The 62,093-nt window shown below is 42.5% G+C and overlaps 1 protein-coding gene across 1 annotated transcript; it reads left to right on the top strand.

Annotated features, from left to right (window-relative positions):
• The first annotated feature begins 1,600 nt into the window (after positions 1–1,600).
• Positions 1,601–23,320, top strand: LOC133384266 (uncharacterized). The gene is made up of 3 exons (XM_061626179.1): positions 1,601–1,662; positions 18,697–18,889; positions 22,658–23,320. The coding sequence occupies exons 1-3, from the start codon at positions 1,609–1,611 to the stop codon at positions 23,248–23,250; spliced, it is 840 nt and encodes a 279-aa protein (XP_061482163.1). The 5' UTR covers positions 1,601–1,608; the 3' UTR covers positions 23,251–23,320.
• The last annotated feature ends 38,773 nt before the right edge of the window (positions 23,321–62,093 follow it).

Here is a 62,093-nt window from a genome sequence, read left to right as displayed (position 1 = left end):
AATTTCCTTCAAGTTCACAGTAACTGATGTCATCCTATATAGCCACAATGGCTTGAATCACACATGTCACTCATCACCCATTAAGGTGCTAACTATCTCATTTTATACACTGTAAATTCCTTGCTGACTGCTTGCATATATGAAAAGCAACATAACAGTGGTTTAAAATTATGGTTGCTGTTTCCTAATCCTAGCAACTATTTTGGATAATACCATTTTCACCTTGGTATCACGTGGAATAAATATATTCTCCATCCAGTTTACTGATTACCTAGATTCTTCATCCCCTTACCATTAAAACCTGTGTGTGTAACTCCTGGCTTCTTGCACCATTTCATATTAACCCTTGGAATAAAATGTCAAGGATTTTTACCTCTGTCAGACTAATGGTGCTGGAGCACCTAACCTACTGGTGCACAGGGGCTAACCCTATTAACCATTATTTGTAGATCATGAAAAACTATGGAGTGCTTTAAAAGAAATGGGGGTGCCACAGCATCTGATTGTTTTGATATGCAAACGCTACCATACTACTAGCAGAAACCAGTAATGATTTGAAACGAATGCCGATGAAAGTTAAAGAGGAAAGTACAAAAGCAGGACTACAGCTGAACATCAAGAAGACTAAAGTAATGACACCAGAAGATTTATGTAACTTTAAAGTTGACAATGAGGACATTGAACTTGTCTAGGATTATCAATACCTTGGCACAGTCATTAACCAAAATGGAGACAATAGTCAAGAAATCAGAAGAAGGCTAGGACTGGGGAGGGCAGCTATGAGACAACTAGAAAGATCCTCAAATGCAAAGATGTATCACTGAACACTAAAGTCAGGATCATTCAGACCATGGTATTCCCAATCTCTATGTATGGATGTGAAAGTTGGACAGTGAAAAAAGTGGATAAGAGAAAAATCAACTCATTTGAAATGTGGTGTTGGAGGAGAGCTTTGCACATACCATGGACTGCGAAAAAGACAAATAATTGGGTGTTAGAACAAATTAAACCAGAACTATCACTAGAAGCTAAAATGATGAAACTGAGATTATCATACTTTGGACACATAATGAGAAGACATGATTCACTAGAAAAGACAATAATGCTGGGAAAAATAGAAGGGAGTAGAAAAAGAGGAAGGCCAAACAAGAGATGGATTGATTCCATAAAGGAAGCCACAGACTTGAATTTACAAGATCTGAACAGGATGGTTTATAACAGATGCTATTGGAGGTTGCTGATTCATAGGATTGCCATAAATCGTAATTGACTTGAAGGCATATAAATTGCTTTTTTAAAGATGTATCTTTAAATTTGTATATTTGTTTTTAATGTTTTTAATTGTTGTAAAACGCCCAGAGAGCTTCAGCTATGGGGCCATATACAAACGCAATAAATAAATAAATGTAACAACAGCAATGCACTTAACTTGCTCCAGTATAGTTGCCATTAGGTATCTGATGTATTAGCACACCCATGGACTGTTCAAGACCTTTTTAATACCTCTTTGTGATTCTTTTAATGTTTTTTCTTTATTGCTGGTTACGCTTAAACAAAGAAACTTGATGCTTGTTCTTTTACTGCTTAAATCCCTAAGGCTGCAATCCAATGCATGTCTACTCAGAAGCAAGCTCCATTGGGTTCAATGGCACTTACTCCCAGGTAAGTGTATACTGTACTGGATTGCAGCCCTGATCTGACATTGTTAAACCAGAACTGAAGTCAATGGAATGTACTAACACATGGATGAGGGCCTAGGCCAGCCTTCATAAATAATAGGGTTCAGATATAACTTTGCTTTTAAGTGAAGGATTTCCAAACTATCTCAACAGCCAATTCCAAGTTGAAGCATTTCCTCATAAAACAGTTTTCTTATTGTTGCCTCAGTTCCCACCCCACCACGGAGAACAGACGGGGAATTTTCAGGAGTGAATAGCAGCCATAGTGGAGAATTCATCATCCCAGAAATGGGTTAAATCCCTGAGAAACTAATTCCCCAAGGTAATGAAGCAGGTATGCTCTCATTTCAGGAACGGAATTTATTTTTTATTAGGTTCATCTAGGAGGGGGGTGGCATAGTGTTTTTGGGAAAACTAAGAATTTCCTATATGCTATAGAAGTGGGAGAAAAAGAGAATAAAAATCTCAGTCTTTTCACAGAGGAATAGCTGTGCTATTCTGTTGCAACAAAAACAGTGAAGCGTCTTATGATACCTTTAAAGACTAACTAATTTAATGTGGTATAAGCTTTTGAGGACTATAGTTTGCATTCTTGTTTTTGGTGACAGTGGAAGTGCGGCCCCAACCACCTCTATGCAAATAGTATTTGGAAGAAATTGAGGCCACATTAGATAAGTGAGCTGAAAATATGAAACTCTGCACATGATCATGGTCTTTATCAAGACTGTCAAACTTGGATGTGATCTAATATATCCAGAATGCAGCATTTGTGCATGAAATGGTAGCAGGAAGAGAAACGGCTGCCATCAGAAGTGTTATATCAATCAGGATGAGACCAAGGATAAAATACAGCTTCTTTATTTAGTAATGCTTAAACAGTAAAACATCTGAGCTTGTTCTGTGCTAGGCCTCACCCAGCGCACACACAACATTACCTCCAGTAACTAAATCAGTCTAGCTACCCTCCAGAGAAAGTTAACTCTTTATTTGCTGTGCATCTAACTTAAAGACACATTTCACTACAAGAAGTAAGGAAACTAATACACATTAGATAGCTAAGTCCAAATCCTAAAATTTCCCAACTGCATGCATGGAGCTGCCATAAACTCCCCCTTTTACTTAAAAGAAAGTTGCTCTATAATATCCATTTGACACCTCTCACTTCAACCAATGCATCAGTCTGAACATAGTAAATTAGGGTTCACCTTGCCTAAAGTATATGATACAAATTACCATTTATATAGCTGTGAATTTGTCTTCATGTAGCCATTTTCATGGTGGCAATTCCAGTCTTCTACATAAAAATTGCAATTCACAAGGTAAATTGTAATTCCAACTAGCACCTTTTACTGCAGATACGCATGGGAAGAATAAATAGTGTTCACAATTCTAATCTTAACTTATGTGTAGAAGCATTAATAACAGTCTAACATGAAAACTACACACACACTTTGTAACCTGGTGTAATTACAGTGCCCCATCAATTTTGCCATTAGGACAGGGACCACTTTGTTGGACATCTCCTCCCACTCCCTTATACAGTTGTAATGAATTTCCCTGCTCATAATATGACACTTTAAATTAAAAAATTTAACAGTGGATTGTTTCCGTGACAACAGAGAGGGCTGCATTTAAATTGTGTACACACTCACATGCTGTACATACTGTAGTTCAGGAACAGCCAATGTGGTGTCCTCCAGATGTTCTTGGGCTTTGACTCCATCATCCCTGAACATTGGCCATGCTGGCTGGACTGCTGAGAGTTGTAGTCCAACAACATCTGAGGGCACTACATTGCCTACCCCTGCTGTAGTTGGTGCCTTATTAATGACATATGATATTGTTATGCAAATTTGTATAGATATTAGCAGAGATTGTCAATGGTATGAGAAGTGTGTGAGGCTAGTGTGTGTGTTTACCTAAGCAGCAGGCTTTTACCCTGCATTGAGATCACTGAGACTTAAGACTTAGTAAAATAAGAAAAGCTACTTTATTTATAAAGGGCGGATCCAATGAGATGTATGTACAGGTAACGCTGGCCTGTATGCCACCAGAACGCATGTCCACAAGGGCTGCCGCTCCAGTTTGAAAGGAATGTAACTCATACTCTCCTGTATCTCGCCACAGGCCTGTAAGGGCCCCCCAAAAGTGAGATCAGCATTGCAATTGGGTTAGGGCGGTCACGTCAAGACGTATGAACAAGTAACGCTGGCTTGTATGATCAGAATGCTTCCAGAATGCATGCCCATGAGGGCACCTGCCACAGCCGCTCCTGTATGAAAGAAATGTAACCTCTAAACTCAGGGATCTTACCACAGGCCCTAATGGCCCTGCGAACAACATACCAATAATTAAAATTGAATCAATGCGTAGCCATCGATGCATATGAAAAGATAGCGCTGGCCCGCTGGCCGGATAGAAAGAAAGCTCCTTTAGAGCGAAACCAGACACAGAGTGGGTGATGGGTAACCCCCCAGCTTCACCACCCAGCCACTACCCCACTGGTCCATCATAAGCATATGCACTGAAAACATCACAGAAATGCAAGCACAGGTCTCAACATGATGTGACATGACTGGAAAGCTTAGACTACCAGGGCAAAAAAGGCTCCCTTAAAAGCCGTTAAGCCCACAGCCTGGAATAACTTTCCCTCATAAGGAGGGAAGAGCAAGTGCTAATCGAAGGCAGGAGCATCATGAGTACATCAGGGGTGAATGGCCACATAGGACCAGGCGGCCTTAGGGTAAAGTGCGACTAACCTCCTTTGATTTTCATAAAGTGGGTTCCTGAACGCGCTTGGCCTGGAAATTAAAGGCCAGGACAGAACGGTGGCCAAATATGTTTCTTACAGTAACACCCTGCCCCCACTAGGAGAGCATGAACTGCCAGGGTGTAAAACTGATATTGGCCACACCCGAGGCAGTGCATGCAGGAAGGCATCAGCCATGTCAACAGATGCCTTGTTAATCACAACCCTGATTTCACTTATTGGCTACGAACCTGAGCAGCCGGCTATGAGCTCTTTTAGCAGAAGTTGGTGGGGGCTGATGTTTTGGTGTATATCTTGTGAACTAGACCACCTAGAAACTTTTTTAAAAAATGAAAGCTGAGAGTCTGGAGATTAAGGTGACTCACCCGGAGGTGACCTCAGAAATCCAGACTCTCTGGACAAAAACCTGAGACCTGGCAACCCTAGTAAGTAAATACCAAAAAATTAAACCATACAGCACTTATAACAATACAAATATACTAATATAATTTAACACCACAAAATATTACATATATAAAATCAGTATATATGCAAGGGACCGTGTAAGCCTTCAGTGAAGACGTTTGAAGCCATCATACCATGAACTGGTTAATTCTGACTTCTTCCAACCTAAGAAAGTGAAACAGAGGGGCAGTGTGGGCCCAGTTCACAGCACAGAGCCTCCACATCTCTTACATGTTATGATGCTATGGCCATGTAGATCTAGGTCCTTTTTCAATATGTGCTGGGCCCATCTTAGATGTGTGGGTGATTTGTCAGTGGCCAGAATGGATCCAATTATACTGGCTCTGCATAATCCAGTGAAAAGCTTGGACAATAATAGACCTCAGTGACATCTCCCACACTGGCTCTGTGCTGTACCTAATTTTGAATCTGACATAGTTAAAATCACTTGGAATTGATAGAAATTATTCAACCTTTTTCTGTAGTATCATTGTTTTGTGCTCATCACTCTCTGAGTTTGCCATGTGATCTCCCTGTTTTAATTAACTAAAGTTTAGATTATTAAATTATTAAAAAGGGGGGAGATCTGAAAGATATGAAGGGCTGCCACATATCAACCCATCTCCACTGTGTTTCGAAACTGGGCCGTAAAAGCAGCTGAAATCCTAAGCTTTCAGCTAAAATAAAAATCAAGACCTACAGGATCTTTTTCATGTTATAGTTTTGCAGGACTGCTGAGAGGCAGCTACAGGGAATACTGATGTACCAGGCTTGAAGCCAACAGGGGGGCTGACTCTTGAATCCAACATAAGTAAGCATCCTGTCAGCATAAAGATGTCCACTTGCGCAATGGGACTTTCCCTCTTTCCTTGCTTCTCCCCCCCCCATTTGTTCTAAATGTTCCTTCAACCCTCTAGAGCAGCTTAGGGGAGGAGAGGGGGAAAGTCCCAATGTGCAAGCAAAATTCCTTGCACTGATGGGATTAGTTGAATACCCCCTAAAGACTTTAGTCCTCCTAGAAAGCAATGTATGACGCAAAACATGCAAGCAAGCTTCTCAATAATTTCTGAGATGAGCAAGCTTGACTGCTCCCACCTTTCAGTGTTTTTAGCTAATGAGCAACCAGCTGTGACTGAGGAGTGGGTGGTTCAGACACAAGGTGATAAGAATCCCTGGGGACCTAAAGAGCTATAGTATGACAAAATAGACGAACCCATGAAATGCACTGAAGTTCTCTGTGTCATTAGGGGACTGCAGATACTCAGGGAATGCATGAGAGTGGAATGGGATCACACCCAGCAGCTGTTAATAAGAAATTGGCTGGTCCTTGACCGTAATAAAGACTTGTATTGTATTGTTAATAAGAAAGGACTCTCTTCCTCATGATCAGAACTCAAAGGCCAGGGTTCACAATCTCAAAAAAGAGCCCTACAGATGTTCAGTTCTTTCTCTATGATATCAAATGCCTGCCTGCCAGGATGTGACCAGACAGGCAGTGTAGTGTAGTGGTTAGGTTGGACTAGGACTTTGGAGACCAGGGTTCATATCCCTATTTAGGCATGAAGCTCACTGGCTGACCTTGGGCCAATCACAGTTGCTCAGTCTAACCTACCTCACAGGGTTGTTGTAAAGACAACCTGGAAAACCATTGCGCTCCTTGAAGGAAAAGGAAAAGGTAAAGGTGTCCCCGCACTTATAGTGCAAGTCATTTCCGACTCTTAGGGTGACGTCTTGCGACGTTTATTTCGACTGTATATATGGGGTGGGATTGCCAGTTCCTTCCCCGGCCTTTCTTTACTTCCCAGCATATGCTGGGTACTCATTTTACCGACCACGGATGGATGGAAGGCTGAGTGGACCTCGACCCCTTTTACCGGAGATCTGACTTCCTCCTTCAGTTGGAATCGAACTCCAGCCGTGAGCAGAGCTTAGGCTGCGTTACCGCCGCTTACCACTCTGCGCCATGGAGTGTCTTCTTTGAAGGAAAGGTTGTATATAATTGTAATAATAATTTTTAAAAGCATGGGCCATGGCTACTGACAGATCCAACTCATCCTTCATTAATTAACTAAATGCATAGGGGTTCCACTCATCAAATCTTACATTATCTGGACATCCCATATGGATGCACTAGATATGGAGAAATAGCATAAACATCCACAAGCATGATCTACAATTTGGCCTCCGAGGGAAAAAAAGGAAAGGAGAAGGGATGGAATCCTGTACCCAAGAAGTAAATCATCAAAAGAAATCAAAATTGTACATAAAGCTTCCATCTTAAAAAAATTCTGTGGGATCCTTTTCCAGGTTTCGTGCAAGGATTTGGGTCTAACAATGCTCTAAAAGTCATTACTAGTTTCAGATTAGCTCAAACAATATACATGCATCAGTGAATTTAAGCAGAAAATGGAATGAACCCATTAAGATTAGGCTTCCATAGATTTCTGTTCTTTTTTAATATTCTTTTCTTTTCTTATGAAGCATGGCATAGACCTTAAAGGGCAGATAAGAAATTGGATAAAGTGGCAGAAAGCTGTTGCAGTTCCCTTTTTTTTTCTTTACAGCAGAAGTAGCGAGAAGTACCTCCTTTTATGTGTCTATTCAGCTCATATTGTAATGCACATTTAATTTGCATATTCCCAAAGAACAGGTATACAAAAAGCATTCACACTTTCCTGAATTCTGCAATGCAGTTCTCCAAAAAAGTAGACAAAAATGTGTAAATTGGGGGAACTGTGCATAAAATGCATATATTATTAGTTAAAGTAACATACAAAAATGCATTATTGTGGGAAATGGTTGCAAAAATGCATACTTTAAACAAAACTGCATACAAACATTTACATTTAGAAAAATGCACACTAAAATGCTGATGAATTTTCATGAGGCCTGAAACAGAAACATGGCAAATTGAACTTAAAACTGGAAAAATGAGAAACTAATAAAAAACTGAAATTGGCAGACTTGTCCCTCCCTAGTGTGAGCTGCTTCCTGTTCATGGTAGGCTGGTTATCTCCAGGCATCATGATGCAGATGATTAAACTGCACTGGGTTTTTTAAATTATTTCTTCCTTTCTCAAAGAATCAGAGGAGATTACCAGATTTCAAAGACCAAATCTACACACAAAACTCACATCCTAAACAAGTACCAGTTATTATTCCCAATGTTTAGCTACATACCAAAAACCGAACAATACCTTCACAGCAGGAACCCTCAAAGCAACTTTTCCTGCCAGTCCAGATCAACAACAGACTCTTGGGGTTGTTGTTTTTTAGGGTTTTTTTTATATATATAAAAAATGCTCCTGGACTTGACTTGCCATTCTGTAACATTAATACCAAAGCTAACATTTTCCAAATGTGGAGATGCAATAACTCATGAACAAGTGCATGCAGACAGCTTAGTCTGGTGGTAAATACATGTTTTTAAACCAAGAAAGCCAAAACTGTCAGCAGTGTGGTGATGATAATTCCTGCAACAAAAAAACCCTGGAAATACAATACTTAAACTCTCCTATATCAATATATAATAGAATCATAGAACAGAATAGTAGAGTGGGAAGGGGCTTATAAGGCCATTGAGTCCAACCTCCTGCTCAATGCAGGAATCCAACTTAAAGCATACCCAACAAGTGGCTGTCCAGTTGCCTCTTGAATCTTCCAGTGTTGGAGAGCCCACCACTTCCCCAGGTAATTAGCTCCATTGTCATACCACTGTATCAATTCGGAAGTTTTTCCTGATGTTCACCTGAAATCTGGCTTTCTCTAAACTTAGCCCATTGTTCCATGTCCTGCTCTCTAGGATGATTGACAAGAGATCCTTGCCCTCCTCTGTGTGACAACCTTTCAAGTGCTTGAAGAGTGCTATCATATATTATACAACCACAAGAGTGGCTGTATACTATAGCCAGCATGGATTTTTCATATTCCACATTGTTAAATTGAAAATATCCCCCATGCCATTCTGATGCTTCACATAAGCTCATTTCAAAACAAAACCTTACAAAACTTATGGTCCTGAACTCAGAAATGCTTCCTTAACAACCCTCTTAATTTTCATGGCGATACACAAAACACTCAGAGAGAATCTAGAGTTCAAAGTGTAAAAAGGGAGAGAAACCATACCCCTTTTGGACTTTTTTCTGTCAGAGTTCTCAGACTTTCTTGAAATTAATTATAAATCACCCAAGTCCACAGAGCACCTCTAATCCTATTACTGACCTGGCCCCATACTCTGACCTTCATCTTCTGCAGTTTAAATGTTTAAAAAATGCCTGGCTGACTTTTAATTAATTTAAGAAATTTAGCATTGAACTCAATGATAAGGCCAGGCATGCAGTGCAAACCAACTAGTAAGAACCAACTGTCAGTGTTCTAAAAGCCAGACTTCCAGCTACTCGGCTTGGCTAATCGGGGCCACACCCAGACCAGACTTTGATTTAACTTTAGACAGTCATAGCTTCCCCCAAAGAATCCTGGGAAGTGTAGTTTGTGAAGGGTGCTGAAAGAAGACTCCTATTCCCCTGACAGAGCTCAAGTGACTAGAGTGGTTTAATAGTCAGCCGCTCTAATTGAAGCTCTGTGAAGGCAACAGGACATCTCCTAACAACTCTCAGCACTCTTCACTAACTACACTTCCCAGGATTCTTTGGGAGAAGCCATGACTGTCTAAAGTGAAATAAAGGTCTGGTGTGGATGTGGCCAGGGACAGCTTTGGTTTAAATTTGGGTGGGAGGCTACATCTGTCTGCTATAGAATAAAAAGGTGGGGAAAACACTGAAAAGCAATGATACTGTTCACAATGTTTTCCTTTTGGAAAGGAGCTTCCCCTCTGTCCAGTGCCCACTCACCCAATCTCCTCCCCTCCCCCTCCCTCCCTGCCACTTTTCCAGGTCAGTTTCACCTATCCTAAGCATGATTGCACAGGAGTAAATCCCACTGAACTCAAAAAGCATGCAAATGATCAAACCTGCCCTCCCCTCCTCCTCCCTCCTATCCCGTCCCTCTTGCCCGTTCCCCCCTTTCCTTTCACCCTCCCTTCCCTCCCCCTCCCCATGTTACCAAATTCTTCCAAGCTACACAGGAAGTGGATTGGACTGTGAAAGACCAACCCAAATTGTGTTTGCATTTTGACCAATTTGTAGGGCAGTCCAATAGCTCAGAGAGGAGGTCAGGTCTCCTGCTCTCCTGGTGTATTCACAGCAGCCCAATTTCCCTGCTTTTCAAAGTTTAATAGAAGTATCTGTTGGCTATAGATATGTTCTTAAACCCCAAGGTTCTTTGCCTATTAGTGAATACATACACTAAGGCTACAATCCAATACACACTTACCTGAGAGCAAGTCCCATTAAGCCCAATGGTGCTTACTTCTGAGTAGACATGTAATGCATTGCACTGTAAATTAATTTTGGCTGTTCTTCCTTCCTTCCAGCTGTAAGCTGCAGAAGGGTGACATTTAACCATTAAAAACCTGTTAATAGTCAACAAGTATTTTTTTAAAAACCCTTTGACTTAAGAGAAGAGTTAAGGCATTTATACTTAATGCATGAACCCCAAACCATGCATATTGTAAGTTAAGGCACCCTACTTAACTTCCATCCTATGTTAGAAGTAAACACATTATACTGTAAGGGGGTATGCATATTTTGGGGTTTTATTTCTTTGGTTCATATTAAAGGATCAAGGGATAGGAGTCTAGCTATGGAGATACAGTCCTCATGATGGCCCCAAACTTCAGGATGGCCAGAACTGGTTTCCACTAATACTGACTAGTTAGTGAGTATTAAGGAAGATTCCAAAATGAAGATTTAGTTAAGGGATAATCCCTTTAACTGAACAATGATGTGCAGTCCAAAGTAGAGTTCAGGTTAATGTAACACACACAAGATAAGCAAGTGCAACCCAGAAACAGGAATTTAAGCCTCTAACAGATCTTTGACTCCTCTCCCAGCAGAGATACCATAAATTGGAATCTGTCAAAGAAAAGTTGTGGGGATGTTTCTGATGTGATTACATCTCTCACAGCTTCACATGCACGCTATTCATTGATGCTGGAATTCTCCATATGCTTGTATATGCTCAACCACTGTATACTTAAAATAGTTTGTGTACTGTAGGTAGATGAGCAGATGTTTCAGTAGTGTAAAAGCTTGCATGGAATTTCCTCTTTCTCCTCCAGCCTTGAAGCCCTACAATAAACAGGACACAGATGTAGCATAAGTACAGTTTCCACAGGCTGCTGCCAAAATGTCTCTCATTGGGCAGAGCTCCCTCATAGTACTGAGGCCACATCTGAATACTGGGCAACTGTGTTACTGCAGAAATCTCCAATGGTAATGGTCACTGGAACCAAGCATTTCAAGTGACCACTAAGTGCAGTTATTGGGAGACTCTGGCAAATATTTAAATCAACAATAAGAGTTCCCACAGCCATTATTGCTCTTGCTGATGTGCTACAATATTCAGAGTTAAAATGGCTGTTCTAAAGTAACGACTATAGCTTTTCTATGATGATCTGGGTTGGAATGCTATATTGTCATCATTAGCTGAAAGTATATCAGACTGTGAGCATACAGCCAGTTTTCTGATGCTTGCTTAACATCTTTTGGGTAGCCATAACAGTCTGAATTATCATGCTTGCTAGCCTGCTAATGTTTATAAGTAAACTCATAATTCACTTTTTCTAACATGCTTGCAAAAATTACTGAAAGCAATGTGAAACTTAATGTTCTCTCTCTCTCTCTCTCTGATGTTGTATGTACATATATGTAAAATAAATGTACATACTGTTGGAAGTGGGGAAAGAGCAACTCCTGTTTTGTTCTTTTGTTTGTGTTCCAGAAGGGAAGTATAGAATTAGGGTCCTCCAGATGGCTAGGCTTGACTACCTTTACCTGTGATGCTCTGACTGACTGCCTTCCGTTGTTAGACTGATATGCTTAGGGAAGCTTATCTGCCCTTCCTCCTTCCGCCCTTTCCTTCCTCTCTTCTTCGACTGTCCGAGAGAGAGGAGACAACTTTGCCTCTACTCTCTCCCTCCTGAGCCATGAGGGCAACTCCCAAACCTGGGTGTTGCACCTCCAACTTAGTTAGTTAGTTAGAACTAGGTATGCCTTTCCTATCTACTATGTATTTCTATAAATAAAGTAGCTTTTCTTATTTTACTAAGTCTTAAGTCTCAGTGACCTAAATGCAGGATAAAAGCCTGCCACTTAGGTAAAAGCACACACTGGCACACACACATCTCAGACCGTTGCCGATCTCTGCTAACATGTCTATTCAAATTTACATAACACATATTTCTATGTCGTGCTGTTAACTTGCAAATTCTCTGTAACTGTGCATATGCTCCATACATGTAGTTAATTAATGTTACATGGCAGCAGCAACTTATGAAGCCTGGTAAAGTGTAAAGACATTCTGTTTCCAGATCTACTAATTTGTGCACACAGACATGTATGAACATGTAAGTTACACATGCATTCATGGAAAATGCTGATTTGGGGAAGCAGCAATACAATTATTAGGTTCTTTATTGGAGGTAATGTGTGCAGGCAAGATTGCATTGGCTGCCTTTATGTTCCTTATTTGGGGGGATTTAGCAATGATCAATATTAGGGTAGTTGCTCTGGAGAACTAGCAGTAACCACATTGTTGTTGCCACTGTAATATTTATTTTGTAATATTCATTTACAAAAGAATCATAGTATTAGGGGTATGACCATTCCAATATGCAATGATTTAGAAGCAGGACAATAGTTTTTGCAACTTGAAATGCCATTACTGAAAGGATTAATAATAAATTTCACAGGCTAGTTTGCATGTGTGTGTGCACGCACATACACACTGCCTGAAGCATATGTTTGGTTACTATTGTAGATATAGAGGGGAGGGACTAGAGGTGGAGAGTCACCTAATATGGAGTTAGGCAATGTGGATAGCTTAATGAAGATGTTGACCCAGTGTGCAACAGCTGTGAAAAAAGGCAAACTCCATGCTAGGGATCTTTTTTTTTCCTGCTGCTGCTGGTGTTTAATGGCAAATCAAGGCCAAGATAAGGCCCTATTATCACATCTACTCGTCATTCATTTTTTCATTCATTGGCAATCACTCATGCCAGGTAAGATTGTTGATTGCATGTACTGGAGGTTGGGCCCGAAGGGCAGTTTAGGGATCCTGCTTGTGTACCGCCCGCCCCGCAACACAGCAGACTCCCTGGCCGAGGTGCTTGAGGTGGTCTCGGATGTGCGAGCGTTGTCCCCAGAGCTGTTAATTCTCGGGGACTTCAACGTACATGCTGAGGCCACTCTCACTGGAGCCCCTCGGGATTTCCTGGAAACCATGGCTTCCTGGGAACTGCACCTTAGTAATACTGAGCCCACCCACATAGCCGGTCATGCTCTCGACCTTGTATTTGTCCTGAGAGAGGAGGGAAGTGTTCTGAAGTTGGGGGCTATTTCTTCTACCCCTGTGTCATGGTGAGATCACTATCTGGTGAATATAGACTTCTCGATGCCACACGCCCTCTGCAGGGGTAAAGGACCTATTAGAATGGTCCGCCCCAGGCGCTTGATGGATCCAGATGGATTCCTGACTGTGCTTGGGGAATTGGAACCTGCTGAAGGTTGCTCGGTTGAAACCCTGGTGATGGAGTGGAATGAGGGGATCACCAGGGCATTGGACCGGGTTGCCCCGAAACGTCCTCTCCCCCTGAACAGAACTCAGATAGCACTGTGGTATACACCCCGGTTGCATAATCTGAGGCGGGAGGTGAGACGACTAGAACGCCGGTGGCGGAAATCTCGCTCCGAAGGTGCTCGGACACAGGTCAGAGCAGCAGTAGCTGCCTACCAGGTGGCAGTAAAGGCGACAAAGAAGGAGTTCTTTGCTGCCTCTATTGCATCCGCAGAGTGCTGTCCCAGGAGGTTGTTCCAAGTGGTCCGAAGCCTGGTCGGTCCAGTTGCTCAGGAACCCTTGGAGCATTCTAAGACCTCCTGTGACAAATTGGCAAAGCACTTTGCTGATAAAATCGAACACCTAAGGAGCTCGATTCTGTAAGCCATGGATGCAGTGAATGAACCAGAGTTGACCACTTGCAATCCGGTCCAGTGGGATCGGTTTCAGCCTCTCCCTTCTGAGGAAGTGGACAAGGTGCTTTCATCTGTGAAGCCTACCACTTGTCTGATTGATCCTTGCCCATCATGGCTCCTTGTGAATTGCAAGGAGAAACTGGGAGAAGGGATTAGGGCGGTGGTAAACGCATCCTTAGCGGAGGGTGTAATGCCACTGGCCCTCAAGGAGGCAATTATAAAGCCTATCTTAAAGAAGTCCTCCTTGGATCCCCAAGTTTTGAACAACTTTCGCCCAGTTTCGAATTTGCCATTTTTGGGCAAGATCATTGAGCGAGTGGTGGCTGACCAATTGTCAGCACACTTGGATGAAACGGATTATCTGGATCCATACCAATCGGGTTTCAGGACTGGACATGGAACTGAAACAGCCTTGGTCGCTCTGGTGGATGATATGAGGAGGGCATTAGATAGGGGAGAATTCACCTTTCTTGTCTTCCTGGATCTTGCAGCGGCTTTTGATACCGTTGACCACGGTATCCTGTTGGATCGCCTGGAAGGACTGGGAATAGGAGGCACTGTTCTACGGTGGTTCCGTTCCTTTCTCTCTGACAGGCATCAACAGGTAGCATTGGGAGATGAGGTTTCAGACCCTTGGCCTCTCACTTGTGGAGTGCCACAGGGTTCTATCCTCTCTCCCATGCTATTCAACATCTATATGAAGCCGCTGGGATGCATCATCAGGAGATTTGGGCTGCGGTGTCACCAATATGCAGATGACACTCAGCTCTATCTCTCGTTTAAGTCCTCACCAGAGTTGGCTGTGGAGACCATGTCCAAGTGCCTGGAATCCATGAGTGGATGGATGGGAAGGAACAAGCTGAAGCTAAATCCTGACAAGACCGAGGTGCTGCTTGTGGGAGACAGAGGAAGGTTGGGTCCTGTTGACCTGAGGTTTAATGGGGTACAATTACCCCTGAAGGACCAGGTCCGCAGCCTTGGGTTGTTCTTGATTCCAGGCTGTCCATGGAGGCTCAGATTTCGGCAGTGAGCCGGGCAGCCTGGTACCAATTACACCTCATACGTAGGCTGCAACCCTACCTCCCTGTTCATCAGCTCCCACTGGTAGTACATGCCCTGGTCACCTCTCGATTAGACTACTGCAATGCGCTCTACGTGGGGTTACCCTTGAAAACGGTCCGGAAACTTCAACTGGTACAGAATGCGGTGGCTCGTTTACTTACAAACAGTCGTCACCGTGATCATATTACACCAGTATTATTCAATCTACACTGGCTTCCAGTAGTTTTCTGGGCCCAATTCAAGGTGTTGGTGTTAACCTTTAAATCCCTTTACGGTTTCAGCCCAGTTTATCTGAAGGAGCACCTCCAGCATCACCAATTATGCCGCCCGACAAGATCAGCCACGCAGGGCCTTCTCTCAATCCCACCAACAAAAGCAGCTAGGTTGGTGGGGACTAGAGAGAGGGCTTTTTTGGTGGTGGACCCCACTCTCTGGAATTCCCTCCTGTTCGATCTTCGGCATGCCCCTTCCCTGGATACCTTCCGCCGAGCCTTAAAAACGTGGCTGTTTGGACAGGCCTTTGGGACCGCCGGGATGGGCTAATTACATACTGAATGCCCGTTGTTGTGTACTGCATATGTTGTTATTTTTGTTACTGCTGATTATATTGTATTTTATTGTAATTATTGTATTTTATTGTATTTTATTGAAATTTAATATGTACATCGCCTAGAGTGGCTTCGGCCAGATAGGCGACCTAAAAATTAAATTTACATTTACATTTACATTCCAAGATAAGGTCTTTAACGGTTGGTCTGTAAGTGACTGTGGAGGCCAATTCTGGATCCACACAGCCTCCCTCAGTGAGGACATAGGTTTCCAGATGGAAGACAGTCACAATGAGGATTTGCTTGACGTGCCTTCCGCTTAGCTCATTTGTCCCTTTCGCCCTGTACTCGTACTTCTTCAAAGTCCATAGCACCTTTGATAATAGCCAGCCTCCAATTGGGACGCTCATGGGCCAAAGCTTCCCAGGTCTCGATGCTCATGTTACATTTTTGTAGATTAGCTTTAAGAACAACTTTAAACCTCTTTTTCTGTCCACTGATATTCCGTTTTCCATCCTTAAATTGGGAGTAAAGTAGATGGTTTGGAAGACAGTGATCAGGCATTCAAACAACATGGCCAGTCCAGCAAAGTTGATGTTGAAGGAACATTGTTTCAACACTGGTAGTCTTTGCTTCTTCCAAAACGCTAACATTAGTCCATCTGTCTTCCCAAGTAATTTGCAGAATTTTCCAGAGGCAGTGTCAACCTTGTGTAACAACTCATTCACAACCTTTCATAAAGCTTAGCGTATTTAACAAACTGCCAAATACCAAGTACCAAGCCCCAGAGGCTTTTGTCTCGAAGGGCCAAACCCACATTCAGGTGTCTAATCCTCCAAACACTAAGCTTTCAGAAGAGAGACTTTCTAGCTTCCACATACCTAATACAATCCCAAATAACATGATCCACGGTTTCCACCACCCCACAGAGCTCACAGTCCATACATCCTACCCTGAACAAACCACTCCTAAGAACACAGTGACCTGTTAGGACTCTAAACATTATACCCTGTCTCTGTCGTCCTTTCAAATGAAAAGTCCTTCAGAGTTGGACAAAAGTAAAACACCCACCGACCCGTAATTTCCATCTCCCACCACTTCTTCCACTCACTCAGCATCAACATTTTAACCCTACTTCTGACTTCCAAAGGAGACAGAGGTAACACAAAATCAATGCTCCTCTGTTCCTTCTTAGCCACCTGATCAACGATCTCATTCCCAACAATGCCCACATGAGCTGGGATCCAACAAAACTGAACTAGGATACCCATATGCACCAATTCAGTATTCAACCTCCAAATCTCATTCACTGTACTACTTTTACATCCTATACCACTATTCTGAATAGCCAGCAAACCTGACAATGAGTCTCACGTTCTGCACGCATTCTAAAGCCAACAAAATAGCAACCAATTCAGCAGTTGTAATCAAAACCCAATCAGACAACTGACAAGTCCTTTGAATCTGAAATGCTAGAATATAATAGGCAACTCCCACATGACCATCCTGAGATTCCCAAGAACCATCTGTATAGATTGCACACCACTGGTCCCACCTAGACAAAATGCACTCCACTGCCCTATTTTTCATAATCACAGGTCCAAGCTGAGTTTTGGAGACTCCTCCACAACTCAAATAAATCCTCAGAGGAATCTACATACATCCATAAGGCCATCGGACAGACAAACGAGGGGCACTCACACTTTGCAACATATCAGATTCCAACCTGACCTACACCCTAACCACATGTGGGACACGGCCACCAAATCTCTCAGGAGCTGCAAATTCCCAACAAGCCTCATAAAGATTATACCCAAAATCCTCCTGTAAATTATGTCTCTTATCCAAAAAGAGAAGGTCCATAAAAATCTGTCTCAAGTTCTCAGGCCATTCTCCAATCACTCCCCGCATCACATTACGAGGAGAATGCCGTTCCTGTAAGGGGCGTGATTTGCCTCCACCCTAATTATGGAAGACGCGGGAAGGTTCTCGAAATTACGTTAGGGTGCCACGTGAGATCGCTTATCCAATCTAAAGGGGCATTGGAGCAGCAAATATAAAGCTGCTCCTTCCCCCACGCGCTTGCCTTTTTGCCTCGCGGCATCTGCGGTTGGTCCTCACTTCCCGTGGCTCCGTTGGCGTCTTGGGCGTGATCCTTCTCAGTATTCTACCTTTCCCTTGCCAGGTTTACCTACGCTCCAACCCCCACCACTGCTATTGTTTTAATACCTTTTGATTGCGTTTCTAAAATCCCCGTTCGTCAGCTGGGCTGCGGGCGTCTGCTCAAGCTCCTGAGGCTGCCTGCCGGCTCACCGGCTTCTAATTTTATTATTGTGTACCTGGTTGGTTCAAAGTTTTCCGCTCTTCTCCCCGCTGATCAGCTGGGCGGCGGGCGGCCGCCCACGCACCCGGCTGCTGCACACCGGCTCGACGGCAGTTTAATTCCTTCCCTGTGCTCCCCTGTTTGGGTTTAACGTCATTGCTCTTTTACTGTGCCTTTAAAAATTTCTTTTTGGGGTTGCATTTTGTTGATTAGTTGTTTCTTTTGTAATTTTGACTTTATTCCGTTAAGTCCTCCTTTGCTTCGTTACTGTTTATCTGCCACTAACCCCCCCTTTTTTTCTTGTTGGTAATTGGCGTTCGTTATTGGGTTCTGTTTGTCTGATCCACAGCCCCCCCTCCCCCCATCCTTTCATTGTGTAATTATAGTTTTAGCGCATTCAGTTGTTCCTGTTGGTATTTCTTCAATTCATTAAAAATTTAAGTTGCATAAAAATAGTTCTTGCATATTATAATTAATTGATTAGGTGTTGTATTTATTGGATAATTATATAACGGTTGGTTGTTTTATTATAGTTAATTGATTAATTAAATTAATACTCCAACCCAACCCCTCCCTTCCCCTTTAAATTTTTTTTTAAAATAATAATAATAATAATATTTTTTTTTAAATACAATAATATTATAGTTCTGTAGTTATTCATTTCTGGGTGATTATTATTATTTAAAAATTTCTGAAAGTTGTGGAGTTAAATTGCATTTGAATCCTCTCTTAATTTGCATAATTGTTGTTTATTGGTGTTTTTCTAATCATGCCGCCCAAGAAAGTTCAGCAGAAAAAAGGGGTGCAGGTGGTGAAGCAAGCTGAAAAACGTCCCCCATCGCACCAGCCGCAATCTTCCGACAACGAAGAGGATTTGGGGACTATCCGTGCTTTGGTGGCTAGGGTCGAGGCGTTGGAAAAGGAGCGTAGGCAGCCAATAGACATAGAGGCGGGCCCAAGTTCCGCCCCTGCAGGTAAGAAATCTGCTCGCTTGGCAGCCAGAGTGCTTAAATCTAGTATTCTTGCGGATTTGGCTTCTAGGATTGGTATTCTTGAAGCTGCTGCACCCATTGCTGAGCCGGTAGTTGCTGTGACTCCAGTTGGTTTGGCTGCGGTGCCTGCTATCATCTCTTCTCCTGCTGTTCCACTCCTGCCTGCTGCTGGTCCTCTTCAAGTACAGTCACAGTTTATGCCACCGGCGGCCACGGCTATGCCTGTTGGAGCTTCGGGGATGGGGGCACCCCCAGTGGTTGCTTCTCCGGCTGCTTACACAGGTGAGCAAGTTGCGCATTCACATGTTCTCAGCACACAGGTTCAGAGTTCCAGTGCCCCTTTTAGGGACCCTCAAATGCCAGGTTCTCAGCTGTCAGGTGATACTACCCACCCAGAGGTGTTTATGGGAGGGGTGCTGGTTCCACGGCAACCCCAGCTTCCTTGGCCGGCGGCTGCGGTGACACCTTGGCAGCCGTCAGGTGATTCTTCTGTTCAGTCTCCTCCTTATTTGCCTCTCCCTTCGGGAGTTTATCCACATGGCGATATCTCCCTTCCGTTAGGTGACCATTTACTGTTAGCTACTAAGGAAAAAATTTGGCGTGGAGAGTATATAGACCTATTTACTCTCCTGTTTCGTGAAAATGAGATAAAGCCCAAAGAAGGTCAGGAATTTAAGGAGCGTGAGGCAGCCATGAAAAAGAAGGTCGACCGTGTGTGGCCTAATTGGTTGAGCGCTTATACTATCTATATGGGCGTAATGACTCAGGCTTACCCATCTAGGGCTTTGTCCATGATTAAATATCAAGACATTGTTCATCGAGCCTTTCGTGAGTTTTCTGGTACCGCTTGGTTGCGGTACGATGAAAATTTTAGGCAGAGAGCGGCATTGGACCCCACCCTTCGTTGGGACATTGAGCATGCGGGCTTGTGGCTCCGCTCTATGACTCCAGCTCGACCCACTTTAGGAGATAGAGCTGATAGTGGACACATATTAGCGCGTGCACAGACTTCCGCCTCTGGTTTAGGCCAAGGCGGGCGGTGGGTTCAATCCCAACACGTCTGCTGGACATTTAATAGTACCGGCCGTTGCCTCAGATGGCCTTGTAAGTTCAGACACGTCTGCTGTTTATGTGGGGGTTCCCACCCCAGCTCATCGTGCCAGCGAGTGCGTACAGCTCGCCAGAGTACAGGGGACCATCAACAGCCCAAACGGGGATCTGGCAATAGCGGCGGTACGTCGCAAGGCCAGTAGCCCGATAAAATTAATTCCTCTGGCTGGGTTGTTGAGGTTTTATCCCAATAGGCAAGCTGCTAATTTTTTGCTTCAAGGTTTTACGGAAGGCTTCCGTATTCCATTTGAGGGTCCTAGGATTGCTACTTCCTCAGCAAATCAGCCCTCTCTTCGCAACATGACTTCGGTGGTGCTAGCAAAACTCAATAAGGAGATAATTGCCGACAGGATATCTGGCCCATTTTCTTTTCCTCCCTTACAAAATTTGAGGATTTCTCCTATAGGTATTATTCCCAAGAAACAGCCTGGGGAATACCGTTTAATGCATAACTTGTCATTCCCTAAAGATGCCTCTGTTAATGATGGGATTTCTCAGTTATATGCTTCAGTTAGATCTACGTCTTTCGACGAAGCGGTGAAAGTAGTTCGTAAGGCTGGTAGGGGCGCTTTAATGGCTAAGTGTGATATAAAATCCGCTTTTCGCCTCCTCCCAGTTCACCCCAAGGATGTGGATCTGCTTGGTTTTAAATTTCAAGGTCAGTTTTATGTAGATAGCACTATGCCAATGGGTTGTTCTGTGTCCTGTGCTGCTTTTGAAGCATTCAGCACATTTTTAGAATGGGCATTGCGGAAGAAAGCCTCTTCTTCCTTCTCTGCTCATTATCTTGATGATTTTTTGTTTATTGGGCCAGGTGGGTCTTCACATTGCCTCCAACTGATGCAATCATTTGCAGCTTTAACTAAAGAATTGGGTGTACCGTTAGCTCCAGAAAAGTCTGAGGGTCCTACTACTTCTCTAATTTTTTTAGGGATCCAGCTAGATACTGTGGCTCAATCTTCCTGTTTGCCACAAGAAAAGTTGATTGCCCTTCGGCAATGGCTTTGCGAGATTTTAGGATTGAAGAAAATTACGTTGGTTCAGTTGCAGGAACTTGTGGGTCATTTAGTATTTGCATCCAAAGTAATTTCACCTGGTCGTGCATTCCTCAGGCGTCTTTGTGACGCCATGAAGGGAGTTCGCTGTCGCTACCATTTTGTCAGAATTACTGCAGGGATGAGAGCTGATTTATATATGTGGCTTCAGTTTTTGATGGATTTTAATGGTCTCTCTTTTTGGCGAGATGAATTATTATTGGAAGCTGAGTTACAGGTACATTCTGATGCTGCGGGAGGCCTTGGCTTTGGAGTAATTTTTAGATCCCAGTGGTGTGCTGCAAGATGGCCTGCCAGGTGGCATGTTTCTGGGATTACTTCTGATTTGACATTTTTGGAATTTTTTCCCATAATTGTAGCGGTTTATATCTGGCCATTGGTATTTCAAAATCACACAGTGCGTTTCTGGTGTGACAATATGGCTACTGTTAGCATTATCAATGCTCAGACTTCCAAGTCTCCTCGCATTATGCGCTTGGTGTGAGCCTTCGTTTTGCAATGCTTACATTTTAATATTTTATTCATAGCCAAGCACGTTCCAGGATTGAAGAATTGCGTGGCTGATGCTCTTTCCCGCTTACAGATGGCGCGCTTTTGGGAGCTTGCACCTGGAGCGGCACTGGATCCAGTCCCAGTCCCACCGTTCCTGTGGAACCTTGGCAATTAGAAGTCAGGGCCGCTATTGCAGCCGCCCTTGCGCCCACTACTCAAAAAGCGTATGAGCATTCTTTGGCGAAGTTCCAGGATTTTCGCCACATTTCTGGATTGCCTATGGCGTGGCCTATTCCTGCTTCCCACTTATTGCAGTTTATGATATTTTTAAAAGGGCACAATATGGCTGTTTCTACTATCGCTGGGCACCTTTCAGCGCTGGCCTTTATTTCCAAGGCACGGGGACTGCCGGATCATTCTGTAGATTTTAGGGTCAGAAAGGTCCTTGAGGGTTGGTCGCGTTCCGCTCCCAGGCCCGCTGACCGGAGGAGGCCAATCACACCAGATGTCCTCCTCCAGATCCTGGCATTGTTTCATTGTTTATGCTCATCTCAGTATGAGTCACACCTTTTCGCCGCAGTAACTCTGACGATGTTCTATGGTGCTTTTCGCCCTAGCGAAGTTTTGGTCCCCTCTAAGCGCGATGTTGCCTACAGAGCCTTATGCTTTAGCGATTGCACGCTAGGTGCCAATATAGTAAGGTTTTCCCTACGAGTCTCTAAGACTGATCAGAAGGGCCGTGGCAGTATTGTGTCTTTGAGCACTTGCCCGGTCCCTGAATTATGCCCTGTGTCTTCAATGCGGCAATTCTTGTCTATACGGCCAGTGGGCCAGCGTTATCTGTTCATACATGCGGATGGTTCTGCCCTGACTCAATTTCAATTCTGGGCCGTTGTTCGGCAGGCCTTGTTGGCCAGTGGTCGCGATGCGGGAGTCTATGGGCTGCATTCATTTCGGATTGGTGCGGCTATGGCCGTGGCCCTCGGGGGCATGAGCGTTAGCGATATCCAAGCGATTGGAAGGTGGCGTTCCAATGCATTTAAGTCTTATGTCAGGTTTTAATTATGATGCATTGTGTTTTTGTTTCCATTAGGTTTGTTGAGCCTCCCAGTTCCTGTGAAGATCGTTCTGTGTGGCCATTCAATCTTGTTTTGGGCGCACCGGCGTGCCTCTTCGTCAATACCTGGAACACAGCTGCAGCTCTCGGCCATAGTTACAGTTCGATGGGAAGCCCGTAGGGGCATGCTATGGGATGCGCTGTTGCCATCAGTTTGCCGAATTATGTCTTCAGCGGATCGGCCTCATGTGTTGTTGATTCATTTGGGGGAAAATGACTTGGTGCAGCGTCCAGGGATGGACCTGCTTCGTAAGGTCACTCATGATCTCACGTGGCTTATTTGTTCATTTCCCAACCTCCTATTGGTGTGGTCGGATATGCTAGCTAGGAGGGTGTGGAGGGGTGCTTTTCATCCTAACAGGATCGATAGATCCCGGAAATGGGTGAATAGGAATGTCAGGGCTCTGGTCTTGTCTCTTGGTGGGGCATATATTCCTCATGATAGGACCAGGTTCCATGCCCCACATTTGTTTTGTGATGATGGGGTTCATCTTTCAGAACAGGGGTGTGATTTCTTTTTAGAGGATCTGATGTTGGGATTAAGGGGTTTGTTAATTTCTTTGGGCTGAGGGGACCAAGCTTCAGCTGATCCCCTCTTGTGGCATAGAATTCGGGCAGGTGAGGTATTAGAGGGTTGAATTGAGGTGATGAAGGCATTCTGAAAAAGGGGCACTTCCTAGGGAACCATCACGGCTTCATGTCGGGTGGGGATCTGGGTAGTGTCCTGGTGGGACCGGCTTGCGCATCATGGTGAACGCCTGTACGGCGGGGCCATGGTGTGGAGGTTGGAACCACATAACTGGCTCTAAGAGCAAGGAGGGAGGAATTCACCCATGTCCTTGTCTCTGGAGTTACAGACTCAGAAGAATTGATGTGTTTTGAAGGTGAGGGTGTAATCCCTCTTAGATAGGTTTAGCCTCACCTGCCCGAAGTATTTTGATATGAATAATTGGCTGTATTTTAATTGAGTTAGAATGTTATATTTAATAAATATAACATTATTCCAGTCTGGTGTCACGTGTCTTCCTTGGTGTGGGGGCAAAAGCCCCACAAACTATTCTTAATCTTTAATTTGAACAGCATCAATTTTGCGCAACAACGATCTTGAAGCAGACGCATATGCCCGACAACCATATTCTAGCACATACTGAACAAACACACAATAGAACATCAACAATGTCCTTCTATCTGCATCACAAGTAGTACCTGAAAGACACCTCAACAAATTTAGACGACGGTTACACTTTTCCAAAACACTCATTATATGTTTCTTCCAGGTCAATTTTGTGTCAAAATGAACACCCAGAAATTTAAAATTAGGCACCATATGAACCTGCTCTCCATATAACATTAGTTTTACTCCCTCAGGCACTTTCTTCCTAGAAAGCACCACACCAACTGTCTTAGATAGAGAAAAAGGAAACCCTCAACCATCTCCCCGTTCCTCCAGTTTATACAATGCCACATGCAATCTTGCCACTGCCAAATCAATTGACTTACTCCCAGCCCACAGAGCACAATCATCAGCAAACAAGCAAACAGTCACACCAGCAAGCATAATAGTAGGCAAATAATTTATCATTATGCTAAAAAGAGTAGGACTAACCACACTCCCCTGGGGAATTCCATTCACCACATCAAAAGGTCCAGATACCTGTGCCAACCTGGATCTGCAACACCCGGTTTTGCAAAAAATTACAAAACCACCACAAAATCCTACCCTCCAAACCCACCTGAATCAACTTACACACTAAGCCATCTTTCCACACCATATCATAGGCCTTTTTCAATATCCAAGAACACAGCCACCAGCTACTCCTTAGTTGAAAAACATTTCCAAATCTCTGTCTCCAACTGGAGAATATGATCCATAGTATGTCTCCCACTACGGAAACCACATTGTTCCACTGCTAACAGCTGATTTCTTTCCAAATAAGCCACCAATCTGTCATTAAGCATCCGCTCCATCACTTCACATAAACAAGAAGTCAAAGCCATTGGCCTATAAGAGGAAGGACTAGACAAGGCTTTCCCAGGCTTCCCTATCAGAATGACAACAGAACACTTCCATGCCTTTGGCAATTTACCTATCCTCCAAACCTTATTATACAAACAGAGCAGCTTCTCTAGGCGCTCCCATGGTAAATGTCGTAACATCTCATAATCTATTCCATCCTCACCTGGTGAAGTATTTGAACTTCTTTGCAAAACCCTTTCCAGTTCCCACATAGAGTAATTCAAATTCAAAGGATCATCACCCCTATTTACCCAAGCATTTAATTTCCCCCCATAGTCCCGAAGAAAGGAAATACCTCAGACCGTTTCTCCTCACTGCTCACCCGTTGGAAAACATCTGCCAATACCTCTGCCTTCCCCCTTGCTATATACATCGTCTACCATCTTCAGTAAGCAAAACTGGAATTCCCTTCTGCTGATATTGTATGCCACTCATTAGGGATCATTTGGAAATGGATTGAAAATAAAACTGATATAATTACAAATTATACCATTATATAAATCTATGGTGCAACTGCATTCGGAATATTCTTCTGGTCGCCTCATCTCAAAAAAGATATTGCAGAGTTGGAAAAGGTTCAGAAAAGGGCAGCCTAAATGACCAAGGGGACAGAACAACCCCTCTATGAGGAATGGTTGCAGCATTTGGGGCTTTTTAGTTTAGAGAAAAGGCAAGTCAGAGGTGACATGATAAACTGTGTAAAATTATACATGACATGGAGAAAGTGGACAGAGGAAAGTTTACTCCCTCTCTCATAACGCTAGAACTCGTGGGTCCTGTTCACACGTTACATTCAACGAGTGTACAGTCTGTGAACCTGCGTACACAAGTAGTTGGGCTGTACATTCATACAGATATTAACATTTAACATTCAATGAGTGTACAGTCTCCATTATATACACACATTTGCTGCCAGGAAAAGAAAATGGCTTCAATGACACTTATTAAAGGCACCATTGAAGTAATTCCCTTTTACTGGCAACAAAGCAAGGCATGCTGGGTCTGTTATACTTCCTGAAACTGTTTCCTGTCAAGGCATACATTCAATAGAAAGTTTTGGCAGAAACAGGAATGTAGTTTTACTCTTTTCATTTTTCCTGCAGATTCTTAAGTTTTTAAAATAAAACGTCTACTTTTAAGAAGTAAATACCAACTTCTGTAACTATCATAATTATAGCTATTAAAATATTGCATTTTTCAGTGCTTACTGTTAAAGTATTTATAGTTTTTGATGCAGGCTTTCATGGAAAAATCCTATACAGTAGGGCCCCGCTAATACGGCGGGTTAGGGACCAGGCCCCCGCCGTAAAGCGGAAATCGCTGTAAAGCGGGGCCCCATAGACTATAATGGGCCACGTCATGCAAAAATGACATCAAAATGGCACGTGACAGAAAAAACCCGCCATATTAGCGGAACAAGCCCTGTAAGAGCGGGGCCTTTCCCTAACTGAAAACCGCCGCATGAACGAAGCGCTGTAAAGCGGAACGCTGTAAAGCGGGGCCCTACTGTACATGTCTACAGAGATATAAGTGCTATAGAGATCAATAGGACTTACTCATAGATAGATCTGTGTAAGTGCAGACCTAAATATATTGATTATTTATATATGAAAATATTTTGAAGAGGAGGAGGCTGCAACAAAAACAAGCTGCTTAAAAGAGTATGTTTCTTCCAACATGGTACACCTAATTCTTTCTTGAGGATATCATGCATTTTAATACACAGAACTACACTCAAAATATAAAGGGGGAGGAATTATTTATCAATTGGGCTTTCCAGTCTGCTGCTCCCACTGTAACATACTCTGTCCCCTGGAAAGCCTTTCCTGGTATTTGGGAAACAGGAAAGCTCTGGGCCGTGGTTGTTATAGTTTTTCAGTGGAAATGTTTGTAGCTCAGTATCAAAAAGTGATCATCAGTATCTCTTTTTATGATCTATGTCATAATGTTTAGGTTTTGGATAGCACTTTAAATGCAGGGTGGACCAAAAGTAGATTGAAATGTATTGGTGTATCTCAAGGTGACTCGCAGAAGATCAGTGAGGATTTCAGACTTTTCACAACAAAACAAAAAAATGACCACCCCACCAAAAGAAGAAAGCTGAGGGTTGGTAATCATGAGTGGATTTTTGTGTGGAAATACTGTGAGCTCAGTTCAATTCTGGAACTCAATACAAATCCCTAGGCTAAGATTATTTAATTCTAAGTGTACATATTTTGTGGCTTGCTCTGGTTGGTGGATCTTGGATTTTTGTAACAATAATAATGATTTAAAAAACAGTACCAAAAACCCAAAATCTAACCATCCTGATCTAGAGTATTACAACCGTACAAGGCAGGTTTGTCTTACCATAAAACTGTGTGATGCAGTTTCTAATGGAGGCAGCCATTATGATGTGTTTGACCATCAGATGTGTCTAATTTTGATGCATGACACTTGACATAGAAGTAAGAGCTGCACAGAGATGAGCAAATCACTTTTTTTTTCTTCTCAATTTCTGGATACACAGTAGAAAGGTGACATTGCTTTTTTGAGAATGCCTTCTTTGGCAATGTTTTGAAGAGTCTTACCTCTGCTATTGTAGTTTCTTTCTTGCAAGCACTCCTTTGAACCATGCTACAGCAACCCTGCAAGGTAGGCTTGTTCCCATGCAAATGATTTAGTGCAGGGGTGGCCAGAAGGTAGACTGTAATCTATTGGTAGATCCCTGGGAGATTTGTAATCAATTGGCAAGCGATTCTGGCTTCCAGTTGTTTAACAGCAACGAAAGAACACAGACCCATTTGGAAATTTGAGAACTGAAATTAAGAATACTTGTGGAAAGTAGAAATAGACTGTGAGCTCATCTCAATTCTGATAACCCTGTGCTCAGCAACTTCTCAGAGACACCATGGTCTTTCATACTAGATGTATATCTTTTGCAGCTGGCTGTAGTTGGTGGCTCTTGGGGTTCAAACAAATATTTGTATTTCTGCTGGATTCTGAAAATACAAACGATAGCACTTGAGGATTTTTTCTTTTTTTTAATGAAACTTAATCTGGAACAAACTGAGCATGCTCAGTTGCCAAGGTAACCAGAAGAAGTGATAGTTTGGCTTTAAGAAGGCATGGTCATTAGGAAGCTGCGAGATTGACCTTTTCCCTTCAGTATGAACGGAAAAAAGCAGATTGAGGGGTCATATAAGGTAAAAAGTGTGAACCTTTATTGCAATGAGAAAAGCTTCAATGTGAATGAGCCCTCTCTCTTGACCTTTAGGAGAAAATATAAAGCACACAACAGAATTTACATTACCATTGATTTCAATAAGTTTTCAAAGTCCAAGAAAGAAAAGTATGTTCTTGTTGTGTGCCTTCAAGTCGATTATGATTTATAGCAACCCTATGAATCAGCGATCTCCAATAGCATCTGTTATAAACCAGTTCAGATCTTGTAAGTTTAGGTCTGTGGCTTCCTTTATATAATCAATCCATATCTTGTTTGGCCTTCCTCTTTTTCTACTCCCTTCTGTTTTTCTCAGCATTATTGTCTTTTCTAGTGAATCATGTCTGCTCATTATGTGTCCAAAGTATGATAACCTCAGTTTCATCATTTTAGCTTCTAGTGATAGTTCTGGTTTAATTTGTTCTAACACTCAATTATTTGTCTTTTTCATGGTCCATGGTATCTGCAAAGCTCTCCTCCAACACCACATTTCAAATGAATTGATTTTTCTCTTGTCCACTTTTTTCACTGTCCAACTTTCACATCCATACATAGAGATTGGGAAAGTATAGTGGATAATTTATATTGTGATTTATAGAGGTACGAATAGGTTCTGCAAAAGCCAATGTGGTGTAGTGATAAGACTACTGGGCTAGGGCTTGGGACATCTGGGTTCAAATCCTCATTCAGCCATGAAACTCACTGGGTGACTTTTGGGCTAGTCACTTTCTCAGTCTAAACTACCTCATAGTGCTATTCTGAGGGTATATTGGGGAGGTGCAGGACTACATATGCCACATTGAGCTCTTTGCAAGAAAGTTGAGAGGTAAAGGAAATAAGGTATTAAATAAAATTAAGGCCACAATCCTATGCAAATTTCCTTAGAGTAACCTCCGCTGAACAGTGAAAGTTACTTTTGAGTAAACCTGCTTTGGATTGTGTTAAGACATAAGGGATAACTATTACCCAAAATTTCTCTTATTTATTGATAACTATCATTTCTGAGCAATATGTTACCTAGCCATTAAGTTATTTTATTATTGCAGTTGTGACTACAGCTATTCATTACATGCCATGGGGGTTTGGAGAAAGTTTAAAGCAGACTTTTTGGAATCTATTTGTGGCACAATCCTGAAGAGTAGCTGTACTACTCCACAGCAAGCAATAAGAGTCACATGATGGCACATTGAACATTTAACAGCCTTATTATAAACGTTATATTTATTGATAAATTACCTAGTATTTAAAGGAAAGAATTGAATTTAGATGTTAAAGGCTGTAATTGTATGTTCACTTACACTTCAGGAGTAAGCCCTATTAAACTCAGTGGAACTTACTTCTGAATAAACATGGTTAGGACTGCACTGTAACCTCAGATTCCTAAGTTTTTCTCCCCATCACCTTTATTAGATTACTGGTACATCCTCCCACCTTATCTCAAGATAACAATTTTCATTTGTCTGAGCCCATAGGGACCATACAAGTTCCACTTTAGAGTCTTAGGGTTCCCCCCCCCGGGCCTTTTCTGTCTTCTTTACCTCTTTGTTGTCCTTCCACCTCTTCCTACATTCCCCTCAAAATGATGCTGCAATTCTATCTCAACCCCAGTTACCTGGGAATAAGTTCCATTGAGCTCAGTGGGACGCACTTCTGAGTAAACATGGCTGGGACTGTACTGTGAGCAGACACATAAACAAACTCTCTTTTCTCCCTTTCTCTGTCCCCCCAACTGTTTCTTCTATGGGGCTGCAATCCTAACCCTTCTTACCTGGGAGTAAATCCCACCAAACTGAATGGGATTTATTTTAGAGTAGGCATGGGGTTAGGATTATACTATGAATGTAATCAAATTTAATTTTGTAAAAATTAACAATGTAAACATTCCTTGTTTAGCTCTAGCTTCTTTGACAGAACTCTTGCTTTTTTTAGGCAATCCTAACTTCACTTCCCTGTGCGTAAGGCCCACTGAACTGAGACTTACTTCCGAGTAGACATTTCTAGAACTAGTGTTAGCCCTCAGAATCTGTCCCTCCTTTCTCTCTAGATAGCAATTTTCACTTGTCTGAGCCCACAAGAGGCTTGAATTCCATTTAAATCTGTAAAATAAAGGTTTTTTTAATCAGCAATTTAAACAGCCCATTCCTAGCTTCTTGACTCTCACATTTTTAGGCACTCCATTTACTTGGGAGTAAGCCCCACTGAACTCAGTGGAATTTACTTCTGAGTAGACATTTTTCCTCTTTCCCTCAAGCTCATTGCTAGCACACAGAAGCTCTGCTCCACTTACCTGGGACTAAGCCCCACTGAACTTAGTGGGATTTACTTCTGAGTACACATTTTTAAAATTCTAATGTGAATTCTCCAAAGGTCTATCCACTTCCCCATTTTTTCCTCCTTCCTTCCCTCAAACTCACTCATTGCCAGCCCACAGAAGCACTGAACTCTATGGGACTTACTTCTGGGTAGACTTTTTTTAAAACTGTAGTTCTTCAAACCCCTTTTAGGATGCACACCTTAACGTGGTGAGGGGGTTGAGAGTGTTGAAGAAGCTGAGAGCAATGCCATCAGGAGTCTAGACCAAAAGGCTAGACTCCTAGCAGGGGCACCCAAGGTGGAATGGTCAAAGCTGAGACACCAGACTAAGATGCATCCAAACTCAGAGGAAGGCAATGGTAAACCACCCCTGAATACCTCTTACCACGAAAACCCTATGAACAGAGTATATTAGGGTGGTTCATGACTGATGCTCTTGTAGGGTTGCCATATTGCCCAGTTAGCCAGGTTTCACCCGGATTCTATGCATGCCACCCGGCGCCCGGCTAGCCCTTTAGGTGGCCCAGATTCTCAGCTTTAATTTAAAAAAAAAAGTTTCTAGGTGGTCCGGTTCTCGAGATATGCATAAAAACGTCAGCCGCCCCCCCGACTGTTAAATCTTTCTTTAAACAGTACAGTACTACAGCACTTCCTAGCTTTAACCCCGCCCATTCAGGATTGCAGCCAATCAGGGATTGTGTTTCAGTTTCATTGACCTGAGGCAGTGTCTAGAAAACAAAATGGTGGTTTCACCCCGTTTATCTGAAAATCTCATAAATTGGGTAAGTATATACGTTTCAGTTTTTTTTCTCTTGTGTGCAGGAGTCAGATCTTAGGCAGTGTTTTGAAAACCTTCCCAATGCTTGCTTTTTGTAAAAGCAATGCTAATCCCATATGCCCAGAGTAAATCCCATTGAATTCAATAGGACTTACTTTTGAGTAGACATGGTTATGAATGTGCTGAAAATCAATGGGACTTTGGAGTGAATGTAAAAAAGAATTGTGTTTGTGTTCTAACTCTTTGTGCCCCCTTCTCCAGTCCTATTTTAAAGCAAGTAGGCAGGGCTTACTTAGGTGTTACAGTTTATATTCTGTAGGAAACTAATACTGATTTTTTAAAAACTAATACTGATTTTTCTGCAATGACCAATTGGTTTGACAATAAACTATTATATGGGCTGTATGTATTTATACATCTGCAGTGTGTGCGTATGGAGTCTTTCCAACACCCCTGTGAGGTAGGGTTGGAAACCAAGGCAGCTCACAACAAGAAATAAAGCCATTTAAAATCCAATAACCATAAAAACAAGTATAAACAGTTGCAAAACAGTGTAAAGTGGCATGATTCGGAATTTTGGGTTGTGTGAATGAAGTTGCTTATCACTTGAGGTTGCATTTCTGTCCCTGTTTGAGTAAGCCCCACTGAATATGCTGGGATTTGCTTCTGAATAAATAAACCTAGGATTGCACTATAAATATCTTTACAGTTTGTGTAAATAATAAATATATTTGATAGTCATGCTTATATAAATATTTCTTCATTTATCATATTTTTGGTTTTTGGTTAGAAATCCTGGTTGTGAGATGCTTAGTTTCTTGCCTTACTCATAGGAATCTTGTTGTGGTTGGTATGGTATTACATTTAGGAAAGTGTTACTGCCTTCTGTGTTGTTTTTTTCCTATTTGCATTTCACTTATCTTTAACCTCACTCCGTTACAGCCATAGAAGCAACAGCAGCATATGCAAGATAATTAACTCCCATTAATGATAAGAACAAGAATTTATAATTATTATTTCAATTAAAACAAGAGGCTTATCAATACTTTGAATAGGACCAGATATTTATTTTCTTTCTGAGCCCAGGACTGGGTCTTTCATGATGCCCGGTGTGTGTGGGGGTGCAGGAGAGTAGTCGATAAGACAGACATCCTGGCATTGATAATCGAATTAGCAAGGTATGTGTGGGGTTGTTGCACACTTCCAGGCCCAGTTTCATTTTGAGTATGGAGGTGGAACCTGTGTAGATGTGGTTGCTCAAAGGGAGAAGACATTTTGAGTTAAGCAAAGCTCTGCTTTTATAAAACCTAAGAAACATACAGATACTTTGAATGTCTGAGTGCCTGCACCAGTGGAATAGTGGAGGAACTTGTAAAACTTGCTGCAACAGTATTTAGAACTGAGCATGTGGTGTGAAAGACTCCTTTTCCTAACATTTTGGCTTCTTGTTTTTCTCCACCCACCACATCTTTGAAATATATTGTATATGGTTAACCGTACTGCTGCCCTGACTTACTTTATGTTTGTTGCTATTTTGTGTTTTTATTATGTTTTTATATTGATTGTGTATTTTTATTGTTTTTATTATATTTGTAAGCTGTGCTGAGCTCTGTTTTTAACAGCAAAAGGGCAGGATATAAATTCTCTTAATCAATCAATAAATACTCCATAGTGTTGGAAACTAGAGTCTAGGCATTTAAGGCTGAAAATGTTGCTTTTAAAAAAAAGATTTCTCACATCTTTCCCCAGCTTTTGGTGGTAATTCCTAGGCACAAAAACAAAACAACTGGACAATCCAAATATTAATATGCAAATATTTGCATAATATGCAAATAATATGCAAATAATTACATAATATGCAAATACTTTACATAATATGCAAATTAACCTGCCCAGATTTGTGTAACTGGAATATGGCAACCCTATGCTCTTGGAAGTTGCTGGTTCATAGGGTCACCATAAGTTGTAATTGACTTGAAGGCACATAACAACAAAGTTCTTCAAAGCTCCCCTTCTCCTGTTTTTTTGCCTCTTTCCTTCCCTCAGGCTCACTCATTGCCAGTACACAGAAGCTCTGCTTCAGGCTGGTTTTCTTTCCCTTTCCTTGCCTCCATTTTAGCCTTATTCTTCTTTCCTGCTGTGCTCCATGGCTCCAGCAATTGACATTTCCTTGAGCTCATTTCTGATTAGCAGCAGTAGGAGCTGCTGCTGCTAGAACAAAGCCCCAGGCTCTCCCCTGGGAGGGAAACTAATTGCTCACAATCAACTCTACGTGGACAGCATGGAGGGAGACTCTCCACCTGAACAAAAGACCTCTTTCTTCAGGGTACCGGTACACGTGGTGAATTTTCAAAAACCCACATGTAGACACTCTCTCAAGAGCAGCTGAACCCAGGTACAGGGGGCTTCTACCTGGATACAGAGTAGTGGACATCCAATGAAGCTAAATGCTGAAAGATTCAGAACAGACAAAAGAAAGTACTTTTCATTCAGTTAAACTATAGGATTCACTCCCACAGGAGGAAGTGATGGCCATCAGCTTGGATGGCTTTAAAAGAGAATTAAAAGAGGATTCATAGCAGATAAGGCTATCAATGGTTACTAGCCGTGATAGCTGTTCTCTGCCTCCGTGGTCACAGACAGTATGCTTCTGAAAACCAATTACTGGAAACCGCAGGAGGGAAACTTGCACTCAGGTCCTGTTTGTGGGCTTCCATGGGTATCTGGTTGGCCGCTGTGAGAATAGGATGCTGGACCAGGTGAACCATTGGCTTGCTCCAGCAGAGCTCTTCTGATGTTCTTATAAGCTAGAAGGTGAGGACATACATTCATAGTAAATTAATCAACCTAATTCCAGGCTGGGCTTCATATTATCTTCTCTGCTGCTTTATCCTTGGAGCAGATCTTTCAGTTGCATATCTACTATGTTTACTTCAACTAATAACTGGCTATGTTGCACATGCTGATGTTATTGGTAACTTTGTTCAGATTTTTCCAGTTTCCTCTTATAGTTGCTTTGTACAATATAGCTCTAGTTTGCAAAAAAAAAAAAAGACTTCATCCTCCAGAAGGAAACAGCATTCAAGCTTTCCAGAGCTCTGGTTGCAGGCTGGAATTAATCCTTGTAAAAACTTCATTTCTACTTTTGCAGCCTTAGTTCTTCTTTGTCATCATTTTTTTATCCCCTTTCCTTTTCCTCTTCAAGCTGACTTTGCAGATTGTTATCTTCTTTACTATTTTTGCAGAATATGAGAAATGAATGCAGGAGATTTCTTTGATTGATTTTGTTGTTTGTTTGGACAGCACTACAAGGAGAAGAATCTCAGGCGTAAATATTAAAAAGGCAACAGGCAGCAGAATGTGATCACTGCAGAGCTGTCTAACTGATAAGCAGTAACAATTCAAGTGCTTGACAACAACAAAAACGATTTGTGGTAGGGTTAGACTGAAGTTTTGCCATCCATTATTCATCCAAGCCAACAGCCACTTGGGATAATCAGCTGATGAGATCAAGAAGCCACTGCTTTTCTTCTCATGGCAGGGGAGCCAAGGAGGTTAGGAGCAAACTAGTACTTCATATGTTACAGCTGTCGCTGCTGCGAGCCTCTCAGCAGGTCAAATTGCCATCTCATTCTGTTGCTGTGCTCTGGGGATGTCCCAGTTTATGGAAAGATTTATTAGGTGGGTAAACATTTTTGTTCATCCCTATAGGCAGCAGAGATCACTTAGCAGATTAGGATGTATTCCCCCCCCTTCACTGTTAACACAGTTATTTGGCCATCAAACCCACAGCCCTCCATCAATATCAACATCCACGTTGTTTGAGCCCAGGTAGAGAAAATAAGAACAAAAGAGGAGCCTGTTGGATCAGGCCAATGGCCCATCTAGTTAGCATCTGGTCTTCACCGTGGCCAACCAGATGCCTATGGAAAGCCCACAAGCAGAATCCGAGTGCAACACCACTCTCCCCACTTGTAATTCTAAGCAACTGACATTCAAAGGAATACTGCTTCTGATAGTGGAGGTAGAACATAGCCATCATGGCTAGTAGTCAGTGATGGAAACTAAGAAGAAAGGATCCATGGGTTGCACTCAGCTAAGTCCTACTTAGAGTAGACCCATTGAAATTAATGAACCTAAGTGAGTCATGTGTTTTAACTTTAATGGGTCAATTCTGAGTAAGACCAGCACTGAATACCACCACATATTCTGCTATGTTTTGCCACAGTCCTTAAAAAAATGTGTAATGTAAATGTACTGCCTTCAAGTTGATTCTGACTTATGGCAACCCTATGAATAGGGTTTTCATGCTAAGCGGTATTCAGAGGGGGTTTACCATTGCCTTACTCTGAGGCTGAGAGGCAGTGACTGGCCCAAGGTTACCCAGTGAGCTTCATGGCTTTGTGGGGATTTGAACCAGTCCAACACTCTAACCACTACGCCACCAAGGCCACAGTCCTTTAAAGAAGATAAAAAGGCACGTCTATGTTTACACCTTTTCATTTCCCATTTGCTTTCCTAGGTAAGGAATCCAGTTTTGACCCTGTACATAGCTAGCTGTGTACTTCTCTTATTGTAAACTGCTTTTGCTTGGCAAAACACACTGAGATGTCATAGTAGGGGCCTTTTGTAAACAGAATTGCTATCTGTATGTTCTAACACACAAGGCAGGGTGCAGAAGTGAGCCTTTGGTTTATGCTTCTCAAGCACCCACATCACACTTTATGTGCTTTGCTTTCTGCCCCAAAATCGAGACTGAGAGAATGATTGGTTGCTTAAGGCCTCCTAATGCAGAGGTCCCAAACTGGTCTGTGACCACCTATGGACCACAAGCTTCATTCAGGTGGTCTGATGCTATATTCATACTGATTTCTAATTATATTTTTATTCCTTCTTTTATTTCTTATATTGTATTTTTTTGTATTACTGTTTGCATTCTATGGAATGGAAATTGCAAAACAATAAAATACAATAGGAAATAAAGCATTGAAAATACCATTAAATCATACAGCAGAGAGAGAGAGGGAGGGAGGGGGAGGGGGATGGGAGGGGGAGGGGGAGGGAGGGAGAGGGAGGGAGGGAGGGGGAGGGGAGGGGGAGGGAGGGAGAGGGAGAGGGAGGGAGGGGGAGAGAGGGAGGGAGGGAGGGAGGGAGGGGGAGAGAGGGAGGGAGGGAGGGAGGGAGGGAGGGGGAGAGAGGGAGGGAGGGGGAGAGAGGGAGGGAGGGGGAGGGAGGGAGGGAGGGGGAGAGAGGGAGGGAGGGGGAGAGAGGGAGAGGGAGAGGGAGGGAGAGGGAGAGGGAGGGAGAGAGGGGGAGAGGGAGGGAGAGAGGGGGAGAGGGAGGGGGAGAGGGGGAGAGAGGGGGAGAGAGGGAGAGAGGGGGAGGGAGGGAGAGAGGGGGAGAGAGGGAGAGAGGGAGAGGGAGGGAGAGAGGGAGAGAGGGAGGGAGAGGGGGGGAGAGGGAGGGGGAGAGAGGGGGAGAGAGGGAGAGAGGGAGAGGGAGGGAGAGAGGGAGGGAGGGAGGGAGAGAGGGGGAGAGGGAGAGAGAGGGGGGGGAGAGGGAGGGGGAGAGGGGGAGAGAGGGGGAGAGAGGGAGAGAGGGGGAGAGGGAGGGAGAGAGGGGGAGAGGGAGGGAGAGGGGGGAGAGGGAGGGAGAGGGAGGGAGAGGGGGAGAGGGGGAGGGAGGGAGGGAGGGGGGAGAGGTGCCTTCAAGTTGATTACAACGTCTGGCGACCCTATGTATCTGCAATCTCCAATAGCATCTGTTATAAACCATCCTGTTCAGATCTTGTAAGTTCAGGTCTGTGGCTTCCTTTATGGAATCAATCCACCTCTTGTTTGGCCTTCCTCTTTTTCTACTCCCTTCTGTTTTTCCCAGCATTATTGTCTTTTCTAGTGAATCATGTCTTCCCATTATGTGTCCAAAGTATGATAACCTCAGTTTCATCATTTTAGCTTCTAATGATAGTTCTGTTTAATTTGTTCTGACACCCAATTATTTGTCTTTTTCGCCAGCCATGGTATCTGCAAACCGCTCCTCCAACACCACATGCCAAATGAGTTGACTTTTCTCTTATCCACTTTTTTCACTGTCCAACTTTCACTTCCATACATAGGAATCGGGAATACCATCATTAATGGCTCTGTGTTTGTTTTTTCCAAAATATGGATCCTCTTCCACAATTGTTCCTTTATCAGTTAAAGCGCTTGAAGCCCCTTTCCCTAGAGAAAGAAGGAAGATAAAGTACATGGCTTGTTTTGTTAGATTTGCATTAAGTCATCCATGCAAAATGTTTTTGCATACTGACCAGCACTGTGCTCGACCCAGTGATCTACTGCAAGGAGAGAAAGAGGAAAGCTGTAGTGTATATGTGGTGTTCTGGATAAAAGGCATCTATATCTCAATATGCTGTTTTTATTTATCATTTCATTCTTGTAATCTGCAACAAACATTACAAGTGACATCACAGCAAGCAGGCAGGAGACCACAGGGAGGGGAGTGTAAGACTGGGGATGGCAGGCAACCTAGGTGTAGCTGGGTAGAAGGTAAGGTCAAGTTGCAGAGCCTCAGACAGCTCAGAAGTGATAACGTCCTTCAAAAAGGTCTAGAGCCCAGCTGAATGAAACTGCAGGAGGGAGAATGCTTGTGCACCCAGTACCCACTTTGGGGCTTCCCTTAGGCAACTGGTTGGCCACAGTGAGAACAGGACGCTGGACTAGATGGGCCTTTCTCCTGATCCAGCAGGGCTCTTCTTATTTTAACTCTTCTGTCCTTTCAAAGCCTGACTACTCCTCCCAGACTCCACTGCTTTCCTGAGCAAGAGATTCTTAAAGGAGTAGGCCTCTAGGCTGGAGTTTTAGCATCAGTTGGAGGGCCCTGGGTTCTCCATTCACACTAGAGAAAATATTTTTCTGTAACCTGGACAAGATGGTGTTCACAGAGCGCAATTTGTCTAACAATGTTGCCTTGCTTTGTTTTAAAAACACACACACACCATTTTCTGCCTTTGAAAGTGCTCTAAGAACATTAGGAGAGTATAAATCTTTTCCAGCTGTCACTTACTACATTTCTTGCACTCATGTATGATACATTTATAGCCAATCATTGGCTCTCTGCCATTGTGCTAGTTGATTTATTGTAGGTCAGTACAAAAGTTTATTTCCCTTTGCTAATTCTAATGACCAACTGCTTCTTCTCTGCTTCCAAAACTTGTAAAATGTCCCCAGCTGGTTTTGCCATGGGCTTGCCTGTTCATTGAAGGGAAGCAGAAAAGGCATTATTCTCATCTTCTGTGCCTTGCTTATATTTGAATTAATTATTGAAATGTTTGGCACAGGCTTTCTCTTTAATGTGTTCAACTAGTTAGGTACAACAACTATGGTAAGTCAGTGGAGATACGATAATGCTGGCAATTGCTTATTGTAAGCTTTGCAGAAATAACAGGGAGCTTTTCATTTGCTACTTAAACATCTTTTTTGTAGTTTATGCATGTCTACTCAGATGTAATCCCACTGAATTCAGTAGGATTTACTCTAAAGTAAGTGTACAAACTTTCTATCCTTAGGCTGGAATTCAAGATGCACCTGTTATTTATTGCTTATTTTAAAAATCCTTATATATCATTTTGAGACCTCCAAAGTGACTCCCAATAAAACAATTAAAATACAATAAAATGAATTAAATGCAATAAAACTGGGAACAAGATAAAAGAAAAAGCAACAACACATGAGACAAAACTTCAAAAAGATGAAAACTTTCCTTTCATGCAATATGTTCTGGCAAATAAGAACTGAACCATTGTGTTCAATGACACTTCTGAGTATACATGCACAGGAGTGCACTATTTGTTTATTTCTCCCCTTTTGAACAGTGTGATAGTATTTCAGATTCAAATGAATAAACTCTGGCTAGTGTGAAAGAGGCAACAAATGAAAATGTGGATGCAAAAGCCACTTATTTGTTAAATACTGATGGGAAGAAACTTTCTTAGTTTCATTAACAAATATTTTCCACAAACATCTCTCTGGTCGTAAGTTCAGTGCTGTGCCTTTCTTGATCTAATCTGCTGCTGTGCGGTTTTATTAGAAACATGCATGTTGTACATAATTAATGCAGGGAGTAGAATTTTATACCATTCAGAATTTAATGTTCTGTTAGAAAGCAACAGCTTCTCACTGCTCCCAGACCTCATAAAGCAGGACAGAGGGGAGATTCCGACTGAAAATGTAGAAAACAAGTCTCTTCTGGGCTGAACTAAAGCAGGGCTTCTCTTTTACCATACTTCACGCTTACCCCAGAAACTGCCAGAGCTTGGAAGATTACTTTTAAAAAGTAATAAATTACAGTTACAATTACTTGGCCCAAAAAAGTAGTAATTACCGTTACAATTACAATTGCTCTGAAAGTAACTGATTACTTTACTTTTTCTCGAAAGTAATCACTACAATTACATTTCAGTTACTTTTAAAAAAAAACTCCTACAAGGTGCTGGCCTTGGCTGCTGCACATCTAAGAAGCCTAAAACAATATTAAAAATAAACACACACAAACAGGGGGTAGTAGAATAAAAAAAATTATCCATAAGATTAACATAATGGCATAACAGAATCTCACATCCCCCCAAGCAATGAAGATACCCCAACTCTTGAAATCAAATTTTACACTTGAAATGCTTTTATAATATGTTTCTGTTATGTCTCAAAAGAACAAGATGCTCAAAGAGCATGTCAGACAAGGAATGTCTTTTTACAGTCATTATGTTGCCACCAGTACTGCACAGGCGTTCTACTGCGGCGCTTGAAGGCATGCCTGTGTTGTGCTGCAAAAAACACCGCAGCACACGTGGAAAGCCATGGAGTGATGACACTTCCCTGCTGGGAGACCTCAGGTACCTCACCAGTTCCTCCTCAGCAGTGTCCACTGCTGACTTCTTGCCCTGGGGCAGAAAGTTAAAGAAGTCATCTTCTAAGTCATCTCCTTCCTGGTCTTTATCTGAAGATTGATCACTGTCCTCATTAAGTACACCCATCTTTATTTCAGCTTTCAACAAGGCTTCCATTGTGTATCTAAGAAAGAGAGAGGATATGTTAACACATATATGTTAGGAAACCATCATCTGCTCTTCATTTCCTGATGCTTGTCATGTCCCCTGGTTCAGGGTCCAGCCTGAGCCTGTGGATGATGACATGGAAGGTAGGAAGGTGACCAAGTCACCATACTCATGGGGCAGCACAGCAGACCCTTAAGGATTACCTGCAGCAACCCAAGGTTGTGATGAGGAGCCCCAGGAAGAAAAGGCCCAGCCCCTGCCTACCACCTTAAGCCCTCTGATGCCTCCCTTGAGACAACATTTCCCTTGGAGTAATCCACCCAAAGGGCTTCCCTAATGTTCTTACTTGTTGGTATGGGTGGTGGCCTGACACGATTCCAGCCGATCTAGTTTGAAGCGAGGGTGGACGCAGGCTGCCAGAAGAAGCAGATCCCTGCCAGATCCCCACCTCTCAAGGGTTGTCTGCTGCTGCTTCAGCGTTTTGGGAGGAGGGGTGTCATGCATTGGTTCAGGAAGGCCACGTCTCCTTGCCTTTATTGCTTCTTCAATTGCTCTCAGCTTCTCAGGGTGTGCCCTCTGAGGTAGAAGAACAAAGCATGAATCCAAGAAAAAATGGAAGAGGAACTTCACAATTTAAACATAAATAGACAATGGACACTCTTTGAGGACCAGCATGACAAAGGCTTACCTCAAAATGTTTCTTCACATTGGATGAGGAGGAAACAGCTGATCTCAGATTTTTGATCCTTGGAAGGCAGTAATTGCATCGTACAACAACATTTTTCCCACTCTGGCTCACAAATGTACAAGCTTTCTCAAAGCCAAACCATGGTACTTGCTGTTCTGCAGATGTGGCTGTGGGCAACTGGCACTGCTTCATGCCCTCCTCCTCCTCGTGCACAGGGCCTCCTTTCTGAACCTCACTTTCTAGTTTTGCCTCCTCAGGATCAACAAGCTGTGACTCAAGTGGCTGCACTAACTGACTGCTGCTCTCAGCAGCAAAACCTGCAACAGGCGTCTCTGTAATAAACAAGAGATAATGCTCCTATATGGGTGAACTTCAGCTGTGATGTGCCCCCATCTCTTCCCCATGCTGCAAGATCCCCCAGTCAGAGTGGAAGTAAGCAGGTCGATAGCACAATTAAAAGAGATCCTATTTGCTCACTGAATAACCCTGCCTGGGCCAGTCTAACCTACTATCTCACAGGGTTGTTGTGAGAACAAAATGAGACTAGGGTTCAAATCCCCACATAGCCATGAAGCTCACTGAGTGACCTTGGGCCAGTCACTGCCTCTCAGCCTCATGAAAACCCTATTCATAGGGTCACCATAAGTTGGAATCAACTTGAAGGCGGTACATATATTTTTTATTTTGAATATGATGATTATGATAATAAATATGCAGCATTTCAAATTAATTCTGTATGAGAAGCATTCCATGCCAAGCTTGGAAAACCAAGGATGAGGTATCAAATGTAGACAAAAATACTTTTGACAAAATGCCGTTTATATTTTATATATATGAGCCTGGGTAGGGAACATTTAATCTAGCCTACTTGCTTTCAGCAAGAAGGGTTAAGTGCCTTCAGGCTAGGGCAGTCACCAGAAGGCCACAGCAGAGACAAAGGAGCCTAGTGTTGTGGAGATGTTAGATGGGAGCTTTGGGGAGTAAAGATGGAGGCTCCTGAAGGCTGCAATTCTAAACACACTTACTAAGGGATTAAGCCCCATAGAACTCAACAGGACTGACTTCTAAGTAGATATAGTTTGGACTGTGCTGTTGGTAAACCTTGACTACGGTTCTTCTGCAAAGACATCCATATCCAAGCAGGGTTGGCAACCCCCTGCCTGGAATACCCTGCCCTTTTAATGTGGCTGCTCCAAATGTTTTTACAGATTTGACCCTTTACTTCAGAAAGAGGTCTGAAAAATGAGTAAGAGTAAGAAGTATCTTTTAAAATTGTTCTTTTCTATTCACTCTTGAATGAACATCATACCTAGGGCAGATCCACACCATTCCTTTAAAGCACATTCAACACCCATTTGAAGCACATGAATCCCACCACAGAATCATGGGAACTGCAGTTTGTCAAGAGTGGTGAGAACTATAACTGTGAGGGGGAAATGACACTTCCCAGAATTCTTTAGGGGAAGTCATGCGCTTTAAATGCGAGTTGGATGTGCTTTACACATATTGTGTGAATCCGCTTAATAAATTTTGCCTGCATGTAAATTGTTTTAATTAATTTTTCAAAATGAAAATAAGCTATAAAGTGTAGTGGGTGACCATGGGCTACTCACCATTTCTCAGCCTATCTGCCCCTCAGGATGAAAAAATGGAGAACCATGACTACCCCAAGGCATACTTAAAATGTAAAGGAAGTATTGTACAACCATAGTATGCAATTGGATACTTATAGGGACACAGCATGACAAAACTGGGTGGAAGTAAAAGTTCTACACTTTAGGAAAAAGAAACCAAATGCACAGTTATAAGATGGGGGATACTTGGCTCAGCAGTATGACATGCAAGAAGGATCTTGGAATTGTTGTTGATCACAAGCTGAATATGAGCCAACAGTGTGATGTGGCTGCAAAAAAGGCAAATGCTATATCAGGCTGCATTAACAGAAGTATAGTTTCCAAATCATGTGAAGTATTAGTTCCCCTCTATTCAGCACTGGTTAGGCCTCATCTTGAGTGCTGTGTCCAGTTCTGGTCTCTGCACTTCAAGAAGGATGCAGACAAACTGGAACAGGTTCAAAAGAGGGCAACAAGGATGATCAGGGGACTGGAAACAACGCCCTATGAGGAGAGACTGAAGGAACTGGGCATATTTAACCTGGAGAAGAGAAGACTGAGGGGAGATATGATAGCACTCTTCAAGTATTTGAAAGGTTGCCACACAGAGGAGGGCCGGGATCTCTTCTCAATGATCCCAGAGTGCAGGACACAGAATAATGGGCTCAAGTTGCAAGAAGCCAGATTTTGACTGGACATCAGGAAAAGCTTTCTAACTGTTAGAGCCATACAACAATGGAACTAATTACTAGAGAGCTAGTGGGATCTCCGACACTGGAGGCATTCAAGAGGCAGCTGGACAGCCATCTGTCGGGAATGCTTTGATTTGGATTCCTGCATTGAGCAGGGGGTTGGACTTGATGGCCTTATAGGCCCCTTCCAACTCTACTATTCTATGATTCTATGAAAATATTTATATAAACATGACTATCAAATGTTTATTATTTATATAACCTGTAAAGATATTTATAGTGCAATCCTATGTTTGTTTACTCAGAAGCAAGTCCCAATGTATTCAATAGGGCTTACTCCACCAGGGAAAACTGCAGCCTCAAGTGATAAGGAACTTGTTCTTTTAACAAGTCCTTTAAGTTGAGAGCTTATCCCAGTCTGCGTCTGTGTTGAAATTGCTTTTTAATATGTTTTTAAATTTTTTCTTAAGAAAAATGTTTTTAAAGCTTTTAAAAATGTTTTTAAAGATGTTTTGTTTTAATGTATTTTAAAGTCTGTTTTTATGATTTTTAAAGTGTTTTTAGTGCTTTTGTTTGCTGCCCTGGGCTCCTACTGGGAGGAAGGGTGGGATATAAATAAAATAATAAAAATAAATAAATAAACTTCATTTTTTAAAAAAATGAGTATTAGTTTCCTACATAATAAAAACTGTGATAAACCCTGCCTAATTTCTTTAAAAATAGGGTTGGAGGGAGAGAGATTTACAACACAAACACAAGTCTGCACTTTACTCACAATCATGAAAGGGCGGGGTTGCAGCCAGAGCTTTGAAAAGTTACTTTAAACTACAACTCCCATCAGCCCCAGCCAGCATGGCCACTGGATTGGGCTGATGGGAGTTGTAACTAGAGCATGGTCTGTTTAAAAAAAAGTTGTGTTTATGTTTTGGTGTATATCTCAGGAATTAGACCACCTAGAAACTTTTTTTTTAATTGAAGCGGAGAGTCCAGAGAGTAAGGGGTGGTAGCCAGAGAGCCGGAGCCCCCCCCCCCAAAACCAGAGACTCCAGCCGAAAACACACACACCGGGGCACACACACACACAAATCATCGTCACTCACCTCCACAGCTCTTCGCCATTCTGCCTTCCTTGCCCTGGCTTTTTCCTCCGGCGTCCATTTTTTCCTCTCAGAGTCAGACACTAGCAGGCTCCCCCTGCCTATTCATCTCTTCTATCGTGCCTCCTAACACAGATCATGAGGGAAGAGACAGTCTGCGCAGAGGTCCAATCAGTGTGAGGCACTTGTCTTGTGTTAACCAATCACAGCCAGGAGCTGACTTCCCCTTGTTCCCGCCCCCAAGTAACGTCCAACCTAACGTGGAAACGTTAAAGTTGAAGCTGAAAAGTAGGGAAACTACTATTCGTTCCGTTACTTGCCAAATGTAATGGAATTACCCACTCGTTATTTAAAATTGTAACGAATTAAAAGTAACTCGTTAAAAATAACGAGTTACTTCCAAGCTCTGGAAACTGCAGAGTCAGTTTGTAATCATAGAACAGCTTGATACTCTTAGTTGTGCAAGTGATTTCCCATTTAAGCATGGCCTGTGAGAAATAAGCAAGCAATCTTTTCCCTTTTTTATATTCTCACACTGGAAAAGGAAACAGCAGCTGAAAGCAGTACAATATCAACTGAACAAGTGAATTCTCCAATCGACCCATCACAAATAAATGCTTATTTTGCACATAGGCTGGAATAGCTGAATCTAAAAAAACACTGTTCAAAGATTTAAAATATGCATGTTTAATCAGGTTAAGTACTCTCTGTATCATCTCCTCTCATTGTTATAGCATACTTGATGTAGAGGTGCCGTAAACTCATTAAAAAAACAACAGCCGCATCACAATATTTATACAGTGCATATTTAACAATGAAACCGTGCTTTCACCTTGTCCATGTTATTAGGAGCCCTTATAAACAGTTTAACTTTCATGCAACATGTTCTGGCAGATAAATTGGGGATGGAACACTTTGACATAACCCCCAAAAGTAAAAGATTAAGTCTGCTTCTTTACAGCTGGTTGGGGCACAGAAGAAAGAAACAATTGGAGAATGAGCAGTGTGTGTGTGCATGCATGTGTGTGCATACGTACATATGTACACAACAGAGGGGAGTGTTCTGAGAATAATCAGCCTGGAAGAAGCACTGTTGGGGAAATGGGCAGATTCAGCCTCTGTATCCATTTTTGAAGTGCTTTTCTGTAGTCTGGCTTTGCTTTCCTGCCCATCTCTTATGCCTGCACTTCCTGTACATCCACATTCCTTGAAATATACATTGTACAGCCCCTGCAGCTTTGCCTTTTGTATGCAGCTCCTCTTTGGCCTGCTGCTTGTCCCCTTCTTGACCAGGGCTGGTCCAATATATTTTTCTGCTTGAGGCAGAGCTGCAAATCATGGCACCACTCACCTGCCACCAAATCAAGATGCGGAGTACCCAAGGCCAGTCAAGAGATTTTGACAGCTGAGGCAGAAAATCCTCTCCACACCCATCCCTTCCATGGCAGCAGAGCTACAATATTAAAAAATAACTTAGAATTTGTTGCCCCTTCATGACACTCAAACTCAGCTGCCTGAAGCAGCCACCTCAGTCTGCCTAATAATAGAGCCAGCCCTGTTCTTGATGCTACTACAAAGCTGGCTGTGGCCCCAGTGGTTATGATCTTGTCTATTCTCACACTTCCCATTTTCAGCAAGGAAGAGGTTTCTCTTCACTAAACTCTCTGAAAACAGTTGAGTGCATCAAAATTCTGATTACCATTTGTAGGTTTCTTTGTTAAAAACAAAAATGTTCATTATATAATAACCATTACTGACAGCCTTACACTTTAATACTGATCCAAATACCAAAGACAGCGGGTTGTAAATGCAAGGATTTGAAGGGTACAGGAGACACTGGGAGAGAGAAAGGGATGCACGGCAAAGCCAGAGCTTGGAAAAGTTACTTTTTTGAACTACAATTCCCATCAGCCCCAGCCAGCATGGCGCTGGCTGGGGCTGATGGGAGTTGTAGTTCAAAAAAGTAACTTTTCCAAGCTCTGGAAAGCTCATGGTATATTAACAGAGGAATCCAATCAGGACAAAAGACACTTCTGGTGTCTATATACCAACGCGCGGAGCTTGGGAAACAAGCAAGAGGAGCTTGAAGTCTTAGTGCATCAAGGCAAATATGACTTCATAGGGATAACAGAGACTTGGTGGGATGACTCCCATGATTGGAATATAGCCATTCAAGGATATAAACTCTACAGAAAGAATAGAAGCAAAAGAAAAGGAGGGGGAGTAGCGTTATACGTCAAAGACAAATACACCTCTATGGAAATCCAAGAGACCGAACAAAGTGGTCCGGTAGAGACCATTTGGGTAAAAATAAATGGAGAAACAAATAAAACCGACATGGTAGTAGGTGTCTACTACAGACCCCCTGGCCAAGAAGAGGTGGTAGATGAGGCCTTTCTCAAACAAATCTCTGAAATCTCAAGGAGGCAAGAAGTAGTAGTGATGGGGGACTTCAACTACCCGGATATCTGCTGGGAGACAAATTCTGTGAAGCACAAAGCCTCCATCAAATTCCTGATGGGCCTTGCTGATAATTTCCTCTTTCAAAAAGTAGAAGAAGGAACAAGGGGATCGGCAATCCTGGACCTGATCTTAACTAGCAGGGACGAATTGGTCACGGGAATTAAAGTGGTCGGTACCTTGGGGGAAAGTGACCACATAATGCTGGAATTCGTGATTCTGGGGAAAGCCAAAGAAGAATATAGTCAAATATGGACCTTGGATTTCGGGAAAGCCGATTTTAGCAAGCTCGGAAATGATGGGTAGGATCCCGTGGCTAGACAGACTAAAGAAAAAAAGAGCCCAAGAAGCGTGGGAGTTCATGAAGAACGTATTACAAAAAGTGCAATCGCAAACAATTCCAAAGAGGAAGAAAAATGGAAAACACCGGAAAAAGTCAATGTGGCTACACGGAAGACTGGTGGAGGAGGTAAAAATAAAAAAGAGCATGTATAAAGAATGGAAGGAAGGACGCATCACCAAGGAAGAGTACCGACGAGCGGCTCGGGCTTGCAGGAATAGTGTAAGGAAAGCTAAAACCCAGAATGAGCTGAGGCTGGTGAGGAAAGCGAGGAACAACAAAAAGGGTTTTTTCAGATATGTTCGAAGCAAGAGAAAGACCAAGGAAACGGTGGGACTGCTGCTCAATGAGGATGGCAAAATGTTGACAGATAACAAGGAAAAGGCAGAACTGCTCAACGCCTATTTTGCCTCCGTTTTCTCCCAAAAAGGGAACAGTGTGCAACCTTGCATTGGTAGCAATCTCAGTAAGGGGTCGGGATTGCAGTTCGAGATTGATAAGGAGATAGTCAGGAAATACCTAGTTAACCTAAATGAGTTCAAATCTCCAGGGCCTGATGAACTGCATCCCAGAGTATTGAAGGAACTTGCTGATGTACTCTCGGAACCTCTTGCCATCATCTTTGAGAAATCCTGGAGAACGGGAGAGGTGCCGGACGATTGGAGACGGGCAAACGTTGTCCCACTCTTTAAAAAGGGTAAAAAAGAAGATCTGGGGAATTACAGGCAGGTCAGTCTGACTTCAATACCGGGAAAGATATTAGAACAGATAAGAAAAGAGTCCATTGGCAACTATCTAGATGACAATGGTGTGATTCGTAGAAGCCAGCATGGGTTTGTCAAGAAAAAATCCTGTCAAACTCATCTCATCTCTTTTTTTGATCGGGTCACTAGCTTAGTAGGTGGTGGAAATGCTGTAGATGTCATCTATCTAGATTTCAGCAAAGCGTTTGACAAAGTCCCCCACGACCTTTTGATTAGCAAACTGGTCAAATGCGGACTAGGTGGAAATACTGTCAGGTGGATTCACAACTGGTTGGAAAACCATACTCAAAGATACAGCTTTTCTGGGTAGACTGTGCAGTGATGGATAAAACTGCATCTGACTGAATTTCCACCTGTCATGCTCCTATTAAAGACAAGAGTCCTGCCAGAAGCACAGGTGACATCCCTATTAATTGGGCTATTCTCATTTCTTACAGACTCCTTGATAAAAAAAAAGACTTCAACTACATAGCATGTTCATTCAGTATATATTTCCTTTTGATCAGAGGCAACAGATGGAAAACTTTGCAAACAGCTGACATCCTGGCAGTAAATCAGAATCAAGAACCGGCTCAGGTGTTGGCTTCTCTTCCTATCTTCAGTGTTGCAGTTAACTAGATTTGTCTAGAGGATTAAGGAGGCAATGATTGTCAAAATTAAGCATCTGCACACAGGTAATTTGTCTAGATACATTTTTCCATGTTGCTGATGGGAGAAGAATACATGAATATCTTATGAAGGAATTAGCTCTGTTTTTAGCCCAGTCCTATGCAGAGTTAGGCTTTGAACATCACATAGGATTTGCCTATATAAGAGATTAACTGCCATTCTAACCATATCTACTCAGAAGTAAGTCCTGTTGGGTCCATGATAAGTGGAGTTAGGATTGCAGCCTTAATTTTCTTTTTATTACTTTTCTCCCTGTACTCCTCACCCAATTTTTACTTGTATAGTGACAGGTTATCCTCTCTTACATTCTCTGTCTCTCATATAAGATCACCCTTATGCTAAACCTCACAATGCTACATTTATTATCTTGTCAAACTGTGTGTCTTCATAATTTCCTACCGGTGCTTCAATCCTCCCAGGTTTGCTAAGTGCCCTCATCTAAAAAAAAAAAAAAAGTCGAATATAGAGGGAATTTTAGAGCAGCCAAAATGGCTCACTCAGTTTTGTCTCCTCCCCTCTTTAAGGGTTAAGAAGTTTGAAGTCATTCTGGAAATGGGAGACAGTAGTGCAGCTGCGGTGAAGTTAACATCAATGGCAATGTTGCTCCCCAAAGTCTTGGTGTGGCTGGCAGCTTCCATTTTGCCTGTCCTAAAAGGCTGGGAATGAGGGCTGAATGCATTGCCTATGCACTGACTGGCTTCATAATGATGCTATGTCATCATGTAGCATTGTTATGAAGTCAATCCCAGCTGGCAATGCTTCTTGTCCTCATTGTAGGCCTCCTGGGAAGTTAAAAATGGCTGCCACCAGTGCTGCTGTTGCCAAAACAATGAAACACATAGCATCAGCAGTGCAAAAAGGTGAGCCAGGGAGATTTGTTTTGCCTCCCTTTCACCCACAGACCCTAACCCCAAATCCCACTGATAAAGTAATAGTACAAACTTTAAGCTCAGCCATAATTTTCATATGAACAGAAATCAACTCCAATAATCTGAGTGAGGCTGCATACACACCATATATTTTAAAAGTATATTTAAAGCACATGACCTCCCCCACAGAATCCTGGTAACTGTGATTTGTTAAGGGTGCTCAGAATTGTAGCCCTGTGAGGGGTAAACTACAGTTCCCAGGATTCTTTGAGAGAAGTCATGTGCATTAAATATATTAAATGTGCTTTAAATATATAATATGTATGGTGCTTGAGTACACTCTTTATCAAAGGCTCTAAAAGAAATGACACATTTTCGCTCCCTTCCAAAACTGCTCTTTTCTAAAACTGCTGTTTCTCATAAGCTTTCAGAAATGAGATGGATTTCCCATTTGTAATACCGCACATGTATGCCAGCTCATAATGAGGTTAGCAGTTGGCCTGAGACAAATCTATCTCCTAAGAGCTGCTGTATTCCTTTTCCCTCCTTCACCAACACAGGCTGGATACACACCATACTTTTAAAGCACATGACTTCCCCAAAGAATCCTGGGAACTGTAGTTTGCTATGGGTGGTGAGAATTGTAGCTCTGTGAAGGGTAAACGACAGTTCCCAAGATTCTTTGGGGGAAGTCATATGCTTTTAATGTATGATGATTTCATACCTACAGATGCAAAGTTGCACGGGAGAAACAGCTATGTCGAAGAGACGTGCAGTCAGACATCTGGGAGGGCGGATTTCACAGCACTCTCACAGTAGTCCTTCATATGCACTGGATCAGAAATAGGGAGCCTGTGACCCACTAGATGCTGTTGAACTACAAGTCCCATCAACTCTGGCCACTGACCATGCTGGCTGGGGCTCATGGGAGCTGATGTCTAACATCGGGACCAGTGAAATTGCATGTTCTCAAGTCATATTTCAATGTTTAGCACTGTGTATGTGCCTGTGTATGTGTCCATCTTTCCTGGAAAAATACATACTTGTGTTATCTCTCATCTATTACTTATGTGTGTCAGTTTCAACATCAGCTTTGCATACAAGTGGTCTATGAGTTTGAAAAGAGTCTTCATAAATACTTGGCATCAGCTGTTTGCTTTCTGTTCATCTTTCCTTCACCCTGTGGGCATTCCTCAGCATTCTATTCTTGGTATGATCCAAAGACATCTTAAGCTGAATACAGACAAGCCAAAATTCTGTCTTTCTGTACTTATTTTTCTCTTGATGTTGACTGATTCTCAACTCCTCTGACCACATGCAGTACCTTAGCGTCATTTTTCTTTTCCTTATCAAATTTAATCTATTCCTGCCCTAAAACAAACACACACACCATTCCTCGCTCTCTTTCTGTTTCCACTGCCGAAAGATACTGCTTTGGGATTTAACTGTTCCACATTTGAATTATTGTAATGTTTTTGTTTTCTGCTCTTTCTCTCTCCCACGTCAAAACTTTCATTGCTGTTCAGAATTTGGCTGCCCACATTATCCATCTAGCATGGCACTTTGATCCTATCTTGCCTCTTTACTGTTCAATCCACTGGCTGTGTATTATCTTTCATACTGAAAGCAGCCTGTTGCATCTTACTTTTTAAAGACTTGCATGCCTTAGCCTTCTGTACTGTACTTGTCATCTTTGATCTCTTGTTACATTCCTTCTTGTGCTCTTAACTCTTTCAACTTTTGTCATCGTGTCCAACCTCAGCTTTCTTGCTCTGTGTCTCATCTCCATCCTTTTTCTTTCGCTTCTCCACATGCTCTTCCCAGTAATATCCCATGATTCCTCACTGTTTCTTTTCAAAGCTCCTTAAAATATAACTCCCCGCCCCTCAACTTTGGCGTTCCCTCCTGAAGAGTATGAGTATTTAGAGAAGAAAAATCCCATTCATACAGTTAAGGAGAAAAAGGGATATGTAAGAGAAAAAGGGAGGGAGATTTTTGGATAGATTGCCTTTAGTTTATGATATAAATAATATATTTAAAATATTAGTATGCTGCTTTTTATCAGAGCTCACAAAGACGTTTACAGAATTAAAGCAACAAAAACAGCAGCAATAAATACACCCCAAACCACCATCAGATAAAAAGTGCTATTAAATATCAATTTAATAAAGTAACATCCATATCTGGCGTGGCCTAGCTGCTTACTCCAGCTTTTTGTCCAAAGAGGGTATATTGGTGGCTGGATGACACTTGGCCCAGTCCTCTGGGATAAGTGTGGGAATGTTTTTCAGAAGCAGAACTACCCAGTGTCCTCTATTTCTGATGTTCTGTCAGGAAGACATGAAATCATATTGTCTTACAAGGTACTGTAAAGATTAGGGATAGACGGAACTCCATAGTTCCATCCTGAGCCTCTTTCATTTTCTCCCAGAACTGACTCCATCCTGTCCTGTTTATGGGTGTTTTTTTCCTTTTTAGTAATCCATCAACCTTTACCCCCCCCAAACAAAGGTACTTAGAAGTGGTCCAAAGGCTGCCTCTTCCTTGCTTTAATTTTTTATGGGGGGAAAATATGGCTGCCCCCATATCTACATGGGGGCTGCCATCTTTTTTTCCTTACAGTTCCCCAGGAAAGGACTACACATTATGATGTACAATGATTTCCTGGAAGCATTTTTAAAGGCACTTTTTTTTTACTGTGCTGCCATGGAATATTTACAATGTTAAAGTAAGAAAGAGGCAGCCTTTGAGCTATCTCATATGTACTGTACAGGCCCGTGTGCACTGCAGTTCATTGATTATGTGGCTTAATCCACAGATGAGTTTTCCAGTCAGTGCATGGGCATGAGGCAAGGAAATAGGAAGGTTTGCTCCAAAATGCAGTGCAAACCGAAATCCTCCCCTGCCTAGTAAAGATAAATAAAATGTATTGCCAAATACATTGTAACACAAACTTACGTTACTTCCATTTTTCAGTGCTGAGTCAGATTTTGGGGACTCCCTGGATTGGTATTGAGAAAGGGGTAGGGTTTCTCATTCTAATTCTGTTTTCCAAATGGATAATAGTAGTAGACTATTGTGTTGGCCACTGAAAAGGCATGGCCAGAGAGCAAATAGCATGTGGCTTTCATTAAATCCATCATGAACCTACTTACTGGATTTTCCTTGGGGAAGAAAAGCAGGGTAAACATGAAATTAAATATAAATCATCATGCATTATATTTACTTCTCATTAAACAATATCAGCCACACATGCTGTGGCAAATATAGGGAAACTAAAGTATGGCTCTTGACTAGGGATGGAATCCGTTGGCTGGTGCTGGTTTGAAAGCATTCCACCAGCCTAATAGGCTGGTATCGATTCGAGTTCGTTCTTCATCTGCAAGCCCCTGCTTTTACCCATCCAGTTCTTTTCCCCTTGGAAAAAATGTTGATATTAATATTGATATTTTGAAAGGAAATATTGATAAATTGAAGGAAATATTGATAAAATATCAATATTAATATATTAGACACTTAAAAAAAACTGTTTCCAAAAATAGCAGCAGAAAATCACTACATAAAAATCCAGTCCACAACACTAGTGAATAAGCAAATTAATGGAAAATTTGGTACCAAATCCCAATTAGGCAGAATTCCAGCATATCCCTACTCTTGACTCAGCAGATCCTGAGGATGCTATTACTAAAGTCGAATCCATTTTTATGTTTTCAGGTCAACATATGCAAGGTAAGAGAAATTTTACATTTTTAAAAATACGATTAAATGATTAGAACGTTCTAGGATAATTATAAACTGAAATCATAATTATGCTGTTCTTCCTCCTAACCATCTGACAAATGGAAGAAACCAATTTCTGCTGGGAAAGACAGGCAGGTTTACATTGTATACTACTATCACTGTGGCCTGCCAGATGTTTCTGGAGTACAGTTCCCACCATTCCTGATCCTTGGCTATGCTGGCTGGGGTTGAAGAGAGCTAAACAATGTCTGGAGGGCCATGACATATATGTTGCAGTTCTTTGACTTCAGTAGCTACTGTTATAATCAAGGGGGATTACACCTACTACCATCATTTTACTATGTCTTTCCTTTATAAGTCATCCTCTTCACCTCCCAATGAACTGTTCTGAGCACATGCTTGTTAATGAACTCAATTTGGAATCCAGTAATGTTTCTTTAATATTTGCCAATGGTTGTCTCTAAAGAGAGTGTTCTTCTTGACACTAAAATGTCATTCTTTGCCGTCTGCTCAATTTCTACCCCAAGGATTTTCTTTAAAGGCTAAGTGTAGGCAAAGGATCACATACAGCTGCCCATCTGTTTAAGATTCACCACACTTAAGGCAATTTGTGCAATCTGATCTGTGTGCCTCCAAGTAGCAATTTTATTTAGCTCTCACCAGAATGGCTGGTAATTGGTATGTTACACATATCAACTTGATCGCTCATAGAAGAATCAGAAACCACTCACCATAAGGAGTCGAGGCTGCCGTATAGAAATAACTAATCTGAATGTATAAACTAGTTCAGCAACAAAGCAGTCAATTAATAAACTGAATTTTGATAGAGGCAGCAATGAATTTTAATTAAAAATAATCTTGACTGAAGATTAATTGATTTTGATTGCAAGAGTGATTTAAGATATTTTGGTTTCACAATATAAATGAAAGGAAGGTTATTAGCTGTTGACAAATAATTTGTTCTTTACTAAATTACACCATGTTAGAGTAAAGAATCCAATGGTGAGGGGAAAAAGCCATGGAAAAATGATGGGTCACCATTGTTCCTGTCCATATTTCTTAATCTGACTTGTGATGTGTGAAGACTAGCATTGGTTATGCATCATCAGCCATCCTTTTTCTTTAGTATACCATTAAGCTAAGCAGGTTGAAACATCTGAAACTGCTACTAAGCTAGGGGTGTTTTGTAGATGGCAACCAATTTTTTTTTTAAGATAGCATCTTATCACTTTGCTAATGTTGAAGACCAATTTCAATTTTAAGCCTTTTTGGAAGGAGGCAGAAAACTGCAGAGAGGGCCTATACAATGGGGCATTTATGATCTGACCAGAACTGCTGTGTTCACATACAGTTGGCTGAAGACCATTCCATAAAGGTCTTGGGAAGAACAGGAAGTAATCCCACCCTACAAGGTATCTTGAAGGCCCAATCCCCAATCCAAAGATTGTATGTGGAAGAAGATAAATGAGGATGTCAGAGGTAGCTTTTAATTGGGGGGCTGGGTTAGTGCTTCAGTAAGGGCAGTTCGGCAATGGAACCGACTGCCTAGGGAGGTGGTGGGATTAGGGTTGCCATATTGCCTGGTTAGCCGGGTTTTACCCAGATTCTATGCATGCCACCCGGCGCCCGGCTAGCCCTTTAGGTGGCCCGGATTCTCAGCTTTAATTTTTTTAAAAAATTAAGTTTCTAGGTGGTCCGGTTCTCGAGATATACATAAAAACGTCAGCGGCCCCCCCGACTGTTAAATCTTTCTTTAAACAGTACTGTATAGCACTTCGTAGCTTTAACCCCGCCCGTTCAGGATTGCAGCCAATCAGGGATTGTGTTTCAGTTTCCTTGACCTTAGGCGGTGTCTAGAAAACAAAATGGTGGTTTCACCCCCTGTTTATCTGAAAATCTCATAAATTGGGTAAGTATATACATTTCAGTTTTTTTTCCTCTTGTGTGCAGGAGTCAGATCTTGGGCAGTGTTTTGAAAACATTCCCAATACTTGCTTTTTGTAAAAACAATGCTAATCCCATATTTTTTATTTATTGCACTTTTAAACCGCCTTTTAGCAACAGGCTCTCAGGGCGGTGTACAACAGAATAAAACCACATTTAAAAACCAGCGAATGCGGATTACAACATATAGGTATAAAAACACATTAAAAACAGATTAAGACAAAATTAATAGAGATTACAATTAATTAACTATAGAATTAAAATTAAAACTAAAATTAAAATTAAAATGCCTGGGCAAAGAGGTAGGTCTTTATCTGGCGCCGAAAAGATATCAAAGAAGGTGCCAGGCGTATCTCATCAGGGAGGGCATTCCATAATTCGGGGGCAACCACTGAGAAGGCCCTAGATCTCGTTATTGCTCTCCGGGCCTCCTTGTGAGTTGGGACCCGGAGAAGGGCCTTCGATGTCAAGCGCAGCAAACGGGTAGGTTCATAGTGGGAGAGGCGTTCCATCAGGTATTGCAGTCCGGTGCCGTTAAGGGCTTTATAGGTAAGAACCAACACTTTGAATCTGGCCCGGAAACGTATTGGTAGCCAGTGCAGTTGGGCCAGGACAGGTGTTATATGATCAGATCTTTTAGTCCAAGTAAGAACTCTGGCTGCAGCATTCTGCACCAGCTGAAGTTTCCGAACTGTCTTCAAAGGTAACCCTACGTAGAGTGCATTACAGTAGTCCAATCTAGAGGTTACCAGAGCATGGATAACTGAGGCAAGGTTCTTCCTGTCCAGATAGGGTCGTAGTTGGGCTACCAGCCGAAGCTGGTAGAACGCATTCCGTGCCACCGAGGCTACCTGAGCCTCCAGAGACAGGAGCGGATCTAATAAGACCCCCAAACTACGGACCTGCTCCTTTAGGGGGAGTGTAACCCCATCTAGGGCAGGTCGGACATCAACCATCTGGGCAGAGGGCCCCCCTACCAACAGCATCTCAGTCTTGTCAGGATTGAGTCTCAGTTTATTAGCTCTCATCCAGTCCATTATCACGACCAGGCAGCAGTTTAGTACATTAACAGCCTCACCTGAAGAAGATGAAAAGGAGAAATAGAGCTGCGTATCATCAGCATATTGCTGAAAACGCACTCCAAAACTCCTAATGACCTCACCCAGCGGCTTCATATAGATATTAAAGAGCATGGGAGACAGAACTGAGCCCTGCGGGACCCCATATTGGAGTACCCAGGGCCTCGAGTAATGCTCCCCAAGCACCACCTTCTGGAGACGGTTCTTGAGGTAGGAGCACAGCCACTGCCAAGCAGTGCCTCCAACTCCTAAATCCGCAAGTCGCCCCAGAAGGATACCATGGTTGATGGTATCAAAAGCCGCTGAGAGATCAAGGAGAACCAACAGAGTTACACTCCCTCTGTCCTTCTCCCGACAGAGCTCATCATACAGGGTGACCAAGGCCGTTTCTGTACCAAACCCCGGCCGAAAGCCCGATTGAAATGGATCCAGATAATCAGTTTCATCCAAGAGAGCCTGGAGCTGGCGAGTATGCCCAGTATATGCCCAGAGTAAATCCCATTGAATTCAATAGGACTTACTTTTCAGTAGACATGGTTATGAATGTGCTGAAAATCAATGGGACTTTGGAGTGAATGTAAAAAAAGAATTGTGTTTGTGCCCTCCAGTCCTATTTTAAAGCAAGTAGGCAGGGCTTACTTAGGTATTACAGTTTTTATTCTGTAGGAAAGTATTAATGATTTTTTTTAAACTAATACTGATTTTTCTGCAATGACCAACTGGTTTGACAATAAACTATTATATGGGCTGTATGTATTTATACATCTGCAGTGTGTGCATGTGCGTGTGTGGAGTCTTTCCAACACCCCTGTGAGGTAGGGTTGGAAACCAAGGCAGCTCACAACAAGAAATAAAGCCATTTAAAATCCAATAACCATAAAAACAAGTATAAACAGTTGCAAAACAGCGTAAAGTGGCATGATTCGGAATTTTGGGTTGTGTGAATGAAGTTGCTTATCACTTGAAGTTGCATTTCTGTCCCTGTTTGAGTAAGCCCCACTGAATACGCTGGGACTTGCTTCTGAATAAATAAACCTGGGATTGCACTATAAATATCTTTACAGTTTGTGTAAATAATAAATATGTTTGATAGTCATGTTTTTATATAAATATTTCTTCATTTATCATATTTTTGGTTAGGAATCCTGACTGGTTGTGAGATGCTTAGTTTTCTGCCTTACTCATAGGAATCTTGTTGTGGTTGGTATGGTATTACATTTAGGAAAGTGTTACTGCCTTCTGTGTTGTTTTTTTCCTATTTGCATTTCACTTATCTTTAACCTCACTCTGTTACAGCCATAGAAGCAACAGCAGCATTTGTAAGATAATTAACTCCCATTAGTGATGAGAACAAGAATTTATAATTATTATTTCAATTAAAACAAGAGGCTTATCAATACTTTGAAGAGGACCAGATATTTATTTTCTTTCTGAGCCCAGGACTGGGTCTTTCATGATGCCTGGTGTGTGTGGGGGTGCAGGAGAGTAGTCGATAAGACAGACATCCTGGCATTGATAATCTAATTAGCAAGGTATGTGTGGGGTTGTTGCACACTTCCAGGCCCAGTTCATTTTGAGTATGGAGGTGGAACCTGTGTAGATGTGGTTGATCAAAGGGAGAAGAAATTTTGAGTTAAGCAAAGCTCTGCTTTTATAAAACCTAAGAAACATACAGTACTTTGAATGTCTGAGTGCCTGCACCAGTGGAATACTAGAGGAACTTGTAAAGCTTGCTGCAACAGTATTTACAACTGAGCATGTTGTGTGAAAGACTCCTTTTCCTAACATTTTGGCTTCTTGTTTTTCTCCACCCACCACATCTTTGAAATATATCGTATATGGTTAACCGTACTGCTGCCCTGACTTACTTTATGTTTGTTGCTATTTTGTGTTTTTATTGTGTTTTTATATTGATTGTGTATTTTAATTGTTTTTATTATATTTGTAAGCTGTGCTGAGCTCTGTTTTTAACAGCAAAAGGGCAGGATATAAATTCTCTTAATCAATCAATACTCCATAGTGTTGGAAACTAGAGTCTAAGCATTTAAGGCTAAAAATGTTGCTTTTAAAAAAAAGATTTCTCACATCTTTCCCCAGCTTTTGGTGGTAATTCCTAGGCACAAAAACAAAACAACTGGACAATCCAAATATTAATATGCAAATATTTGCATAATATGCAAATACTTTACATAATACGCAAATTAACCTGCCTGGATTTGTGGAACTGGAATATGGCAACCCTAGGTGGGATCCCCTTCGCTGGATGTCTTCAAGCAGAGGCTGGACAGCTATCTGCGGGAGATGCTCTAGCTGTGGATTTCCTGCTGTGAGCAGGGGGTTGGACTCGATGGCCTACAAGGCCGCTTCCAACTCTAAGATTCTAAGATTCTATGATTCACCGCATCTTCACCAGCATAGTCAGTGTGGGGTGGGGGGGTCAGTGGGATGAAGCAGACATCTGGGGCAATGACAAAAATGAAAAAGAAGATTTAAAAGATCTCAAAATGGCATAGCCACAGTTGAGCAGAATGGGGTGGCACTTTCCACTTGTGAGGTCACAACCTGGAAAACATTTCCAGGCTGGATTCCAGGGCCACCACTAATTTAGGAAGACTAGCAGCAATTGACAGGGCACTACAAGGGCAACTTCCCTTCAAAGGACCTATAGGAAAGTAGTGCAGGTAGTCCAGGATAAGTCTGGTTTACTGGGAAAGGAGTTGGTTTCCCTCTGGATGAGAGTCGGGAGAAGGAGGGGGGGAGAGTTGGTTGTACCCAGGTGGGAGACAGGGTGAAGAAAGTTGTAGAGGGTTATTTGGGTGTGGTGGTGGGATGTGTGGAAAGAAGCTTGTTTACATCTGACTGCTTGAAGAGGGGGCTTGCAGATTTTATGACTGCCTGTGGTACGAGGTCATTTACCTTTGCTGCTGATTGGTTGAAATCTTGGATGCAACTTATATGTATTGTGTTCTGCATAGAGGTTTTTTTACATCTTCGTCTTCACTGCATGCACTTTAGATGCACTTGCATTTTCACTCTGTGCTGCAGTTAATATATTCAATTTTAATTGTGTGTATAGAAGTACCCCCACTTTGCTCCTCGAGGTCTAATCAGCAAGAGTATTGGAGGACTGGGTATGTTTTGCTCAGTGGTTATAATGCTGTGCCAACAGAGATTCAGCAGGCACCTTCTGTTTTAACCTTTAAACACCTGCTGAAAAACTATCTGTTTCGCCAGGCTTATGCAGGCAGTTAAGAAGATGCCTCTTTGCAGTAGCTAACCTTGTTTTTATTGTATTTTTAGTGGCTTTTATTATATGGTTTATATTTGTTGTAAACTGATTTTATGTTTTTTGAAATGCAATAGTGATATACAAACATCTTTATAAACATGAATGAATGAATGAATGAATAAATGAATGAATGAATGAGCCTGAGCAAATACAGAAAGGAGGGTGGTGGGGTGCCCCTATTATGATACTCACAGACACCAGGGATATAAAACACTGGCCTGGTAAGGAGGAGAGAGGATAGATATTTGATAGCTATCCCCTCTTCTAGCTGTCCCTCCGTCCAGCATGGGAGGGGGCACAGCTAGAGAATCTGCTTTGCATACAAAAGGTCCTACGTTCAATCCCTGGCATCTCCAGGTAGGATTGGGAGCGATCCCATCTGAAACCCTGGAGAGCCACTGCCAGTCAGTGTAGACAATACTGAGCTAGATGGAACAATGGTCTGATTCAGTAATAAGGCAGCTTCCTATGTTCCTAACAAGATCTGAGTCACTCTGACAGCCAGTCTTTTGACCTAGTGGCGCTGCTGTTTAATACCCGGTCAATGCAAATTCTATCTTTCATGATTTAATCATAGACGAGGGACTGACCTGACATGTATTACCAAGACCAGTGTGGGAAAGCTGAACAAGATTAGTTTGTTCCAACTATGCCCACCTGGATACTCAGGACAGCACCACCATAGGTTGGGGTGTTGCCATCATCCATTAAGATTTCATCTGTAACAACCAAGGCAGTGGGCTGTACCTAGTGTTGTGCCAAAGAGATGGAATTGGCATGTTGCTAGAGTACTGTCCACCGTACTGCCCAACACCTTCCTACCTGAGCTGATGGAGGCAATCTGGGTGTAGATGGTGTTGGAAAACCCTAAAACTGGTCTAGCTTGGGACCTCATGCCACGGCAACCATGAGGTTGTCTCAGAATGACATTAGCCCAACACATAAAGCAGGGCATGTCCTTGATTCAGGCTGCAATCCAATAACACTTTCCTGGGAGTAAGACCCACTGAACACAATGGAGCTTACTTCTGAGTAGACATGTATTGGAGTGCCTCAGTCTTTGTCCTGGGGGAGCAGGTGTTGATGGTCTGAAATTGAGGGAGAAAGGGGTTAATAACCACACTGACATGGTCAAGCAACTTCCTGAGGAGGTTTGGTGTTGTGGTAGCATTTCCTTACTGCAGGGGTGAGGCACCTATTGAGACTGATGGAAGGAATTCCTGAATGCTCTGGGCAATGTTCCAATTGTTAAAGCCGGTGATCCAGTTGAGCCCCTGAGCTCACTGTGGAATGGTGTGATAGAATGAGCCATCAGCACAAGCCCTCCAGGTGCTCTTGCAGATGCTGTGGAGCCCCAGCTGCCCAAGAGGTTTGTGGGGAGTTGCAGGTGATGAAACAGGTCAGGTAAAGGCTGGAGCACGGGTGGCATAAATCTCATCATGACTAATCACAGGTTAATGCACATGATTGTGCCAACTGTGTGGTAATGAGGACAGCAAATAAGGTTTGCCTTTTCTTACTTACCTGTAATCGTGTGTGAACTTGGGGTGGGTTGCAACAATTTAAAATACAACAAATAATTGGAACAAAGAATAAAATATAGTTTCAAACTACCACCATCTGTTAACATTTTAATCAAAACAGCCGTATAACTTGGTGCAACCAAAAATATCGCACCGGCATATAAACAGCCCAATAAAAAAAAAACTGATAGAAAAAGGAAGGCTTCAGCTGGTGCGGAAAAAAAAGCCAAAGTAGGTGCCAGCCAAACACAGAGTGCCCAGAAGGACACAATCTGATTACCAGGGCTGGCGCCAGGCATGATTGGGCCCTTGAGCACCAGCCTGCCCCAGGCACGCAGCTCCTGCCTGTTCCACCTACCTCTCTCCTGTGTTCTGCTGCTGTGCACCCTGTGTGCATAGGGCTCCCATCAACCAAGATGGCGGTGAAGGCTTCTCTAAGGGACTGATGCCTCCACCACCATCTTGGTTGATGGCAGGCATGCACGGTATGCTACATGCACGCACATGCCTTCCATCAACGAAGATGGCGGTAGGGCCATCAGCCCCTTAAAGAAGCCTCTGCTGCCCTCTTGGTTGATGGTAGCTCTGCGCGCACAGCAGGACACAGGAGAGAAGTAGGTGGAGCGAGCGAAAGGGGAGGCAGTCTGCTGGGGATTGTGGCAGGGGAGAGCTACTCTCCCACCCTAATGAGGGGCCCTTCAGGGGCCTTCAGCCACGCCCTGACCTGGCCACCCTTTGGCGCTGGCTCTGCTGGTCACATCTGGCCCACCCAGCTCATCTCCCAGGTCTCAGGCATGAACACCAGGTCAGCACCCTCATCCATGATCAAATCATGGATGACTGACCTGGTCCTTGACTACTACAATGAGAGCACCCTGGCTGCCCCCCTCCAGTTCTTCTCCCTGCACACATGGCCTATCCTGAACCGATGGAGATTAAAGAGGCTCAGCAGCTTTTGCACCAAACCTACACCACTGTAATTTAATAATATTTCAAAATATTATTCAAAATATTTCAAAATAGGGCACAGAAACTTAAAATATTCCAGTGCCCTGAGTTCCCCTCACCTCCCCAACCTATGGACTGCCTCCCCACAACAATCCAACAAAATGACTCATCATACATGCAATAAGCAAATATAAAACAACCTGAGTAAAATTAAGATAATACAGTCACCATCCTGTGGCACAGAATAAAATAATTTAAACAAGCTTTAGATAATATATCAAATTTAATAAAAGCTGGTAGTAAGTTTTATTGAATTAAGTGGACCTTACTCTTAGGT

Source organism: Rhineura floridana, chromosome 4, assembly GCF_030035675.1.
Source record: "Rhineura floridana isolate rRhiFlo1 chromosome 4, rRhiFlo1.hap2, whole genome shotgun sequence".
NCBI lineage: Eukaryota > Metazoa > Chordata > Lepidosauria > Squamata > Rhineuridae > Rhineura > Rhineura floridana.
This window is presented reverse-complemented; position numbering and strand designations above follow the sequence as displayed.

Excerpts from the sequence above, each read along its gene's own strand:
- LOC133384266 (XM_061626179.1), top strand. The coding sequence starts at position 1,609 with ATGCATGTCTACTCAGAAGCAAGCTCCATTGGGTTCAATGGCACTTAC. Across the intron at positions 1,663-18,696 it reads TCAATGGCACTTACTCCCAG|AAAGTTCAGCAGAAAAAAGG; the intron begins GTAAGTGTATAC and ends ATGCCGCCCAAG. Across the intron at positions 18,890-22,657 it reads CCCAAGTTCCGCCCCTGCAG|GTTTGTTGAGCCTCCCAGTT; the intron begins GTAAGAAATCTG and ends TGTTTCCATTAG.